Here is a 52,300-nt window from a genome sequence, read left to right on the forward strand (position 1 = left end):
AAATGAGAGATGTTTTTGTATAAACATAGCGCGATTGTGCTTGTGATTTTACTTTCATAATTTTATCATTGTTTTCATAAAGACTTTTGTTATACGACTTGTTTGTGTTTAATGTTTTGTCCCCATCGTTTTGGTGGTAATGCTGGGTATTTTCTGGGTATACATTCATTGCCTATCAGTTAATAATAAAACATAACTGAATGCTCAACAGTCCTGGGTGGCCGATACGCAGAAATACTCAACACGGCCCAATAGTGTGGTTCGAACCCGAATACCCGAATCATGTTCATCATTGTATCATTGTTTTTCGGAAGGGGGGGGGGGGGGGCAGAAAATTCGTAGCGTAGCGAGGGGGGGGGACACATGTCCCCGGGCCCCGACCTTAGGGGGCGCCAAAATGGGTTGGAAATATAAATTGAAAGGGTGAAGGGGGGGGGTGCAAATAAAAATCTTGAGGGGGGGGGGCGCAAATCGAAAAGTTTGTCGCTATGCCTCGGGGGGGGGGGGGGTGTGGAGGCGGTCTACATTTTCCGGGGGGTGGGCGGACACTAGTAAAAGTATATGTATATGTGTATGCAGGGGCGTAGCGAGGGGGGGGGGCGGGGGGTGCGGACCGCACCGGGTGACACCATTTAGGGGGGTGACACCAAGGCAAAAAATAGCAAAATATGTAGAGAAAAACTCGAGGGGGGGGGGTGTGCAAATCGAAAACTTGAGGGGGAGGGGGGCAAATCGAAAGTTTGAGGGGGGGGGGGTGCAAATCGAAAACTTGAGGGGGGGGGGGTGTGCAAATCGAAAGTTTGAGGGGGGGGGGGAGTGGCAAATCGAAAACTTGAAAGTTTGTCCCTGGGAAGGGTCTCTATGCCTCTAGGGGGGTGACACCATTAAGTGCCGCACCGGGTGACACCCGACATCACTACGCCACTGTGTGTATGTATGTATATGTAGGAGGGGGGGGGGTTGCGGTAGACTATTTCCGTGGGGGGGGGGGGGGGGGCGAAGAGAGCCTTGAAGAAACTGATGTTCACCTACTCAACATTGAGTATTTTCAAAGCACCCCTTCACATTAATAAGTACTGTTTCTGATCCAAAGGCTAATAGTGTAGATAAAGTAGAGTATATTTTGTTTCTGTGGTCATCATGTGTAGTCGGCTCTACATGTCCATAATCCAGCGAGTATAAGCTGAGTGCACTTATATAGGCCTACAGACTTAAGTCCCATGCCCTAATGCTATAGCCAATGCTTCCATACTACTGTCAATTAGCTCTATGTAGCCTAATCGTGCCCTCTTCTGTTTGACCAAAGTCGCATGACAGGCTAGCCCACCTTAAATATGCTACACAACTTTCATAATTCTCATGCGTCAGTAATGACCTAACCTGTAATAAAAATAAATTGCTTATCTAAAACATGTCACAGAAAGATATAAATATTTTTTTAGGAAATTTATTATGAAAAAAAAAACATGTTCGATTTTTAATGTTGGGTTTTTTTAAAAAAAAATTACATACAATCCATCTCCACGAATCTCTCAGTCAGTAAAAGTTTATTTTTATTTGTGGATAAAAATAGGCGTTTTATTCCAACATATCGTTAACATTTCAGAAACAAGTATGTCTTTGAGTACTGCGCTTTTTATCCAATCACTGAAGCCCCAGACACGGTTGTTGTGACGTTAGGGTCCACCGCACATTTCCCGTACACGGAGGGAAATGCGCCCAGGATGTTAGCCCTGCAGTAAAGTCCGTCTGCGCATGGCATTCGGACTCCGTCTCCCTAGTCGTGCAGTTGTCGTCCAGCTTGCCGATCTTCTTGCAGTAGACGTAGGACGCCAGGAACTCGTCACGGACACAACAGTAGCCGGTGGGGCAGACGTCGAACCGGTGACGGATGGTGGGACACAGTCCATCTCTATTTGGTCCGGCTGGGGGGTAAAGAGTTAATCAATGCAGTGATGATATAATAACCAGGAATGAGCTTCTTCGAAAATGCTAATATAAACAAATACAGGCCATCCAGGTTTTTTCTTAATGATAATTTTAATGAACAAAAAGGACAAACAGACCCCCATAGTAATTTCTATGAACAAACTGCGACTATAGTTTTTTAATAGTGATTTCAAGCATAATTAAACACATGCGCCTAACCTATTTACTTAGATAACTATTTTTCAAATAAACTATTAGCAGAGGCTTAAGCGAGGGGGGGGGGGGACATATGTCCCCGGGCGCCGACCTTAGGGGGGGGCCGCCAAATTGAAAGTTTGAGGTGGGGGGTGCAAATGAAAAGTTCGAGGGGGGGGGGGGTGCAAATCGAAAGTTTGAGGGGGGGGGGGGGTGCAAATAAAAAGTTCGAATGAGGGGGGTGCAAATCGAAAATTTGAGGGGGGGGGGAGAAATGAAAAGTTCGACGGGGGGGGGTGCAAATCGAAAGTTTGTCCCCGGGCGCCGGGAAGGGTCGCTACGCCTCTGACTATTAGCGATTTAAATTCTAATTTCTACTTCTTACAAAGAGCTTAGAATTGAACATTATGAATAGCTTAGAGGAAAATTAATATTAGCAAAGGTTATTGTAGCTACAACTCTCGCAATCTTTTACTTACATTCAGGTTTCTAATATAAATGTTATAATTAAAATTAGGATAAAGTTGGCAAACAAGAGATGGACGAAACCGTGCAAGGGGGTCATCCATAAATGACGTCACACGTTTTTGGACGATTTTTACCTTCTCCCTCCCCTCCGTCACACATCGTCATACAAAGAGAGAACCCCCCTAATATGACGTCACATCGCAGCTTACACCCCCCCCCCCTCTAAAAATTGCAGTTGAATTTTAATTAAAACATCGACATTTTTCCAAAATCTTGTCTGAACCCTGTCAACATAGAGTATTTTGATCAATTCCTGTTACAAGTTATTAAAACAGTTTTCTAAAACGCGAAATAATGGCTAAAACTCGTTTCCTAACATTGCATTTTTATAATGCAAAAGTGTGACGTCACACCATCTGAACACCCCTCCTCCCAATCCTCTATATCACACCCCGTCACAAAATTACGGACCCCCTCCCACTACGAGTGTGACGCCATTTATGGACGACCCCCAAGTCCAAACTTCGTTATATTGAAAACATTAGCCCATTATTTTTTTTTAATTTAAAAACTTATACATGGGGATTGTTTAATTCAGAATTAAATATAGGCCTGTGCTTAGCTCAATTTAAAAAAAAAAAACTTAATTAAGATAGTCAAATGCAATTTTCTGAAGTACTCACCCCATCAACTGACCAGGTGAGCTGTAACATGCCGCATACGAGGAGAAAAACCAAAGGGCCGTTAGCAGACGACATCTTCAACCAGCAGCTCAGTTTTCACAAGTCAAATGTATTTATAAACCTGGTCAAGACTTCTTATCTCAATGTCGACTCGACCTCTCGTCTGACTCGAGAGCCAGACATTTATTATTTTTAACAGCTCTCTTGTTTTGATGGTATACTGATGTTAAAACACTGGTTTTTCTTGCATGAAATCGTCTTTTTAATTTTAATTATTTATTGCTAGGTCTAATTGTTTTAGATATATGCCTACAAACTTTTTTTAAAAACTTTAACACCGCGAATTCGAAATATTTAAAGGGTTATATAAACCCTATAAAACACTGTTGATTTTATATTAAATGGCAGTGAGAAAAAATACATGGTAATGTTTAAAATTAAAGCTTATAGTTCTAAAACGTTTTTTTTAACTTGCCAAAATAGAAGGAGCGAGCAAAAAAAAATACAATGTTTTGTCTGTAATATCTTATCAGTGGTGCATTTGTGGATTTCTTAGTTCATTACCACATCTGTTCATATTCACATTACATGGTTAAAGATAAGTGTTCGGGGAATATGTGACCCCATTGAAAGTAGTTCCAGTTTTAATGGGATCGTCCGATTGTCTAATGCCACTGTTTAGCAGAACTAATCAAGAAAGTAGTGCCATCATCATAATTGTGCGACTGCTGTATGAAAAGGTAAAATGGTCACGAAAGTAGTTCTTGGTGCTCATTTTGTGTGATTCCGCTCTTAATTAAAACTAGTAGTTAAAAATAGTACCGTAATTTGACAAGAAATTATTGCGTAGTGTTTGTAGAGCGAACAGTTTGGTAAGAAACTAATGACACCAGAAAGAAAAGAAAGTTGCTGAATGTTGGTGGCTATGTTAACCAGCGAAAAAAAAGAAACTCTTTAAAATAAATAAATCTAGTTATTAACATACAGATATTTTAAAGTAAAAAAAAATGTTTCCAGATCATAATATTTTAGGAATGGTGTTTCGTTTAAAGCAGAAAAATTGGCAATTTTAATCATAAAAGTTTCTATGCCAAACATCATTCACGTGTTGAATGAAATACAGCATGAAAGCTTAGGGGTCGGCGTTTGCAGTACAGCAACGCAAAGTCCCAAGTTCGATCTCTCGAGACAGCAACCAATCTAGCAGGAAACTCCAAAAAAAAAAAAAAACAAAAAAAAAAAAACAACTTCGTATTAGTATTACAATTTTCATCATCGTTTTGCGAGTACTGATACAAATTTTAAAACAGTATTAACCTTTTTGACATTGGCAATGATTTATTTATACATAATATAAACTGTCTAATTAAAATTTTTAAAACATGAAAATATAAAAAATTAACTAATTGGTAATTTGAAGCTCTGTGAAGAGTTGCTAGGGGGCTAAAGATTTGTGGAAGTTGATACTGAAATACAAATAGACGTGCAATTTTGGAGGTGGGGGTTATAGGTTATGGCAGGGGTCGGCAACTTTTAGAGCCGGAAGAGCCAAAAGTTACAATTTACATAAGTTCCCAGTTTTTTAAGAGCCACTAACATTTTTATTTCAATATAATTTTGGTATTTGATTAGGAATAGATATATACTTTTGAATTTTGATTTGAAATAAATACCTTTAAATATGAAATAATATTTATAGGGCCTACTTAAAAAGCATACTAATATTTCACACAAAAAATATTAAAGTATTTTACCTAGCTCTGCTATGATAAAATTAGTAATCAAATAATATAATTATACGACTAACCCAATCCACTTTAGAAGCCAATAACTTTTTCTTTCTTTCTTTACGGAGATCACCGGCTCAGGAGGTGTCTCCCATAGCCCGGCAGCCCTAGACACGGTCAACTCCGACTACTGGCTTGGGTATTGGTCGCTTCTGTCTTCGGTTCTCACCGGGCTTATCTTACTACCCACTGAACGCAGGAAACTCGTACCCCACCGGCTCAACCGTAGGAAGCTAATAACTTAAAAAAAAAACACGTCACTCTGGTCAAATTAATGCGTACTGACCGATAGAGGAATGCATTCCTCATTTAACGATATTCGAAAAAGTCGAAGTGGCAAGAATGGAACCTTCGCCCCGGGGCTGGCTACAGCGCGGTTATGGTGCTGGGTCTGGTGCCCAAGCGACTGTCAGCTGTCCGTATCCTTTCTGCCTCCTCTACTCTTATTGTTCTCTGATGAGTGTTTTTATCATTTTTAAAGTTGCTTTTCTTTATAATAGTTTTAATGACTTGAAAATAATATAAAATAATTATCAATATTTGTGCGTGAAACTAAAGAGCCGCATGCCGCTCGCGAGCAGCAGGTTACCGACCCCTGGATAATGAGATTTTACTTACGACAGTAGCACGAATCTATATCAAATTTGACAAAAAAATAATTTATTTGAAAAAGCCCAATGGGAACTCTCATTACTGTTACTAATGAATAATTTTCCTCCTAATCTACAAATTAAGTGTTTACTACAGTTAATGATTATAACTTTAGGCTAGACGATAATTCTAAGCATATAAGAAATGTAACAATAGCCTGGTTTTTTAAAACTTATATGACCATTTAAATTTTAAGTATAATAAAAATAAATAATTACCACACTTTTAAAATATATACTGTTGAAATTCCATATATTCTTACGTCTTTTGAGAAGATAAATGTAGGTTGTTTCCCTTTAACTTTTAGCAAACCACCGCCCCTATCTTTGCTGAACAAATTATAGCTTGAAAATAATAACCAGTATGAAAATATGTTTATTTATTCTCTCTTACAATTCAGTGTAAAATCAGTCCAAAAAATACATATACTTCTTAAAAAGCATACTTTTCATTTAATGCAAAAAAAAAAAAAAAAACAAATAAAATAAATTAGAAAATATAAGAAACTTGCTTGTAAAAACGTTGGTTGTCATGAAATCAGAGTTTAACGGCCGATTGCTCTTTTTTTTTTAACTAAAGCAAGTTGCTTTAATTTTGTTTTGGATTTGATTTTATAACGTTTTTTAAATATTTTCTTTTGACTTTTTATTCTTTTAGAATAGGCCTACACTTTTAAAATAGAAATTCAACCTTCAAATTTTTAGAGACAACTAGAACCATATTTATCCCTTCTATTCCGTTCGTTTTTAATTGAAAAAAAACAACAACTCGGTTTGCAGCTATTCTTTACATACTCATTATGCAACATTCATGAACATACGCTGATCTTGTAAAGAACGTCTACCGGATAGACGTCTTCGTTTATCTTCATTATTTAAAAAAATCTGTTTTAATGAATAAAAATAATTAAAAAACGTTTTAAAAACAAGATTTTGTATAATTATGCTCTAAAATGAAAAAAAAAATGTTTTCGTTAAATATATAATAATGCACCACTGTTTAAATAACTAGAAAGAAAAGCGTAGATCGTTTCGTGAATTTTAGTAGATAACACGGTGACCCACGCTTTCCTTATATTATAAAAGTGGTGCATTAATATATATTCAAAGCAAATAATTTTTTAAACTATTAATGCATACTTATTTAAATTTTGTTATTTATTTAATGAAGGTTTCAATACTTAATACAGTAGAGCTGCATGACTAAAATCATTGCGTATAAATTGAGAACGAAAAATGGGCGCTTTTATTAGGCGCGCAATTAAGTCAAATCTGATGCCAGATTTCATTGACATCGGGTCTTGACCTACGTGCTAAGTTTGAAACGAATCGGTCCGTTAGAAGTGGTCGAAATTTCGCTAGATATCCAAGAAGGGCAAAGTCAAAAGCACGACAAAAGCACCAGGAAGCAAGTTAAATAAAAGCTTGTAAAAAGATAACAAAGTGCGACAGTCCTGAAAATGCTCATAGTGTGAGTAGCAGCCCCCACCCCCATTGCCCCCTTCCTGGCTTTACCTCTGGTGAGAATGTGCAACATCTTAACCTGGACTATCTTCAGTATTATCCTCTCTCACTTCCTTTCTGCTCTGGCATTGTCACAGGAAGTGTGAAGTATACTTGTTATTTATGTTTAAAATATGATTCTTTTTATGAACTCAAACGATTCAAGGCGTGTAATTGATTTATTAAAAAAAACAAAAACAACTACAACATAATGTACAGGCCTAACAAATTCAATAGTACAAAATTTTGATGTACAAGTCCAACGAAACAGTATCGTATTTTCATATTATATTGTGAAAAGTTTTATTTTAAGAAGTTTTTAGGTTCATTTTAAGTATGCCGTTTAAAAACACCTGTTTCTGAAACTATGTTTTTTGTTGGGTGGGTACTAGGGCACTGAACGCTTAAAACCTATAAAATTCGAAACACACCTACACAAACCAAAATATATATATAAAAAATTAACGAAATATAACAAACCAGAAAAAACATAAAAAGATAACAAAACGTAATATAATAATAAAATAACAAAATATTACAAAACATAACAAAACATTACAAAAAAAGCCAAAAAAAAACCCCCACCCCCCTTCCAAAACAAGAACACACAAGCACAGCAAAAACACAGCACAACAAACCAAGAGAACACAAACGCATCAGCTTTAGATCTCTTCTTCCTCGTCAGGTTTCCCATTGTCTATCTTGATAAAAGGTTTGCTGTCGTCAGGCTCGCCATTGCTGACAGCCGAGAGTTTCTTGAAGTTGGCCTTCAACTCGATAGTCACCCTCTGCTCACCCTCGTCGTTGACGTCACGCGTGTACACTGACACGTAGCGACCCCTGACCTTGACGCTGAGGCATGCGCAGTGACGTCTACGCTTCCATATCAGAATGGCGCAGACGAAAATGAGAGGGGTGCAGACGCAAACTAAAATCAAAGCTTCGACCGCCTCCGTGGGGTACACACGGGATAGCTCTTCCGGTTTTAAGTTTTTAATGTCCTGACCTCTGAGGTTGATTGGTTCTTGGCAGCTGTGTGATAAAAATAGAATCCATATTGTAAGTTGATTTAGCGTTATGAAAATAATAGAATACAGTAATCTTAAAGTTGTAAAGTTCATTTTTAAGTCTATAGTTTTATTTAGTCGTAGTATTCAAAAAAGCATAGCTCAAATGGAGAAATGAAACTAGAACACAGAATCAACAATTTTTGTTTTCATCAAATGATGGCATTAGAGTATCTACACTTCTGGATTTTGGATTTACCCATCAACCCTGAACGTAGCCCTTTCCCCTAACTACAATCTGGTACCTTCCAGAGATTAGATTCAGCTTGATCTGATTGTCCGACGATTGTTTAAGTAAGTAAAGTTTCCCTTTCAAACCTGACGGTCTATGGGGCAAGTGAAGTAGATTTCACTTGTTTCTGTGACCTCGGCATATGAAGAGATAGTGTGGTCAGCACTATGCCCCGCCGCCTTTAGTTTCCCTAACTTGAGTTAGGTACCCATCAGAGTTGGGTGGACTCAGGGACGGTCTACTGACTTGAACCCGGATTCGAACTCGAGACTTACGATTGTTTAAGTAGCGATCTAATATATAACCCACTCACATTGTATCTCCTTGTATTGCAGTGGCTTTGATCATCCACTCCAGTGCGTCATCGCAGTAAAAGGGATTTCCCGATAGCCGCAAACTTTTCAACTGTTTCCAAGGGAGAATATCACGTGACAGCGTGTTAATGGCGTTGTTCTCCATGGCAACCTCTCGCAACGAGGACGGGTGGTTCCCAAAAACAAAAGGATGGATTTTCTTGAGACGCTGTTGTAGAACATAGAGGTTTGTTAGGGTCAATAAATAATTAATGTGGTCTATTTTGCTATGATAAAAATGGAATTCGTGTTTCAATATATATATATATATATATATATATATATATATATATATATATATATATATATATAATGTCATAATTTACGTTAAGAGATATAAGTCGCTTCTGTTACAGCATTAGGTTATAAATCGGACACAAGAAATTACTGCAACAAAGCACTACGACAAACAGGCAAGGTTTGTGAATAGGGGAAAAAATATAAAGTTAAATGACCGATTATTTTTTAGTTGAAGGTAGAGGAAAGCAGAGTTTCTTCCAGGCATCTCTTCGGGTGGGGGGGGGGGGGGGCGCTCCACGCCGAAGAAAGTCTACCGCCCCCCGAACGAAATGGAATTTATGTAGAAAACATATACTTTTATCAGAGGCGTAGCGAGGGGGGGCATATGCCCCCGAGCGCCGACCTTAGGGGGCGCCAAAATGGGTTGGAAAAGTAAATTGAAAGTTTGAGGGGGGAGTGCAAAAATCGAAATCTTGAGAGGGGTGCAAATCGAAAGTTCGAGGGGGGGGGGGGGTGCAAATCGAAAGCTTGAGGGAGGGGGTGCATATCGAAAGTTTGTCCCCGGGCGCCGGGAAGGGTCGCTACGCCTCTGACTTTTACCAGTGTCCGCCTCCCCGGAAAATGTTGACCGCCGCCCCCCCCCCCCCGAAAATATCAAGTGCCCCCCCCCCCCCGGAGAAAAAAGTCTGGAAGAAACACTGGAGGAAAGGGGGGGGGTGAATACAGAAGGCCAATACAGAAGGCTTTTTGGGTCATTGGATATATGTCGAGAAAATAATACGGAATCCTTCAAGTTTCTATATGTGTCAGGGTTAAGATTAAGAAAAAAAGTGTCTGTTATGGGAAATCACCGTAGACCTGGATCTAGGTTTAGATCAGAGTTTCTTTCAATCATCACTACTGCCCCCCCCCCCCCCAACGAAATATAATTTATTAACAAAACAGATACTTTTACCAGTGTCCGCCCCCCCCTAGAAAAAGTCTAAAAGAAACAACATTGGTTCAGAAGTATGTGATCCCACCAAGATTAGGGTTAGCTCTAGGTTAAGTAATTGGATCTGGACTAAGTTTAGGGTGTAAGTGTAACTAAGTTTAGAGTGTAAGTGTAACTAAGTTTAGAGTGTAAGTGTAACTAAGTTTAGAGTGTAAGTGTAACTAAGTTTAGAGTGTAAGTGTAGCGATTCTATAGTCCCCCCCAACTCCCCCCCCCCCCACCTCCCTCATTTCATACTAGTAATAAGTTCCAAATGTGAAAGATAACTAACTGGAAACAATTTCGCTTTATACCTTACAGTCGGTATTCGCCTACAGATCATGATCTTGACCCACTGAGTCGTGACCTTGACACTTACCACGTTCCCGCTGATGGACAGCGTCACCAGGTGAGGGAATGACGCTAGGGCATGGTCACCAAGCTCTGTCAAAGGCAGGGAGTCGAGGATCAACGTCTTGACGCTGCTGACGCGGGAACCCTGACTCACTGCAAGAAAAGACGCAAAAATTAAAGTCTTGGACTAGGAGTTTTTAACTTTCCCACGCCGGCGTTTATGGCCAGTTAATCTTGCTCTGATTTAAGTTTAAAAACCAGTTCATTAAAAAATTCACATCCTCACACACACACACACACACACAGTTCCACTGACACACACACAGATATACACATATACTCAACACAATCACACACACAGTTACACATACATACACATATACTCACATAATAACACAAACACACACAGACACACACATATACTCACAGTCACACATAGCATAGTCACACAAACACACAATTACACAAACACACACATACACTCAAAGTCACACACACCGTTACAGACACACACACATATGCTCACATTAACAAACACACAGTTACAGAGACACATATACAGTCGCGCACGCACACACACACACAGTTACACAGAGACACACACATCGAACCATAGTTACCATCGGTGATCGGGTTGTTACTTAAATCTAAAGTTTCCAACAGCAGCAAATTGTCTATGGCAGTGTAAGGGATTGACGTCAGTTCGTTATTGCTGATGTCAATTTGAACAAGTTTTGAGGTGCTGTGGATATATTTTGAAGAAGAATAAAAAAACTGAGTAAATTTAATGTGATAAATTGTCATATTTTATAATGATATGATTGAATGTCAAGTGTTATGATTGCTATGCAAGTTATCATCATTCACTGTCGCGTCATTTAATCGTTAAAGGAAAATATAAATAAGTTTTAGCTTAAATATTCAACACTATATTAATACATCCCCTCAACGTAACTATATTTCTATATTGGTAATAGCATTTAGAACATACATATAATCTTTTATTGTATTTTTTCATTTTAAATTATAAATTATAAAGATTTCTATGGCGACTAATGTTAATTTGGTTCTTTTCAATTTTGTATTGCATTTCTGCTTTTCAGGATGATATATGGGAACATCATCCGACTATACTTTCCGACTATACTTTTGAGTTAGATACCCATCAGAGCTGGGTCGACTCAGGGACTTTAAACTGACTTGAACTCAAATACAAACTTGAGACTTTCGGGTCTAACTTTGGGTGCAGTACTGACCACGTTATCCCTTCATATGCCGAGGTAACAGAAACAGGTGAACTCTACTTCACCTTTTTAATGTATATGAGAAAAATACGTTTTAAAATTAGGCATAAAAAATGTGAAAAATCGAAATGGTACTTAAAATACAAGTTAGTAAAAAAAAAGTTATTTAAAAAAACATGTCAAATCATTATTTACTTGACAAGGGCGTTGCCATCAAAACTTGTTATTTTGTTCTGAGACAGCAGAAGTGCGTTCAGATTGACCAGGTCAACAAACACGTGACCGGTTATCTGGGCCAACTGGTTGTGTCTAAGATTCAGGGTAATCAGGTTATGTAATCCCTGTGGAAATTATCATAAACAGTTCATAAATTCCACAATTTTTGTTATAATTCATAATTTCATGCATTATACAGTTGTATTTTGATTAATATATATGTTCTCTATAGCTTTTACCGTTGTTTTTTTTTTCAGATTTATAATAGTCTTTTTCCCCTAGACTTTTCATGGTAAATTTTTTTTTCTCCACGCCTTTGGTTGTTATATTTAATATAAAAAAATCTCGCAAAGTTTTCATATTAGTTAGTGGGGTAGCAACATACTCTTTAGATTAAAAAACCCGCGACCTAAAATCTGCCACGCCCCAGCCCAGTGTTTAAAGCAACAGTGTCGTCGCTATCCCCCTGTCTTTAATAGCTATTTGTGGGTGGCGTGTACTATTGTATCTCCAAAAGTCCTGAGTTCGGACCCCTGGGCAGATAAGGCTCTTTAGCTGGGGACTGGGGACATTAACTTATCCAGGAGAGACAACTCAAAAAATCAAACAACTGCTGCCTTGGGGATTGTTCTAGGGTGGACATCGGACGAGTAAGCCAATTCAGAAAGAAAAAAAAGTATGTTGAAGTCCAAGTGTACTGGCCCTATGGCACCTAGAACATGTTGACACGTAAAACTGAACTGTGTTGGAGGAAATCATTTACGATAAGTTAAGAAGGAAGATGATAAATATAAGTAGCTTTAAAAAAAGCTACTTTGATGAAGTTTAAAGTTAGCGCTGTTAAATGATTCTTTTAACAGCATTGCCCTGCCCGGTTGAACCCGGTTAGCAGTCCAGCTCTCAACCGCTAGACCACTCCGTCCCCCTGGTAACATGTCAACCTACCTTGAATGTGGCGGGGTGGAGCTGGGTCAGCTTGTTCTTGCTGAGGTCTAGAACCTTGAGGCTTCTCAAATCATCCACTGAGTTGGCTGCGATGTTCATTATAGAACACTCGGAGAGGTCGATCTCCTCAATGTACTTCATAAAAGGGAACGAAAAGGTATCTTCTACGAGCTTTTTTATTGGATTCCCGCGGAGAATCAGCCTCTTAAGCTGAAAATATCCTGCATCTGTAAATATATATATATATATATATATATATATATATATATATATATATATATATATATATATATATATATATATATATATATATATATATATATATATATATATATATATATATATATATATATATATATATATATATATATATATATATATATATATATGACTATATGTGTATCTGTGTACGCCCAATATATGTACTTTGATAATGATGCTAGTATGAGTTATGTCTATAGATTATGTCTACTGATTTTTGGGTGTATGTATTTTTAAATGTATGTTTATTTTTTCAATGTATTCTTCTTTTTCGGCGTTGAAAAAAAATTCAATAATCGGAAACGTCTGAATAATTATTCAACTAATTAATACGATTTAATTACAGGTTAAATTTGTCTTTCACAAAAAAAAGAAGCAAAATAAAATTAAATCACAATAATAAAAAGGAAAGTAAATAAAAAAACAACTCAGAAACTAATATTGAATCATAATAAAATGATAAAAGTTTATAAACTTAAAAATTTAGATCGGCGGATTTTTTTGACCTGGGTGCAACACATAGGCCACATTTTACTTCAAAACAAAGGAGTAGGCCTACACTCTCAACTCTTTAATTTCATTAAGGTGAAACATAAATAAAAAAATTATTAAAGTTTCAAAACTCATTAAACGTTAACCTTTATATTACTCATTCATATTTTAATAGAAACAATGCAATATTAAAAAATTTAACTATGATTTCTATTAACCAGCTATATTCCCTATTATTCTTTACATAAACTTTTACCCTTGAAGAAGAGTTCCTTTGTGATAGCTTCTTCTGTGAGTCTGTTGTATGAAAGATCCAAAGACCTTAAGCAACGAAGCTTCGAAAAGGGGCTGCCTTCAATGAAGCTTATTTCGTTTCTGTTGACGGAGATCAGAATTAAATAAACCGGGAGTGATCTCCCCTAAACTTTCTCGAATAATCTTATAAAGCACTACGTGGGATGGCAACTCGGAATATAGACATGATTTTTAATTACTTAAACTTTTAAAAATAGAATAGAATCTCGTAGAAAAAAGAATTGCGCACCAAGCGAACGCCAAAACAAAATATGCATGATACTGCGGAATATTATTAGTACTTTATAAATTTACATGCGTTTTTTGAAAAATTGGAAATAGTGTAAATTACTACTTCCGGTCAACGGAAATTACTCAAAATTTGACAGAAGGTAGAACATAGATCTTTTACTTACATGTGAAATTTCATTTATCTATCTGAAATAGTACTCAAGTTATAGGCTTTTGAAAAATTCAAAGTAGAAAAAGTACCACTTTCAGTTATCGGAAATCGCTCAAAAGTTGATACGGATCTACGATTTTGATAAAATACTTAAGTATCAATTTTCATCAACCTAGCTATAACGGTACTCAAGTTATCGTGTTTGTACACACACACACAGACACACACAGAGACACACAGACATACGGACAAGATTGCAAAATTATGTTTTTCCGTATCAGTGAGATGTAAAACGTCGAGATTTGTAAAAATCTCAATTTATTTGGCACGATTACAAGACTTCCTGTATACTTCGTATATATGAGAAAGTAAAAATGTATACGATCTTTGTCTTAATTATGATCGTCCGTCCGTCCGTCTATCATTCCAACCGTCGTCCATCCGTGCTCCCATCCGTCCGTCCATCCCCCCGTCAGCTAATTCACACATCTACTTCCTCATCCATCATTCTACCTATCCATAATTCCACCCACCTAACAATCCGCCTAATTACCGATTCGCCCTTCTAGCCATCCACCCATCCACTCTCCCAACTACCCATATACCCATCTACCTTTACACTTATCCATCCATCCGCTTACCCACCTACCCACCTGCCCATCCCCACACACACTACTAACAATACACAGACACAAAATAACAGCACCTCAACTAAAAACCACAAAACAGTATCTAACGCACCTGCTAAACGAAATGTCCAATCGACAATAATCGGACTGGTCAATGTCGGTCAAACATTTTTCGTGGTCGCACTTCTCCGACTCCTCAATGGGCGGTATGGTCGATATGTAATTGTCACTGTAATCAATTACCTCCGCCTGTTCAGGGATTTCTCCTACCTGGAAGATATCTGAAATGTTTGGAAAAAGTCAGGAAATAAAAAGTGACCGACATGGTCTGTACAACTTTAACCCATCTGAAACCATAACACCCTCCTTGACCCTACCCAGTGGTTCTTAACCTATTGGAGGTACCGATCCCCACTAGCTCCATATGCGCTGTCACCGAACTCTTCTTAATAAGAAACATAAAATATAATTTTGTTTTAAAATTCGAAACACTGGCAGGTCTATATGTTTTACTGGTGCTCAAAATGAGTAATACTGTGTTCAAAGAACAAAACCATTTAAATATGATTTTCAAACAAAAACAGAAACAACTTTGAATGAAGAGAGTGATGTGTCCTTGTATTGTCTCCATTCAGCTTGTGGAGCACAAGGATACACCCACACTTCTCCATCGAACATGGTTTTTGGCGATTCCTCCAAGTTGGGCCCACGATATTCCGGTTGCTTCTGCTTCAAGACAACTGATCTTTTCCAAGTTTAGTTTTGCCGATGTTAGACTATAACTGCTTAATTTGGCTTTGCAAATCACGCAGTTAGGACGCGGACTCCCAACAAGTTCTGTCACAGCACATCTATACATGATCAACGCGCGCCTGTACAGGTGGCATTGACATGATTTTGTAATACATGTGTGTCGTGACGTGAAAGGTACTACGTTATAAAAATATCATGATACCGATACGTTTTATATTGCCCTGGCGCTCTTTATTACTTTGTCGTAATATCACGCTGTCGTATTTCAACTGTCCTCGACCGCTTTTTCTATCAATGTCGAAATCCGATCGCAAATCAAATGAGTAGGATGTGTCTTGACCTTCGCTGAACCGCTGAAACTGTCTTACCGAATCCCTGGGGTTCGATTGAACCCAGGTAAAGAACCACTGGTCTAACCGTAAATGACGTCACAATCTTGAGTTGGGGGGACCAAAAAACAAAAAAACACCTGAGGATATGGTTTGACCACTTTGGAATATTGAACCTGATATAAAAGCAGCATTACTTTTTAAAACTAGCAGCATATTTAAATGGGCTTTTCTTTGCAATTAAAAAAATAATATTTAAAGTCACTTACTTCACCTTGTTTAACAATCAAATATTTTAAATTAACTTGCAAACAATACCCTTACGTTACTGTACAATCTCATTTTAGACGTATTAAAAGTCAAACACTTTACATTAAATTTTAAAAGCAAATGCCATACATTTCTTTAAAATAAAATACTGAAAAAATATTTAAAAATAATACTTCACACTTCTTTAAAAGCAAGTAGGCATACTTCACTTGACCTTGAAGTCAAATAAATCTACGTTTGCCAGAGCAATTAAAACACTTCTTTAAAATCAAGTACTTGACTTTGAAATCAAATCTACGTTACTTTTGCCAGTGCAATTAATAACACTTCTTTAAAGGCAAGTACTAATCTTGACTTTGAAATTGAAAAATCTACTTTACTTTTGCCAGAACAATTAAAAACACTTCTTTAAAGGCAAGTACTAAACTTGAATTTGAAATTAAAAAATCTACTTTACTTTTTCCTGAGCAATTAAAAACACTTCTTTAAAGGCAAGTACTAAACATGAATTTGAAATTAAAAAATCTACTTTACTTTTTCCTAAGCAATTAAAAACACTTCTTTAAAGGCAAGTACTAAACATGACTTTGAAATTAAAAAAAATCTACTTTACTTTTGCCAGAACAATTAAAAACACTTCTTTAAAGGCAAGTACTAAACTTGACTTTGAAATTTAAATATAGGCGTAATTCTCTTTTTTAAATTTTTATTTAACTGTTGGATTCTTTAAAGTTGTTAATCTATATATATAATAAACCGGGAGTGATCTCCCCTAAACTTTCTCGAATATTCTAATATAACACTACGGGGGATGGCAACTCGGGATATAGACTTCTAGACATGATTTTTAATCCATTTTAAATACTCAAATTTTTTAAAATAGAATATAATCTCGTAGAAAAAAGAAATGCACACCAAGTGAACGCTAAATAAAGATGTGCACAATAGTGCGCAATATTATTAGTACTTTATAAATTTACATGCGTTTTTTGAGAAATCGGAAGTAGCGTAAATAAGTACTTCCGATAAACGGAAATTACTCAAAATTTAACAGAAGGTAGAAAATTAGATCTTTTACTTACAAGTGAAATTTCCTTTATCTATCTGAAATAGTACTCAAGTTATAGGCTTTTGAAATATTCAAAGTAGAAAAAGTACCAATTCCGGTTGTCGGAAATCGCTGAAAAGTTGATACGGATCTACGATTTTGATATAATACTTATATATGAAATTTCATCAACCTAGCTGTAACGGTACTCAAGTTATCGTGTTTACACACAGACACACAGACACACAGACACACAGACATACGGACAAGATTGCAAAATTATGTTTTTTCCGTATCCGTGAGGTGTAAAACGTCGAGATTTGTAAAAATCTCGATTTTTTTTGCACGATTACAATACTTTCTCTATACTACGTATATACGAGAAAGTAAAAAAATCTACTTTACTTTTGCCAGAACAATTAAAAATGTGAAGCTCTTTCTCCGTGGCGCTGACGTCACATTCGCCTGTATGTTGGGCCGGTACAAGGACCAAGATGGCAGCAAGGGACACAACTTGACACAGGAGGCTCAACATCTTGCTGTGTCTGTAAGGCGAAACAAATGAAAACAATATTCTTTGCTCTATGGCTCAGATACACGGGTAATAACCAAATAAAAAACAGTGCTTTATAAATATAAATTCTAAAGGATTCAGAGGTATGAAGCAATCTCAAATAAAATTGTATAGAATAAATTATACAGACAAACACGAGATTGAAAAAAATATGTTGAAAATAAAGCGCTGAAGGAGAAGGCACACCCTAAGCACCCCCCCCCCCCCATCAGTGCCGGCGCCAGGTTATTTAGAGCCCTAGGCAAAACTTATTAAAACGCCCCCTTTCACACAAATTAATTGCTAAAACATGTGTATCAGAAAACAATTAATTAAAAGCGACATATCAATTTATTATCAATTGCATACACGTTATAAGTAGACATCAAAATCAAATTTTACTTGCCTCCTTCGTCGCAAAAGTTTATGTATTTGTTTTCCAACCTGTCAATGCTAAAAAAAACCTATAAAACTATTTTGTTTAGAACTTCTGCTCTATATAATATTTTTACAATAACAAATAATAACTTAATGTTGTATTTATAAGTAAGCGGTCAACCTAAGGTGCAGGAATTTGAAATGAATGAAAAATAAAGCAACGAATTATCTCCCATTTGGAAATACAAATACCAAAATCTTATTCAAGGGAAATAACTTTCACAACAATAGCTAAATTAACTTAGTGTAACTAAGACATGCTTGAAAAACACAATAAAACGCTCTAAATTTCATTAGGTAATAATTATAACAAATCTTTTATATTAACTATGCAGCCGTGACTAAAGAATATATTTTACTCATTGACTACTTAACTGTGGGTTTTGTTTGTAAGTCTAAACACGGTAGCTTAATTATAACATATTTCGAGTCAATTTTGATGACATACCTTATAATTTACTTGCTACAACTAAAAAATACATAAAATTTTGGATCCCTTAAATAGAGGGACGGCTTTAAAAAAAAATCTAATACGGGTTACTTTTAAGATACTGCTACAATTATTGATTAAATATAAAAAGTTTACAGTTAGTTATAAATTCCAGCCTAGATCTATATAATATTATATATTAATACTTTAAGAGTGGTTATATAGATTCCTATTAAAATAAACCGGGAGTGATCTCCCTTAAACTTTCTCGAATATTCTTATATAACACCACGTGGGATGGCAACTCGGAATATAGACATGATTTTTAATTACTTAAACTTTAAAAAATAGAATAGAATCTCGTAGAAAAAAAATTGCGCACCAAGCGAAAGCCAAAACAAAATATGCATAATAGTGCGGGATATTATTAGTACTTTATAAATTTACATGGGTTTTTTGAGAAATCGGAAATCGCGTAAATTAGTAGGCCTACTTCCGGTTAACGGAAATTATTCAAAATTTGACAGAAGGTAGAGGATTAGATCTTTTACTTACATGTGAAATTTCATTTATCTATCTGAAAAAGTACTCAAAAAGTAGAATAAGTTCCACTACCGTTTACCGGAAATTGCTAAAAAGCTGATAAATAATTACAAATTTGATATAATACTTCTACATAAAATTTCATCAACCTAACTGTAACGGTACTAAAATTTACTTGTTCACAGACACACAGACACACATCCACACAGATACACACACACAGACTTGTAAAAATATGTTTTTCCGACTCAGGGAGGTGTAAAACGTCGAGATATGTAAGCGCGTAATATAACAGAGGTAAACATGTAGGAACCACAAATGTATGATGTATGTATGTAATTGTAATATTTATTGATATAGACTATTATAGACGAAGAGATGCCCGAAAGAAACCCTGAGTCTGAGAGCTGCCCTGTTGATACGCTGGTTGTTGCTTTAAGGTTGGAGCTGTCTAGCTGTGGTGACTTGTAGTTTTTTTGTTGATGTTGTGTATGTTGCGTCCACGGCAGTTGGAGGCAGAGGCGTAGCGACCCTTCCCGGGGCCCGGGGACAAACTTTCGATTCGCACCCCCCCCCCGTCAAACTTTAGATTTGCACACCCCCTCAAACTTTCGATTTGCACCCCCTCAAGCTTTCGATTTCCACCCCTCCCCTCAAACTTTTGATTTGCACCCCCTCAAACTTTCGATTTGCAACCCCCTTCAAACTTTCGATTACTTTTTCCAATCCATTTTGGCGCCCAATAAGGTCGGCGCCCGGGGACATGGGTCGTCCCCCCCTGCCCCCCCCCCCCACCTAGCTACGCCTCTGGTTGGAGGTGATGTTGATAGTGTTGCTCGTTAATTTTACATTGTAATTTACAGTGTCAGTTTGCCTCGCCATGTTCGCTTTAGTGTTACAGTTTTCATTTATCGACTTGTGAGGACTGTACTCGAGTTTCGATCTAAACAAAATCATACTTCAACATAGAACCTGTTTCTCTAATAAAATAACTGCTTGATTTATGAAAAAAAAAATCAGTCATTTGTTTAATCACAGGTTCAGTATCAAATATTTAACCACATATATCAAGCCTAACCGTGACAGTGACCAGCTTACCTCATCCAACCTATTGAACTTTGATATGAAACGTATCCTAATTACACTGGAATGTTCTCAAGTAAATAACTCAACAAAACTTAGATTTATTATATCCAAAACAGGTTGTAGTAATCCACACCAAACTAAGTATCCTACAAAGAAATGTATCCACCATGACACTTGAACAAGACGTTAGAATACAACGAAATGTGATGTGCAGGTATAGATAGGCCGATAGAACAGTAAAATACTTGAATGATAAACCAGGCTCTCGATCGGCCCTCGTTATCAATCAAACCTGAGCCTTATATCAGGGTGGACTCGATACGACATTTCGCTGGTGCTATCTATAGAAACGACTTCATATCTCGTGACCTGATTTTAAGTTTTCAATTAAAACTTTTACGGGTTAATTAAATGAGTTTAACACATGTGTAGACGTATAAGGGGACTTAATCCATTACATCTGCTTTTGTCTTAAAGACCATACAAAAAATTATCAGGGGACTTAATCAGTCACATCTGCTTTTGTCTTGAAGACCCTATCAGGGGACTTAATCCATCCTATCTGTACATTTGTATTAAAGACCCTATCAGGGGACTTAATCCATCCTATCTGTACATTTGTATTAAAGACCATATCAGGGGACTTAATCCATCATATCTGATTTTGTCTTAAGACGTTATAAGGGGACTTCATCCATCATATCTGCTTTTGCCTTAAAGACCTTATAAGGGGACTTAATCCATCATATCGGCTTTTGTCTTAAAGACATTATAAGGGGACTTAATTCATCATATCGGCTTTTGTCTTAAAGACCTTAAAAGGGGACTTAATACATTATATTTGTGTTTTTGCCTTAAAGACCATATAAGGGGACTTAATCCATTATATTTGTGTTTTTGCCTTAAAAACCTTATAAAGGGACATAATCCATCATTTCTGTGCTTTTGTCTTAAAGACCATATAAGGAAATTTAATCCATCATATATTTGTCTCGTAGATTCGTAGGCGGCTGGGGTCTCATTTCTTTTTTTCTTTTTTCTTTAACTCCGCCATCTTTAGTATCTCATCAAGTGTAAAATCCATCTTTTTTTATGTTGGATTTCTATTGTTAGCTGCCTCTTTTTTTTTTAAAATTCACCGATCCCCAATGTTCTAATATATTTTCATATATAGACACATATATAAACACATGCATGCATGCACCTACACACACGTATAGTTCATACACAGATATACACACGCATTAACACAAACGCGCACACACACGAATGCACACACACACACACACACACACAGTGCAGGAACATTCAGACAAACGCTCCCATGCATGTCTACAAAGATTGCTAGCCTACAAGCCACCCACTCTAAAGAATTTCAGGCTAGAAAATTATGCACAAAACAAAGTGAAAATATAATTTTAATTTCGCATAACTTATTTAATATATATAAATATATTGCTATGTAACTCAGCTTAAACCTTCAAACAGGAAATAGAACAACTGGTTGCTATGCAAACAAAAAAAAACAATCACTTGGATACGGGTAGGGAAGTGTAGGATTTGTGACATTGACATAGATCAAATAATTGTTTTGTTGACGATTGTATGTAAACAGGTAATACATTTGGAAGCCCTGAATAAAACATTTAAAAACAGATTTGATTGAAAAGTGGAGATTTATGTCTGAATGATTGTTAAATAGATACTTATTAACCTACTTAAGTGCAGATAATCTGCTGAATTTTTTTTTATTTAAAAAAAGGGAAACTACTGCTTCAGCTTTATGCATGTATGTGTTTTCTTTTTAATAATAAATGTTTGTTAAAAAATATTAGAAGAACAATTTGATTTTTAAAATATTGTAGACATTCATAAATAACTAACAATTGAAAAATAAAAATAATTATAAAAAAGCAATACAATATACGTCACGTTTAAAAACAACCCAATCGAATGTATTACATTAACTTAAAATATTTCGAAACTTTGAGGATGAAAAAATGACATACATCAATATACATGACAATTTGGGAATAACTGTAGTGGTTTTATCTTGTAAACACATTTCATGCCTGACGTAGCCAAACTAACGATACTTAGACATTTTAACATTCAGCTGCAAGCGAAAAAAAAAAACAACAATCGTATACACTTAACGATACACTATTTAATTTAGAGGCCGTGTCGGTTAAGCTGATGTTTGCTAAACCGAAAAGTCCCGAGTTTGAATCCCCAGGTAGCTGAGACTCGATAGCTAGGGACAGCAACTCTTCTAGGAGAGACAACTCCAAAATCAAACAACTGCTGCCTTGTAGTTTGTTCTTGGTTGGACAAAGGCTATGGAAGCAAATCCAAAAAGAAAAGCAGGCTGAAATCGGAGTCAACGGCCTATACGGCGCATAAGTTGACACGCAATACTTAACTGTGTTGGAAGAAATTCATTCAAATATACAATTACGAAATAAAAGATGAACAAAATTCAATTTCTTTCTTTGAATAAAATAACCAGAAGGTTCTTCCACCGGGGTGGTACTAAAACATCAAACTCGCTCTCCTAATTGAGTCAAATCAAAAGAAATACATCCCATATTTTCACACCGTGTTGAGTGTATGCGAATATTTCATATCTATTTCGAAATGGACTGGACACCCTCCCTCCTCTTTCTCCTCTCTCTTGAAACCGTTGTAAATACACATTGCAAGTAGTGTGTCAGTCATTCCCTGTCTCTGGCCTATACACATCCTTACAGGCAATTGGACCTCGTCAGTGTTTTAGGGCGATCAGTATTGAAGATGTTCATACATGAGATATTAGCTTCGGACACCCACGAAAAAACGACATTACAACTATCGGATTTTTATTAGCGCTGTCTCCTAAGCAACAACAACAAAAATTAACTTTCAGATGGGGGAGGTGGTTTTGCAATCTCCACCCCCCGGACGGAAGGACGAGGCCATAAGCTTGCATATTTTTATCGTAATTGGGGAAACCAAGATGTTGACCCTATTTTCACCCTCCCCCTCCCCACACCGTTTTATTTAGACCAGTCACCTCTCCATTCTCTCATTCTGAAAATCACATCACGAAATTGCCACAAAAACTCATTTTCACTTTAAAATACTATACCATTTTTTTTTCAAAATAAAAAGAATGTTTACTTGCATTCAAAACATTGTATTTATGAATTTAAAAAAAAATTGTTAGCAAAAACATGAGTTGACATACCAATATCTCAACTTCAGAAATAAATGTGATGTATTCTCGTGGATATATTAAAAAATTGCATGCCATTTTTACTCTCGTTGCAATTACCATGTAAATAATAAATTATTGCTTATTTATAAATATAGAATATGGTGCTCAGTATAAATAAATAATTAATTGGAAAGGCTCGAGAGTTGAAAATAAACTTTTTTTGTTGTTGTAAAATTAGCATACAATTACATAACCTGTAAAAGAACGTTAAATACAACATATTCTACATGCACACGTTTTCTTATACGAATATTGTAAAACTATGAGTATTTGTTCCGTTAAATAACACCCATTTGTTCAAGGATCCTTATCTGTCATAAATGACGCCATCAAATTTTGTCAGTTGTCACTCATTGTATATGTCACCATGGCAAACTTTTAGTGTTATTCGAAAAATGAAGTGACGCTATTTAAGCCGACATCCTCCCTACCCTTTGTCCATTCCCTAGTGTCACACATCGTCACTTTAATGGAGGACCCAGCCTAGATCTTAACAGATTTTATGTTGCAATGGTGTTACATGATATAGTCCTACAGTCCCCTGACATAGTCCTACAGTCCCCTGCCATAGTCCTACAGTCCCCTGACATACCCTTACAGTCACATAACATAGTCCTACAGTCCCCTGACATAGTCCTACAGTCCCCTGACATACCTTACAGTCACATAACATAGTCCTACAGTCCCCTGCCATAGTCCTACAGTCCCCTGACATAGTCCTACAGTCCCCTGACATACCTTACAGTCACATAACATAGTCTTACAGTCCCATGACATAGTCCTACAGTCCAGTAACATAGTCCTACAGTCCCCTGACATAGTCCTACAGTCCCCTGACATAGTCTTACAGTCCCATGACATAGTCCTACAGTCCAGTAACATAGTCCTACAGTCCCCTGACATAGTCCTACAGTCCCCTGACATAGTCTTACAGTCCCATGACATAGTCCTACAGTCCAGTAACATAGTCCTACAGTCCCCTGACATAGTCCTACAGTCCCCTGACATAGTCTTACAGTCCCATGACATAGTCCTACAGTCCAGTAACATAGTCCTACAATCTCCTGCCATAATCCTTACAATCCCTAGCACCATTGAAATAAAAAACCACCGTAAAACACGAATACAAGACGCTATGTTGGAAGTTCTGCTGGGTTTAGAGACGCATTCCTCCTACAAGCTGGACACGGTCGTCTCTTGCCACTCCGACCTAGGGTGGACCTTGCTAGATGGACGGCACATCTGAAATAAGAAGTTTGGTTTGTCTTACATTTTAAGAACATTGCTAGCGATAGAAACTGTAAAAAACCTAATTAATTAAAACTGTTGATAATTAGTGGATCTTGTTTAGTATATGAACAAAACGAATTTTTTTTTGTCAACATTAAAAAAACACCCTGAAGATTGGAAGAGACTCTTGAGCATCTTCGTTAATAGACGACTATCAATGTAGGGGTCCATTTAAGAGTATGTGTATGTGTGGCCCACAACTTTATCAACCTACGCCAGTCACCACTTTTATCTATAACTTTAATCGAAAACATGTTCAACACATAAAATGATTTTTCTGTAGCTTTATACTCGAATATAAGATGGAATCTACCCGAACTTTTCGTATAACTTTTGCTATAATGTTATTAGTAATTCTATCTATGGTTACCTGTATTTACCTACATTTACCTATATTTACCTATATTTATCTACATTTAGCTATATTCACCAATATATACGTAAATTTAATTTAATTTATCTATATGTATCTATATTTTCTTATATTTATTTGTATTCACCAACATATACCTATATTTACCTACAATTATCTAAATTTACCTATATTTACAAACACGTATATTTACCTATATCAACCTATATTTACATATATTTACCTATATCTACGTATATTTACCTATATTTATCTCAACCTACATTTACCTCTATCTACCTGTATTAACCAATATCAACAATAACTTAAGCCACAACACCACACCCCCACCTGGCGTGAACAAAGTGCCCACAACTGAGGGGCTCTAGTCGCTCCGGGGTCTGGCCGATGATGTCCCCACACACCCCACAGAAGAGATCCATCTCTAGCACCAGTTGCCTGATGACGCTGGCGTGACGTCGTACTTTGATGTCGTCACCGGTTACCTCGCTGAGTAGCTGGAGCCGGGCGTGGCAGCGGAGCATTTCCAGCTGACGAGAGTTGACAAAAATTGTTTATACCGTCATTAAAGTTTATAAGTTTTATTCTTTTTTTTTCAGCGGAGCATTTCCAGCTGACGAGAGTTGACAAAAATTGTTTATACCGTCATTAAAGTTTATAAGTTTTATTCTGTTTTTTTCAGTGGAGCATTTCCAGCTGACGAGAGTTGACAAAAATTGTTTATACCGTCATTAAAGTTTATAAGTTTTATTCTGTTTTTTTCAGTGGAGCATTTCCAGCTGACGAGAGTTGACAAAAATTGTTTATACCGTCATTAAAGTTTATAAGTTTTATTCTGATTTTTTCAGTGGAGCATTTCCAGCTGACGAGAGTTGACAAAATTTTTTTATACCGCCATTAAAGATAAAAATATTAATTAACTACTAAGGTAGTTTTCTTAACCATTAAAGTGACCAAAAAAAGACGATATGTCCTGTATTGAGATAAAGGCAATATAAATCAAGGTCTATTGCAGGGAGATTGAAAATATTAGAAAAAAAAATGACATTGAAATATTTTGACTCCCCGGAACAAAGTATTGAAAATATAATTTTTTTTTTAATCTTTTCAACTTTCAAAGTTCTAAACGTATTTTGTTCAATTATAGCTATAGAATTTTAAGATATTTAAATTCCTGAGTATGTTTTAGCTAAAAAATAGGAAATTATTTACTTTTATTCTTTTCTAATCAAGCTAATTATTAGAAGTGTTTTGGAACCATTTAATATTTCAATACACTCTGGGTTTTTGTATTGCTTCAATATGTTAGTTGGTTGTAATCATTATTTAAATAGAACAGAATGATCTTAGAGTTTTCCTAGCTCTATCGTTATGTATGTAATACAAGCAGACGCCTTCATAAAATTAGAAAGTGACGTCAGTGCCCAAGTTTACCACATACCTTAGTTCCAACCTTTGTAGCTAGCTCTAAAGCTTTTTCATTCAGCTCAATAGCCTGTCAAGTAGAGGTCAGGATCAGTTAGTTATACAATTTAAAAACAAATGGGACAAAATCTTTTTTAAAAATGACACGCGAATACTCAATAATATATGGGATGGTGTGGTGGAAAGGTAAAGCGTTTAGCTGCTAGCCCGAAGGTCTCAAGTTCGGATTTAGGCTTGGTGTGATTCCAACACTTCCCCGAGTCCACCCAGCTCTGATGGGTACCTGGCGTACTTTGGGGAAAGTAAAGGCGGCGAGGCATTGGGCATTATTTGCCGAGGTCAAGAAACATGAACTCGACTTGATCTGCCCAATGGATTGCTATGTCTAAAGAGGAACTACACTATCACACTATCAATACTTTAATAAACACTCAGTTTGATATAAGAATACACCGTGAGTAACATAGTTTAACCAAGTACATAGAGAATTCAAATGACGATGTGAAAGAAAAAAATGAACCCTACATAGAAAACTGAGCGACATGACATTTTCACAAATCTCCCTGGCTTAATACATGTCGTAAAACGGCTACAGGACATTACCCCCCTGGATATTTCCCCCCCGGACATTCCCCCCCCGTATTTACCCCACGGAGCAATTACCCCCCTGTCAATTACCCCCCCCCCCCGGGGAATTACCCCCCCCCCCCCCCCCCCCCCCTCAAGTTAAAATCCTAACTCTAACTAGAAATTTATACCTATATACTACTTTAATCCAAACCTTAAGAAAAAGACCAAAACCTAAGCATCCACCTTAGGCAAAACTTCACACAAAACCAAAACTAAAGCTAGACACAACCCTAAACCTAAAACTAACTCTAACCCTAACCCTAACCCTAGCTCTTACCCTAAACCTAGCCCTAACCCTATCCCTAACCCTAACCCTAACCCTAGCCCTAGCCCTAACCCTAACCCTAACCCTAGCCCTAGCCCTAGCCCTAGCCTTAACCCTAACCCTAACCCTAACCCTAACCCTAACCCTAACCCTAACCCTAACCCTAACCCTAGCCCTAGCCCTAGCCCTAACCCTAACCCTGTCCGGGGATGGGGGGGGGGGTAATGTCCTACTGGGCGGGGGGTAATTGACTGGGGGGGTAATTGACAGGGGGGTAATTACTCTGGGGGGTAATGTCGGGGGGGGGGGGGAAATATCCGGGGGGTAATTTACAGGGGGGAAATGCCCTGTTCCCCGTAAAACATATGTAACACTTAACGAACAATTATCAAGTATTTATTTTATCAACAAGTTTTGCAGTGTACTTGTTCTGTCTCATTGTTCTCGTGTAAGCGTTTTTTTTACAAGATTTTTTGTGTTCATGCGTTGTTTATATTGGTGCCACGCCCACCCGTGGTGAGCAATACAAGGGAAATAACTCATTTGACAAGCTAGCACCAGATTCATAGTTACCTTCCCTCCGCTAGAATTTGTGCTGAGTAAGCTATTATCAGTGGCAGTTTTTTTTTTACATCGTAGGATTAACAATAGATATAAACTCCAGTCAGTAGCAGAAGCGTAGCGAGGGGGGGGGGGGGGGGGGCGGGAGGTGCGGACCGCATCGGGTGACACCATTTGGGGGGGGGGGGACACCAAGTTCCACTTAATTAAGTGATTAATTCGAGTTTTAAATAGTGTTTTAAGAGGTGCAAATCGACTGTTTGAGGAGGAGGGGGGGTGCAAATCGAAAGTTTGAGGGGGGTGCAAATTGAAAATTGAAAACTTTGTCCCCGGGAAGGGTCGCTACGCCTCTGGGGGAGGGGGGGGGGGTGACACCATTAAGTGCCGCACCGGGTGACACCCGACCTCGCTACGCCACTGGTCAGTAGTAGATATACATGAGTGATTTGTGATAGTTATTAGTTATACTTCGGTAAATGTATATGTATACATCGTTATAATCCATCATTCTCTGTGGTCATAATAAGTCGCTATTTCAGTGATCGTTATAAAGTCTGAAATCACTTGTCACTATAAATCATGTCATCCGATTTCAGTCCTCACAAACCGATGATGAAAACTGTGATACTAAAGCGAACACGCAAGGCAAACTGACGCTGTAAATTACATGTCTAAGTTTAAAAAAACAACAACAACACATGGAGTATAATTAGAGAGCTGTAATGCTAGTAGCTTTAAATGACCAGTGGTCAGCAGCCTACTGAGGCGTAATTGGCTACTTAGACATCTCCCTTAAAGCGGGTCCCACTTACAGCTACACAAGCACCTATAAAAATAGGAATAATAAAAATGCATGCACGCAATTTTTCATGTATTTTCTACACAGTTAGGCAATGGCACCTGGAGTTAAATTTATCTTAAATTGCGGCTTCTGAAATAATTTTAGCGTGTTAAAAATATAACAGCATGTGTCTTGGGCAACTGTTTCCGACCCACACAGTCGACTTAAAACAACTTCACACGGATTAGATGTATTCGTTGCTTACGTTGTGAAATGGATTTATGTAATGTGGGTTGAGTTTTGTTGGGGGGGGGGGGGGGGGAGGGGGTGAAATGGAAGCAGAGTATCTTTCAGGAATCTCTTCGAGGAAATAGAATTTACAAACAAAATATATGCTTCAACCAGTGTTCCCCCCCTCCTCCCGTAATTTTAAATTCGCTTCCCTCCACGAAAGTTTCAAGTTTCTCCCACGGAGAAAAATGTCTGAAAGAAACACTAATTGAAAAGTACTTTATGTGTTCACGTCTATGTTGTGGCCACAGATCCAGATCTGTATGTTGACATCTCAGACTAAATAAGCTCACAACAACTCCTACGATCAGATCGGCTAAATCTATTGCCCTAAAGACCAGTTGCCCATTGCCCATCGCGACCGAGCCTCCTACTGAATCTTCGTGCTGATCATTCAATGTAATATCTCTGATCCAATCGTTCCTTCATTGATAACACATTGAAATACTTCCACGGCTGGTATCGTTACCAGAACATCAGCCCACAGCCCATGTTTACACCTACAGCAAAAACAGAGTAGGCTGTACAGCGTATTATGCCTCAATAATAACGCCGTATATCGGAGTATAAGAACTAAGAATGAGGGGGGGGGGGAGAAGGAATAGCTTGCTGATGTCCTAATGCACGATGAAATGTGTACCAATCTTACATCAATGTTGGGCCGCAGCCCTAAAGTTAACACATGTTACATACTCAACTTCTGACGTTTGCAATAATTTAGGATCTAGACTCTGACGTAAGCAATAATTTAGGATCTTGACACAACCCAGGTAAACTATTGTTAGACTAAAAAAAAAATAGTTAAACAAAATACAAAAATATAAAGATAGCACTGGGATCCTTATTTTCCCCATGCAAAACCCCACTTTGGCCCTGAGAGTTCGCCGAGTGACGACAGCGTAGGCGAGGCTATTTTTAGACGCGGCATATCGAGGTGCGAATTGTGAAATCCAGGGGGAGATAATGTTCCGAGGAAATGTTTGATGTTCTTCGGGTGAGTGCACACAGGCGAGATATTACTTTAATGGGGGGGGGGGGGGGGGGTGAGCATGTTTGAAATGTAGTCTGTAGATCCTAATGAAGGTAAATACAGCTGTAGGGGAACCACAAGCTTTTGAAAATACATCGGTAACAATACATTTCTCAATATACCTCATTGAAGGACACCCCCATATATATATATATATATATATATATATATATATATATATATATATATATATATATATATATATATATATATATATATATATATATATATATATATGCTATTTGTATAAATACAATTATAATTATTTCAAAATTATATTTAGGTATAATATTATATTTATATATATATATATATATATATATATATATATATATATAGGCCTATATATATATATATATATATATATATATATATATATATATATATATATATATATATGCCTATATATAGTTCAAATCGTATTACGTCTAAACATTTCCCCCCAGTGTTCATCTATTCGCTGGTGCGTCAAATCTTTTTTGAAATGTCTGTTCCACTTAGGTTTCTTTCATTAGCAGCTGATTGCAAATTAAAAGAGAGCTGGGAACGTGTTTCCATAATTAGCCAGTGAGGCACGAGAATCGACTCCAGACGGTGATTTAAGACTAAATTACTGCTATATGGCGGGATGAGCTAAGAGTTACAATAATATAGACAGATATAAAGCGAATTTATACTTTTGAACAGTTTCTTTTATTCATCTCTCTGAGGAGGCATTGTCCCCCGGAGTCCGTCCACTGACCCTCCGCCCACACCCCGGACGAAATAGAAAAAATATATTTTATGTAGAAAATATCTACTTTACCTAGTGTCAGACCCACCCGGAAATTTCAAAGTGGACCCCCGGAAGTTTTAAATGCTTCCCGCACCCAGAAAAATGCATAAATGAAACTCTGTTTTCAACAAGTGTCTTTAAAAATAATATATCTACGAAATTCTAAATATTAGTTTAAAAAATTTTCAGATTTTTTTTCTTTTACAGTTGTAGTGTAGTTTGAATAAAGGGCATAACATATTTTAAATAAGGAGTATTTTAAATCCAAACATTCTGTATATTATATAAATTGATATCGAAGGCTTAAAACGACTGCGGTTATAGAAGCTTTTAAAATCAATGAGATCACTACCAAGGTGAGATCACTACCAAGGTGAGATCACTACCAAGGTGAGATCACTACCAAGGTGAGATCACTACCAAGGTGAGATCACTACCAAGGTGAGATCACTACCAAGGTGACATCATTACTAAGGTGAGATCACTACTAAGGTGAGATCACTACTAAGGTGAGATCATTACTAAGGTGAGATCACTACCAAGGTGAGATCACTACCAAGGTGAGATCACTACCAAGGTGAGATCATTACCAAGGTGAGATCACTACTAAGGTGAGATCACTACCAAGGTGAGATCACTACCAAGGTGAGATCACTACCAAGGTGAGATCACTACCAAGGTGAGATCACTACCAAGGTGAGATCACTACCAAGGTGAGATCAGATCACTTCCAAGGTGAGATCACTACCAAGGGCAATTGGAGAACCTGAGTCAGGCATTGTTTCTGTCAGATTTCTTTATCCGAGGGGGCACTGGATATTTTCGCCGGTGGGGGGGGGGGGGCTATCGGATTGTTCCGGGGGGGGGGGAAGGCACACTGGTAAAAGTACATATTTAAAAAAATTAAATCCATTAATACCATTTCGTTGAAGAAAGATGAAGGGGGGGGGGGGGGGGAAGGCGGTAGACTTGCTTCGGCCAGCCCCCCCCCCCCCCCCCCAAAGGAAAGCCTGGAAGAAACTATGGGCTCAGGTTGTGTTGTGTCTAAAAAGCTTTTGCTATGTACAACATTAACATCAGAATAAAGCAGTTAACTTCTACAGCTCTGCTTTTGGTCGAAATCTTTGGATTAAATAAAAGATTAATATTAAAAGTGGAGTTGAGGAAAGATTGATGTTGTTTATATGAGACAATATGTTGACAGAAAGCCTTTACATATTTTTAAGGATTGTCCTTTTAATGTGATTTTCACTATAATTTTAAGATTTAATTGTAAAAGGAATACGTCTTTGACAGCGATTCAAGGGGGCAGTATCACTCAGACTAAGGAAGAGAAACAAAAATATTCACCAAAAAAAAAACTACTAGACACATATGTCAAAGTTTTACAATGGCATTAGCGTTTTTCAGTTAAAATACAGCATTAATTTGAGGGGTATATGTATTGCAACCATTTTTCTAAAATTTAATTTGTTAATATTTTATTACATTTCTACAATTTTGGTAAACAATTTTCTGAAACCATAAGTAAAGTACTTAAAATTTGGTATAAACTTTCCTTACGGTTTATATAATGATTAGTTCAACTATTCAATGGAAATTTGTCAGTGTTCTTAAGAATGTATTAAATAAAAACAAATATACTTGTTAATGGTACAATAAAATAAAAATTACTCAATTTAAAAGGATATATTTGATAGTGGTAGAATCACAAATGTACTGAATTAACACTGATTGGTATTCTAGTGATAAGCTTCACCACGTGATCAACCAGAACGAAAAAAACAAACTCACGGCATTTTACCTTTGTGTTGCAGGTGAGTACAAAACCTCACCTAGCTTTTGTTCACACAGGTCTCTCTTACCTGTCTGTCTATACAGGTACACCCCTCCCCACCCACCGCCCCATCTTTCACTAACACATCACTTCTGTTTCCAGGTGTAGGGCTTTTAAATTCCCCCCCCCCATTCCTCCCCCTCTCCATGACGTGTAGCCGATGACGTCTGTTTCTCTAGTGTGGTAACGCCCCCCCCCCTTGTGAATCAAATCTTTCACCCCAGTCCCATCAAAATATACTTCCGTGCTGTTTTAATGCTATTTATTGCTCAAGGGAGGTTAATCTGAAAAATGTTTTTTTACGGTTCGCGCAATTTTAGGCTTACATTCTTTTTGTCAATGAGATAAGTTAATTCTCTTTAAAGAGGTATGCTAATTCCCTTTAAAGACGTAAGTTAATTCCCTTTAAAGAGGTAAGTTAATTCCCTTTATAAAAACAATAGCTTAAATTCTTATTGTTTCTGGTTCGCCTTTTTTACTTTCTCGTATATACGAAGTATAGAGAAAGTCTTGTAATCACTAGCGTCTCACTACCTCACCGTATCTCACTACCTCAGCGTATCTCACTCATTCAGAATACCTCACTACCTCACCGTATCTCACTACCTCAGCGTATCTCACTCATTCAGAATACCTCACTACCTCAGCGTATCTCACTCCTTCAGCATACCTCACTACCTCAGCATATCTCACTACTTCAGTGTACCTCACAACCTCAGCGTATCTCACTACCTGAGCGTATCTCACCTTCTCATAGTCCCGTAGACACGCTGCTGCCTTAGCCATACCCCCCAACACCTCCACCTGCCCCAGCCTGTCTCCGATCTCGGACATAATGCTGGAGGCTGACTCGTACCTCGGGCTGGCCCTCTGTGGAGCAAAAGTTTGGGGGCTAATTAGCTAATTAGTGTAGTAGGAGCAAAAGTTTGGGGGCTAATTAGCTGACTCGTACCTCGGGCTGGCCCTCTGTGGAGCAAAAGTTTGGGGGCTAATTAGCTAATTAGTGTAGTAGGAGCAAAAGTTTGGGGGCTAATTAGCTGACTCGTACCTCGGGCTGGCCCTCTGTGGAGCAAAAGTTTGGGGACTCATTAGCTAATTAGTGTAGTAGGAGCAAAAGTTTGGGGGCTAATTAGCTGACTCGTACCTCGGGCTGGCCCTCTGTGGAGCAAAAGTTTGGGGGCTAATTAGCTGACTCGTACCTCGGGCTGGCCCTCTGTGGAGCAAAAGTTTGGAGGCTAATTAGCTAATTAGTGTAGTAGGAGCAAAAGTTTGGGGGCTAATTAGCTGACTCGTACCTCGGGCTGGCCCTCTGTGGAGCAAAAGTTTGGGGACTAATTAGCTAATTAGTGTAGTAGGAGCAAAAGTTTGGGGGCTAATTAGCTGACTCGTACCTTGGGCTGGCCCTCTGTGGAGCAAAAGTTTGGGGACTCATTAGCTAATTAGTGTAGTAGGAGCAAAAGTTTGGGGACTAATTAGCTAATTAGTGTAGTAGGAGCAAAAGTTTGGGGACTAATTAGCTAATTAGTGTAGTAGGAGCAAAAGTTTGGGGACTAATTAGCTAATTAGTGTAGTAGGAGCAAAAGTTTGGGGGCTAATTAGCTAATTAGTGTAGTAGGAGCAAAAGTTTGGTGACTAATTAGCTAATTAGTGTCGCCTCTGTGGACAGGAGCAAAAGTTTTGGGGACTAATTAGCTAATTAGTGTAGTAGGAGCAAAAGTTTGGGGACTAATTAGCTAATTAGTGTAATAGGAGCAAAAGTTTGGGGCTAATTAGCTAATTAGTGTCGCCTCTGTGGACAGGAGCAAAAGTTTTGGGGACTAATTAGCTAATTAGTGTAGTAGGAGCAAAAGTTTGGGGACTAATTAGCTAATTAGTGTCGCCTCTGTGGACAGGAGCAAAAGTTTTGGGGACTAATTAGCTAATTAGTGTAGTAGGAGCAAAAGTTTGGGGACTAATTAGCTAATTAGTGTAATAGGAGCAAAAGTTTGGGGACTAATTAGCTAATTAGTGTCGCCTCTGTGGACAGGAGCAAAAGTTTTGGGGACTAATTAGCTAATTAGTGTAGTAGGAGCAAAAGTTTGTGGACTAATTAGCTAATTAGTGTCGCCTCTGTGGACAGGAGCAAAAGTTTGGGGACTCATTAGCTAATTAGTGTGGTAGGAGCAAAAGTTTGAGGACTAATTAGCTAATTAGTGTAGTAGGAGCAAAAGTTTGGGGACTAATTAGCTAATTAGTGTCGCCTCTGTAGACAGGAGCAAAAGTTTGGGGACTCATTAGCTAATTAGTGTGGTAGGAGCAAAAGTTTGGGGACTAATTAGCTAATTAGTGTCGCCTCTGTGGACAGGAGCAAAAGTTTTGGGGACTAATTAGCTAATTAGTGTAGTAGGAGCAAAAGTTTGGGGACTAATTAGCTAATTAGTGTCGCCTCTGTGGACAGGAGCAAAAGTTTGGGGACTCATTAGCTAATTAGTGTGGTAGGAGCAAAAGTTTGAGGACTAATTAGCTAATTAGTGTAGTAGGAGCAAAAGTTTGGGGACTAATTAGCTAATTAGTGTCGCCTCTGTGGACAGGAGCAAAAGTTTGGGGACTCATTAGCTAATTAGTGTGGTAGGAGCAAAAGTTTGAGGACTAATTAGCTAATTAGTGTAGTAGGAGCAAAAGTTTGGGGACTAATTAGCTAATTAGTGTGGTAGGAGCAAAAGTTTGAGGACTAATTAGCTAATTAGTGTCGTCTCTGTGGACAGGAGCAAAAGTTTGGGGACTAATTAGCTAATTAGTATAGTAGGAGCAAGAGTTTGGGGACTCATTAGCTAATTAGTACTGTTAATGTTTATAAGAGAAAGAGTTATTAGTGGAGTAAGCTAAGACACAGGTGATCTATATTAGCAAAAGAGACCCCCCCCCCTTACATGTATATAAGACCCTACACGACTTACAACCAAAACACCCTACACGACACACCACCTTACCTCTATATAAGACCCTACACGACACACCACCATAAGACCCTACACGACACACCTCCTTACCTCTATATAAGACCCTACACGACACACCTCCTTACCTCTATATCATTCCGCTTCCGGTGAATGTCGGCGAAGAGATACAGACACCGCGCCTGAACGGGTCTGTCATTGAGACGCATGGCTAACTGCATCGCATCCTGTAACAGACATAAAACTATTACATCCACATCTCTGACAGACAACAAAAAACAACAACAACAAAAAAAAAACAATTACAAAATTACAATTACATCGTCGTATACGCTGGGGAAGGGTAGGGTAGAAATGGAATGAATATCAGTGAGATAACTCATAACTGACGTCAGTTCCGGCCAAATCGAGGACTGTATCCTGCCAGGTAAATTGATTGTGTAGCAGCGCCCCCTGGCTTTGGGAGAAACTGAACGAAATGATAGATGAGCATGCGCATTTACGCGAAGTGATGTCTTGGTTGCGGAGGAAATCAGATTGTGTTCTCTTTTATAGTTTTTTGTACAGAGCTTACTTATTTAGTCATTAAACTTGATAATCAAAATTATGTTTTTTTAATATGGTTATAATTTGCTAAAAATATAATGTTACGAATTTATACATAAAAATGTTTTCTAATTAGTTCAATTTTAATTCGTTACGTTAAAATTTTACAGTTTAGAAAATAACTCTTGCTGCTGCAAACTTTCGCACCGTTTTTTTTAACAATCGTTGGGAGAAAGGGGGGAGGGGGGATCACTCTCACTTAACTGCACGCGCAAAACATTAAAGTGAGGCTATTTTTAGACGAGGGGAGATTTAATCTAGAGAAACCAACATGGAGTCTGGCACCACAGAAGTCGTACGGGTATGAATGGAGCTGAGTCAAACATGTGTAAACATACAGCTCATTATGTGGGGCTGGAATCATTTCTCTCCGTGTGCTTTTTAGATTTTGTCTGTATACATATATAGGACATATACACATATCTATATATCTGTATATCTTTATATCTATATATCTATATATTTATATATCTATATATCTATATCTATATGTCTATGTCAATATATCTATGTGTCTATATGTCTATGTCTTTATGTCTCTATATGTATATATCTATATCAGAGTTTCTTCCAGGCATCTCTTCGTCCCCTCGAAGAAAGTCTACCGCCCCCCTCCCCGAACGAAATGGAATTTATATAGAAAACATATACTTTAAACAGTGTCCGTTCCCCCCCCCCCCCCCGAAAATTTCAAGTGCCCCCTCCCCCCCCCCCCCCCCCCAGGAGAAAAAAGTCTGCAAGAAACACTGATCTATATATCTATATATCTTTCTATATATCTATACATCTATACATATATATATATCTATATATCTTTATATCTTTATATCTATATAAATGTTGTATATGCATAGTGCTAACTACAAAGTCCCTGTATATTATTAAGAAAATAGGCTCAAAAAGACTGCCCAAAAGACTTTTGTTTCTGAACCATGTTTTACAAATTTTACCCAAATTCCTAGTGTAGCTTATCGTTTTCATGTCACGATCTAGACAGTTATTTACTAATTATAAAGATGGTTCACCCATTCAATCTACTACCGCCGGGGATCATGGCCCTGATATCCCCACAGAAATACTCTGGCAGCGGTCAAGCTAAATCACCCACCTCACAGCTGTCCATAGCCTCCGAATACCGGCCCATCTTCTTGACGGCCGTTGCTATGGAGACGGAGACCTGCCGGCGGTACTTGAGGTTGGGGTCATCGTCCATGAGGTCACCTATGAGGTCCATGGAGTTGTTGCAGTAAGCGATGCAGCTCTCGTAGTCCCCCAGGCAGCTGGCAAAGATAAAGTTCTTTAGTAGAGTCGAGACAGACCAAGGCGGCGCGGATTAGCACTTTGGGCGGTGTGAATTAGTACTTGGGGTGGCGCGGATTAGTACTTGGGGTGGCGCGGATTAGTACTGGGGGTGGCGCGGATTAGTACTGGGGGTGGATGCCTGGAAGAAACTCTGTCAGCTGGGAACAGCTACACATCTAGGAGAGACAACTACACAATCATACAGCTGCTGCCATGTAGTTTGGGGCTACGGAAGCAAATCCAGAATGCACTTTTATTAATATGTCAATAACTACGCGAGGAGAACCGTAGACGCTTCTCGACTTACGCTACGATCGATAATTTATAGTTACGATCGATAATTTATAGCTACGATCGATAATTTATAGTTACGATCGATAATTTATAGTTACGATCGATAATTTATATTCTACACAAATGCAGGAATTCCGGTTCACAACTATTGCTAACAGTTTTAATAATTATTTGCAATTGATTTTATGTATGGCCAATGCTTTTATGTATATTTATCCAAGCATTGGTGCAGAATTATTTTATAAAACAATTTAAAGCAAATTAGTAACCTTCAATAAATGCACTAAAAGAATACAAAATGATTTTCTAATTAACTATCTATAAAGAAAAACGTCGCCTTAAAATTATTGAGGGTATTTAATAAAATAATACAGCGATTCAGGTTCAAATGACGGTGATCTACTAGATCGCGGTCTACTTCCCCTTCAATAATTAATCAGCAAGGGAAATAACAGGATTCCGATTTTTAAAAAAATCGTAAACACAGAGAGAAATTCAACAGCAAACAAAATTTATAAATTGAGATATTGCTTATTACTTTACTTTACATGAATATTAAACGTTTATACGAATCTTTGTCTTATTACTATACTGCAAAGAATTTAGAATTATTATTGAACTCTAAATTACGTAAACAAAACTATAAGCTTTATTAAAACTTAATATCTAAAATAATTAAATCGAAAAATTTACGATGTTTCTATCGACATACATATGCAGTAGTAAAACTTATTCTTGAATTTATCAAACATATTGTAAATTAAATAAAAAAAAAATATCCATTTTAAATTAAATACAGATTTGTCAAGCACAGATTTAACGATGATATAACCGAGTTTTGATGTAGAGGGGGTAGGGGTTCAGAATTTTGATGACGAGGGGGTAGGGGTTCAAAACTTTGAATAACGAAAGGTAGTGTTAGCAAGTTAGAAACTGAGCTGTAGTAGTTATTTCGAGTTATTAAAAGACAATTTTTAAAAATACTATTAAAAATTGAAGAGAATGCTTATATTTAATGTTGACAGAGCTCAGTATAATAAAAAACAGTAAAAGCTCAGTAAAAAAAACAACAAAGAGGTTAATTTTGAAGGGATTTGGAAGCTGATGTGTGATTGCATTTTGGGGAGGGGCTCTAGATTTGAGTGACGATGTGTGTGACGTTGAGCAGGGGGGGGGGGGGTAAAATCTATTTTAAAAATTGTGATTTCGTTTATCGATGACCCTTTACTAAAATTGTATTAGCGAGGTTTTTTTTTTATAATTAGTGATGCATAATGATATATTTCAAGAAAAATGATGTTTTCTTGTACGTTTTTTATTATATATATATATATATATATATATATATATATATATATATATATATATATATATATATATATATATATATATATATATATTGCAAATTGTTTAATTATCTAATACATTAATAACCCGAAATAAATTTTCAAGAAAGCGATAAATAAAAGTCATAATCTAGTTTTTATGATTACATTACATATTTAATTAACACGACAAAATAAAAAAAATATATATTTGAACAGCTCTTTGAGAGTACACCACATACGATGCCCCTTCCATCAAAGATAAACACTACCTGTCCCAGCTTAATTAATTGTTATGTTGTTTCTTATTGTTCCATCTTGTGACGCCTTTCTTAAGTGCACGTTCTGTGTTTTCATTTGTTTCGTGTGTTAATTCTATTTATACTTTTAATTTCTCCTCTTCCATCTTCTTTTCATTTAGAAAGGTACTTAAAAAACAACAACCCAATAACCTTTCAACATTTTCCAAACGCGGGTCTTTACTGTAGCCGTTGTTTCCAGATTGTTTTATTCGATGTTTTTTTTTTCAAAATCAGTTTGGAAGGTCAAACAAAGTGATACGCTTGCAAGAGGAAAACAGAGGCAGTTGACGAAATCCGACGAAAACCGAAACGAATGTTTCATAGAGAAAAAAAATAGAAACCACACCTATTCTCTCTATGTCTCTCTCTCTCTCTCTTTCACTCACTCACACACACACACACAAAACAAACACACCGACAAAACACACACACATACGCACACAACACACACGCACACACAACACATACACACACAAAACACACACACAAAACACACATACACACTCACACACACACATACACAAAAAACACACAAAACACACACACACACGTACACGCGCAAACACGCACACTTACGCACACACATACACACACACATATATATAGTTAAGTTTTCTTTTCTTTTTGTTATGTTTTTCAACATAAAGTTCCTGACATATTACGTACACATGTGTTCCAGAAATGTATGCCTACCCTTCACGTAATATTTCTTCATTTGTAAAAGAAAAAAAAAATCTCCCTGAAAAAAATTATATAAAATACTCTTTGCCAAAATAAACACGTTTTGAAGTAATTTTTACCAAATGGTATTTAAAGAAATAAGATGACTTTTTTAGAAGACATTTTTAAAAATTGAAGCTAGCTTGTCTAACTAGGGGCCTATCTTTTCCCCCCTTTCACTTTTCCTTTAGCAAATAGTTTAAATACCGATAAAATTGTAGTGGCACTGGTTTGAAAGACCATGTAACGAACACATTTTGTTTGAACAATTTTTCAAAACAAATGTTCAGTTAGAGAATATGGGCGATAGAAGGGCAGACAATGTATATATTTTGATAGGAGAGTTATTTTGTAAATTGGCTATTAAAGAGTTCGGTGGTAGATGGGGGCAGGGGCGTAGCGAGGGGGGGCGGGGGGTGCGGACCGCACCGGGTGACACCATTTAGGGGGGTGACACCAAGGCAAAAAATAGCAAAATATATAGAGAAAAACTTGAGGGGGGGGGTGCAAATTGAAAGTTTGAGGGGGGGGGGGGTTGCAAATCGAAAACTTGAGGGGGGGGGGGTGCAAATCGAAAGTTTGAGGGGGGGGGGGGTGCAAATCGAAAACTTGAAAGTTTGTCCCCGGGAAGGGTCGCAACGCCTCTGGGGGGGGGGGGGGGTGACACCATTAAGTGCCGCACCGGGTGACACCCGACCTCGCTACGCCACTGGATGGGGGCACTGGTAGAAGTAGTACTCTCTCGAATATTCTTATATAAAACAACAGGGGATGGGAACTCGGGCTATAGACATAATTTTTAATCCATTTTAAATACTTAAAGTTTTAAAAATAGAATAAAATCTCGTAGACAAAAGAATTTCACACCAAGTGAACGCCAAATAAAAAAGTGCACAATAGTGCGCAATATTATTAGTACTTTAAAAATTTACATTAGTTTTTTGAGAAATCGGAAGTAGCGTAAATTACTACTTCCGGTCAACGGAAATTACTCAAAATTTAACAGAAGGTAGAGAATTAAATCTTTTACTTACATGTGAAATTTCATTTATCTATCTGAAATAGTACTCAAGTTATAGGCTTTTGAAAAAATTTTAAGTAGAAAAAGTACCACTTCCGGTTATCGGAAATCGCTCAAAAGTTGATACGGATCTACGATTTTGATAAAATACTTATATATGAAATTTCATCAACCTAGCTGTAACGGTACTCAAATTATCGTGTTTACACACGGACAGACAGACACACAGACATACGGACAGAATTGCAAAGCCCAGTTTTTCAGACTGGATTACGCATAAAACCTCTTAATTTTGATAAATCTGGATTGATAATTTTTGCCCGATTAAAATAAGTCCTCAATACTTCGGATGTGATGAAGGACTGAGGTGTAATACGGTGAAAATTGTTAAAATTTCTAGTGATTTTTGTGCACGATTACAATACTTTCTCTATACTTCGTATATACGAGAAAGTAAAAACAGACGCATTGATTTGTTCAGTGTTTGATTTAGTATTGATTTAATGAAACGTATTTGATAAAACAAAAAAACACATTTAAATAACCAGCACCAAAAAAAAATAACTTTCTCACTGTAGAGTATGATCCGATTAATGTCTGCTTCTCAAATCTGGTTCTGTGTCGGTTTAGATAACGAAACATCGTTTTTTTTTCTCCAGTTGACCAATGGCTTCTGGCTACTTTCTCGCACTTTAGCCAGGCAGACTGGATCAGGGTTGAGGAAACACGTATTTCTCTCAACAAGGGACTGCGGTCTTGACCCCGAACCTGTTACTTTTAGATTTACAAGCTCGTGTTCTACCGCTAGACCACGCCGTCCCTAATCACTGATTGTTATCTTAATGGTTTTATACGGACCAGTTATGGTGAGACGAGACTATTTGCATTAAAACAGCAGTAAAATCTTTTTAATACCCTGCTGTAAATTACAGCAACTGTTTATATATCCACTACATACCAAAAGTAATAAAGAAATCCAGGAAAGGATCTCTAATTGTCCCATTGAGAATATACCGAGCATAGTCAAACCAAGAAAAGTTATTTGGTATGGGCATGTCACACGACCAAACAGCCAATCACTATCCACAACAATATTGCAAAGCACTGTGTCAGCAGGGAGAAGAAAGGGAAGAGAAAGACGACATTGGATGGATGACGTCAAGGATTGGACAGGGTTGACCGTCTCAAAACTAATCAAAGAGGTAGAGGATAGAGATGAAAGGCGGAAATTATAAGGTCAACTGCGGTGCCACAACGACCCCAATAAGGCAAGGGTTAAGCGATGATGATGATGATGGTGATGATGATGATGATGATGAGGATGATGATGAAGAGGATGATGATGATGATGATAATGATGATGATGATGATGATGATGATGATGATGAGGAGGAGGAGGATGAGGATGAAGAGGATGATGAGGATGATGATGATGATGATGAGGATGATGATGATTATGATGTTGATAATGAAATACCAAAAAATAGTAAAATTCCCAGCCACCAAACAAACTTACCGGGATCTAAACTAGATACTTTCGGCTATCACTGAACCACCCGTCCCACCCACATAAACGTCTCTAATCTAGAACTCACCAAAACAAGGCTCCCATCTTGGCAGACGTCAGAATCTCCAACAGCTTATCCCCGCTCAGCTTAGCCTCGTCCATAGCCAAGACGTAACTATTCCACGCTTTCAGAAACTCGCTGGTACCACAGTAGGCGTTGCCTATACACAAATTTATATATCCTAAAAACGGAGACTTGGTCGGATGGGTCAACTGGGAACGTTTACTGTAAGAAATGGCTTTACTGAACTCGCACGATTTCTCATTGCACAACGCCAGATGAAAAAACGCTTCGGATTTCAGCACCGGGTCGTTGATAGAATTCGCCAGCTCGCATTGTTCGCCAGCGTACGTCAACGCTTCTCGAAATTTCCCCACGTCGCAAAGAGCCAGGCATATCCGGCCGCTGAGGGTGAACTTCTCCTCCGGTTTTTTCATCCTCTTCAAGACTTTCCTCCACTCCTCCACGGCCTCGTCGAAGCGCTGATCCATGTAGAACTTCTCTCCCCGGGCCAGTTCTTTCTTCGCCATGTTCTGACCCATGGCGAGACGAAATGCCTGGACGGGTTAAACCATCACTCCAAAACCAGCGTACCACGTGATCACTGCTGGGGTGACATTGCGAAAGTGAAAAAAAAGAAAATCTGTGAAGAAAATAGAAACAATATTTAGCTAAGTGAATCAGTTATGTAAGGTTGCAAATATTATTTGGGATTACGTACTGTTGCTGATATGAAGTTGTACATGCGATTACATGTGTTCATTTTCGTCCTTGACCATTTCTTATAAGGAATCATGTGTCCAATACTATTTTAAATGGTAACTAAATTCCCAGATTTCAACATTCTACCAAGGCTTTAACAGACTATCCAGAGTTGCACAACTACCCAGAATTTATACAACTACCCAGAATTTCTATAGCTACCCAGAATTTCTACAGATACCCAGAATTTCCATAGATACCCAGAATTTCCACAGATACCCAGAATTTCTACAGCTACCCAGAATTTCCACAGATACCCAGAATTTCCACAGATACCCAGAATTTCTACAGCTACCCAGAATTTCCACAGATACCCAGAATTTCCACAGATACCCAGAATTTCTACAGCTACCCAGACTTCCAAAGCTACCCAGACTTCAGACATCTTTATAGACTTCAGCCCTTTATACAGACTTCAGTTAACTGCACTAACTTTTAAAGTTACTAAGCAATTTTTTTTCTATTCGCAATTTCGCTAAAATGTTTACATTATTTACCAAAAAAACAACACTAATAATTCATGTATAATATATTCACCTTCTACACCGAATAAAAACACCTAAACAAGTATTGTCATCCTAGCTCCGTCGAGCCAAGAATCGCAACGTGTGCGCAGCAGGTTACACCGCATCAAAACGTGTCCGTGCTGATAGACCGGGGCGGTAATTGTTTGTGATTTGTGCAGGCTGACTTCGTTTCTGTACGGTGTTTTGAGCGGCACGTGACAGGACGTGACGTCCATCACCTGTCGGGATGCGTCTTTGTGGTGGCGCTGATGTAAACATTTGTCTGCACGTGACGTTTCGCCGTCTGCACACAGGTGTTGGCCAATTATTGATTTGCATGCTCGGCTGCTACACGCGTTGCATGTTTTGTTTTGGTCTGTGGTCGTTAATTTAAGGTCTCGTGTGTAAGGGAGGGGGGCATTCCCTAAAGGACGTCGCATGCTGGAGAGAAAGGGGGAGGGGAGGGCTGTGTTTTTCTGATGTGTCTCTTGTAAATTTTAGGAAGCCGGACACTGGTTAAAATATACTTTTTAATGTATGTTTTTCTATTTCGTCCGGGGTGACGTGGGATTGGGGTGGGGACGGTAAAATGTGCTTTGGGGCCATAGCCCCCCCCCCCCCCAAGAGATCCCCAAAAGATACATTTTTGTGAAAATATGTAACATAAAGAAAGGGGGGTGGGGTGGAGTTACAACACAAAGTTACATTTAAAAAAACATTTTTTTTTGCAGATTTTTTTTGAAGTATGAATTTTGTTTATTGTTTATTGTAAATAAAAATCATTAACTTGACCAAGCTTAATTCATATTTTAAAAATAAACTACAGTATCAAAACTTTAAAGCCGCATTTTAGAAGTTGGAGTAGGCTGGAGTGTGATGTCATTTTATGGGGGAGGGGGGCTGGGCAGTGTTTCTTCCAGACTTTTTTCTCCGGGGTGGGGGGGCACTTGAAATTTTCGGGGGGGGGGCGGTAGACTTTCTTCGGGGGAGCGGACACTGTTAGAAGTATATATTTTCTATATAAATTATATAAATTTCATTCCGTTCGGGGTGCGGTAAAAAATTTTCGGGGGGGCTTAGCCCCCCCGAAGAGATGCCTGGAAAAAACTCTGGGGCAGGGAAGAGGCGTAGCGACCTATTCCGGCGTCCGGGGCAAAGTATAAATGTTGAGCACCCCTATTCAAACGTTGGCAAAAAAAGCGCCCCCTCCCCCCACACACATCATACATAAACCAATTCAGGAAATCAGTCTTTAAAGCCATAGTGATCTATTTTCTTAAATTTGACTGTACAGAATGAGCTTTTTATTTTTTTCCACCCCGTTTGGCCCCTTCTTGGGTCAGCTTCCGGGGCTACCGCCCCACCTGCCCTCCCCTAGCTACGCCTCTGAGGGGGAGGGGTGGTATTTTTGTGATATTTGACGATTTGAGGTGGTGTGGGATCATATAAAACAGCTTGAAGTCACTTAATGACGCCCCCCCCCCCCCCATCATATGTAAATTAAATAATAAAAACAAAAATCATGTAATTAATTAGTTAATTAATTAATTTAAATTAGTGTTGGTTAATTAAGTTTAAAATTGATATGGTGTTGTGCTAGTAACGTGTTTGAACCACTGGCATTCGAGCGAGCAATAGGTTACCAAATTCACAATCAATATTAGTGTAATTAAAATAATATTACCCCCCCCCTCCCTCCCCGGTTAAAATTACTCCCGGTCATTTAGAGATAGATATAGCGATATGAAGAGGTTAAGGACAAGTTAGGTATACGAGTATGGTCACAGCGCGTTTACACTTGCGACATGTATACCATACACACGTCTAGAAAAAAACTCACATTAAGTTAGAATACTTGTTCCGCGGGGTAAAATGTTTTCATATAGATTATAGATCTAACCTAAACTAGCTGTGAGTTTTTTTTTAACGCAAGACTAAGGAACGTCGTCTACAGATAACATCACCGGTTACAAAGAGAGCGGATATCTTCCAGAAACTTATCTAAAGCTAATATTTTATTGAGCTAATGTATAGGGCCTTAACATATAATCATCTGATTTGATGTTTTTACTGTTCATTCTGATGAAGAGATCAAGTCGAAACATCAATTTACTTGATCATGTTTCAGTATTTGATATTTTAAAATTATAATTAAATGCTCATCACAAGTTGTGTTCCTACTACACAACTACTCACCAGCTACCCTTCAGTGACCCCCACAACCACTACCTACAACACCTTTAGTCCACAACCACTACCTACAACACCTTTACCCCACAACCACTACATACAACACCTTTAGTCCACAACCACTACCTACAACACCTTTAGTCCCCAACCACCACCTACAACACCTTTAGACCACAACCAACACCTACAACACCTTTACCCCACAACCACCACCTACAACACCTTTAGTCCACAACCACCACCTACCACACCTTTACCCCACAACCACTACCTACAACACCTTTAGTCCACAACCACCATCTACAACACCTTTAGTCCACAACCACCACCTACAACACCTTTACCCCACAACCACCACCTACAACACCTTTACCCCACAACCACCACCAACAACACCTTTACCCCACAACCACCACCTACAACAACGTTAGTCCACAACCACCACCTACAACACCTTTAGTCCACAACCACCACCTACAACACCTTTACCCCACAACCACCACCTACAACAACGTTAGTCCACAACCACCACCTACAACACCTTTAGTCCACAACCACCACCTACAACAACGTTAGTCCACAACCACCACCTACAACACCTTTAGTCCACAACGACCACCTACAATACCTTTAGTCCACAACCACCACCTACAACAACGTTAGTCCACAACCACCACCTACAACACCTTTAGTCCACAACCACCATCTACAACACCTTTAGTCCACAACCACCACCTACAACACCTTTACCCCACAACCACCACCTACAACACCTTTACCCCACAACCACCACCTACAACACCTTTACCCCACAACCACCACCTACAATACCTTTAGTCCACAACCACCACCTACAACACCTTTAGTCCACAACCACCACCTACAACACCTTTAGTCCACAACCACCACCTACAACACCTTTACCCCACAACCACCACCTACAACACCTTTACCCCACAACCACCACCTACAACACCTTTAGTCCACAACCACCACCTACAACACCTTTACCCCACAACCACCACCTACAACACCTTTAGTCCACAACCACCACCTACAACACCTTTACCCCACAACCACCACCTACAACACCTTTACCCCACAACCACCACCTACAACACCTTTAGTCCACAACCACCACCTACAACACCTTTAGTCCACAACCACCACCTACAACACCCACAATCACTCCCATAACTATTTTCAACTGCCGCACACTTACCCGACAACTACCCCCCCCCCCCCCCCCCCACACACACTCCTCCAATGAGCTCAAAGATTTGATACACGACAAGCCTCCCCATGTTCACACCTACACGAGACAACAACAAACAACCCAAGACATGCTGTTAGAGGTACGTCATCAGATAAGATCTCCATCTTGTTGCAACGTCTTTCATTATCACCGGCATGGTGCGTTTATCTACTAAACAATGTTACTTTATGTTTTCTTTCTTTAAAAAACAACTAAAGGAAAGTGCAAAACAGACCACACATCTAGCTAACGTAAACGTCAATCATTAATTCATTTAAAAAGCGAAATTGAAATTTACGTCCCACCTACATTTTGGGTTATAGACTTAAAGAGGTTGTAATTTTGTTTTGTTTTTCTTTATAAACACTAACTCATCCTTTTAAAACAAAAGCTGAAACTTCTCAAAGACGTTTAAATTAGAAATCATTTATTTTCTACTCAAAATAGTAGTAACTACCTGATAGAAGACAAGGGAGACAAATTTCTAGAGATCTAGTTGATCTGACTGGAAGCTATCATTTACAGTAGAACCATTACAAAGCAGTTCGCTATTAGTTGAATTATTTTGAATTAAATATGTTTATAGTAACGTATTTTTTTCAGCTAATCTGTACATTAAAATTTGTTTTTTAAAAAAGCATATACAAAAAGAAAAAAATGTTTAAAAGTGTATGAAATTAAAAGGTTAATAATTTAACGAAATCATTCAATATTGCTGCATATTCGCCGACCACGAACTAAAAGATTTATTAGAAAACATAGGAAGCCCACCACGCACGCCGAAAAAAAAATCCCTTGAATCAGCATTTAATTAAACATTTGCATTTTCAGTTTCAGGTTGGTTTTTAATTTATATATTTTCTTTATATTTAGACGTTTTGTAAATCTGTATCAGTCCTCACAAGCCGATGATGAAGCTGTAATACTAAAGCGAACACACAACTGACGCTATAAATTACGTGTCTGAGGCGAAAATTTTTTTTAGAAATTATAGGAATAATGTTATTTAAAAATGTAATTGTTTTTTCCATTTTTTTTTATAGTTTATATTAATAAAATTGAACGAAGTTTAATAAAATGGACACATTATATATATATATATATATATACATATATATATATATATATATATATATATATATATATATATATATATATATATATATATATATATATATATATATATATATATATATATATATATATATAAATATATATATATATATATATATATATATCTATATATATAAATATATAAAATGTATTATATGTATATAGGCCTATATATATGTGCCTATATATATATAGGCCTATATATATATATATATAGAGAGAGAGAGAGAGAGAGAGATGGATAATACATTTATAAAGCTGCATCATTACATATGTTCTACTGGAGCACAATGAACAGCTAATGATAAAAACATCACATGTGTACATGTGCTACACCTCGACACACCTTACCTTTGAATGTCTCAAGTCATCATAGAGCATATACACACCAACACATCATAACAAACACGGCGTGTGCACGGCTGGCCATCCCGTCCGAATCCTCCCCTGCACCTAGCGAGTTGTACGTCCTATGAGAGAGACTCGCGCGCTCCTACATCTACTCACCCACAAAACTACTCGCCTGGCTCCGGGCCTGGGAATGCCCGGTGAAAGAGAGGTTGAATGTGAAGGTGGGGGAGGTGTGTGTGTGAGGGGGGTGGGGGTGGAGATAGGTGTATGCCACTACTTGTGTCTGGTATTTGTCGAGGGAGGCGGGAGGGGGGGTATGGAGAAATAAGATGGGGTAATGAAGGGCAGAGAAAGGAGCGGGATTGAAGGTCAGATGGTGATAGAGAAGATGATTTAATCTCAAGAGCCACATTTTAAAACGTTTTTTAAAATTGTACCGCTAAATCAAAACGAAATTAGCAAATTAATGTAGAATAAAACTTTGTTTTCGTTTACTTGCAAAAAAAAAAAAAAAAAAAAAAAAACCGGAATAAAACCAACTAGATCTACCGGTATAAAAATAAATCTATTGTTTTTTTTATATTGATACTGGTCAGAATAAACAAAGAAATTATTTTCATTCTAACGAAAACGTAAAGTCAACAATTTGTCGGTCGAGATTGGTGAAGATTTTGTTTTGGGGGCTGCACATTTACAGATTTAGAAATGGATTTCCATAAATGTTCAATAAAGTGTACAAATTGGTGTACAACTAATAAGTGTACAACAAATTGGTGTATAGCAAATAGGTGTATAACAAATAGGTGTATAAAAAATGGGTGTATAACAAATGGGTGTATGACAAATGGGTGTATAACAAATAGGTTGATAGCAAATTGGTGTGCAACTATTTCGTGTACAAAAAATTGGTGTATATAATAAATGTTAAGGCAATTGATTATGACAAAAACGAGAACAACTTCTCTAGCTAGTTATCAACTCTCGTAAATCGGAGAACGTAATACTGACAGCGTGTTATATTTTAATAAAAACTCTTCATAGAAATTACCAAACTCTTATTCATCTGCTAAACTGACAATTTGGTTTTAATTGGTCACAAAAAGTTGCTTTAAAAAAAACAACAGATACTCAAATAGCTTCTCTTTCTTTCTCTGTTTAGTTGTCTATATTTAGTTGTCTATATTTAGTTGTCTATATTTAGTTGTCTATATTTAGTTGTCTATATTTAGTTGTCTATATTTAGTTGTCTATATTTAGTTGTCTATATTTAGTTGTCTATATTTAGTTGTCTATATTGTATGAGAGTAAAAAAAAACAACTAAGCCGTATAAAACATCCAATTGTCTCGTATACAGACCTGATGACCCCTGACCTTTACCACTAAACACAATTTGACATAGCGATAGGTGTTAATGTGAGACTGACATTAAATACTGCAAGGCTGAGGCGACGGTAAACTTTATCACTGTATTTCCAATGTAGGCTGATGGTAAACTTTATCACTGTATTCCCAATGTAAGCCGACTGTAAACTTTATCACTGTATTCCCAATGTAGGCTGATGGTAAACTTTATCACTGTATTCCCAATGTTGGCTGATGGTAAACTCAGTAGCGTAGCGAGGGGGTGGGGGTGGGGGGGGGGGGGGGGTGGTGGCGGCGGGGGGGGGGACATATGTCCCCGGGCGCCGACCTTAGGGGGGGGGGCGCGAAATTGAAAGTTTGAGGGGGGGGGGGTGCAAATGAAAAGTTCGAGGGGGGGGGGGGTGCAAATCGAAAGTTTGAGGGGGGGTGCAAATGAAAAGTTCGAGGGGGGGGGGGGTGCAAATCGAAAATTTGCTCCCAAGGGGGCGCCAAATTGAAAGTATGTCCCCGGGCGCCGGGAAGGGTCGCTACGCCCTCTGGGTAAACTATATCACCACAAGTTTGTGGGCTGTAATGTAGAACAATCTAGGGGACTTAACTCAGTTTTACCCAGAGTTATCCTATTATATTTGAACAAGTACCGGTTTATCAGGTAAAGAGTTGAGGTAAAAAATTTTGGTATAAGTCATAAGTTGATGATTAGCTTTAAATATTTCGCCAACCTTTGCAATGTTTTTTCTTTGCCCTGACCTTTACCTCTACCTACAACTATATAAATATATCTACACACACAATCACGCACACGCGATCTCTCTCACTCACACATAAAAACACACACTCAAAAATCGTATCCCAACTCTGACTCCGACTTAGCAAATTATCGCCAAAACAATTAAAATCATGTGAATGAATTAGATTTCATGCAAATAATGCATGTTAAACGACAGCCCCCCCCCCCCCCCCCCATAACCAACACGTATCTCGATACTCCGAATCTCATAGTATCAATCAACCAGCCCACGGCCCATACATGTTTTAACATTTCGATTTTCTTGTATCGATTTGAGCTAATAGGTGTTACATTTATTGTTTTCAAGAAATCAATGTTATTCCCAATAGCACTTTTTTAAAAAAAAAAAAACTTTTTATTTTCCTTTAATCCCTGTAAAGGAATTTAGCAGCCCGCTATGCCTAATAGAAACGTATTTATACAAAATGTATTGTTCGTGGTAATCCCCCCTGTTTAGAAATCTCCGGCGTGTCTACGTCATCAGGTTAAAATACTAGCTCTAAAAGTAATCCTACGCTCTGGTGACTTGATCGTTTGAAAATAGATCCCTTCATTTGAGACTTGGTGTAGTTTATTGACATTGTGATCGAGGGGGGTCGATAGAACATGACGCTTCTCTTACCTAGTAGAATGAGGTGTAGGGGGGGGGGGTGATTTTCTTAGTGTCAAAATGCTCTATGTGTGTGTGGTGGGGAAGGGGGGGGGGTAGTTAGAGAATGTGAGGAACATTGGATGATGTCATTTATTGGAGCCACCCCCCCCCCCCCCCCTCACTAATGTTTATTTTTTTTCTCGAATACCTGTATTGTCAATTTAATTTAACGCGTAATTTATAAGCTTAAAATTTCAAATTTGAAAGCAGTTGATATGAATTTCGGTGCCCCTAAGATCATATATATATATATATATATATATATAAAATATGTATGCTTGTATCTGTATGATTTCATTTGAAGCTTTGTCTCCTGACGTATGCACGATGTTGACATGCAGTTTTGAATCATCACCCCCACA

The 52,300-nt window shown here is 37.8% G+C and overlaps 2 protein-coding genes and 1 long non-coding RNA gene across 3 annotated transcripts; all 3 read right to left on the bottom strand.

Moving 5' to 3' along the window:
* Nucleotides 1–1,499: 1,499 nt before the first annotated feature.
* Nucleotides 1,500–3,590, bottom strand: LOC131932107 (uncharacterized). The gene is made up of 2 exons (XR_009384462.1): nucleotides 3,276–3,590; nucleotides 1,500–1,925 (listed from the first exon to the last, which is right to left on the bottom strand). It is a non-coding gene; the product is annotated as an uncharacterized LOC131932107 (long non-coding RNA).
* A 4,222-nt stretch (nucleotides 3,591–7,812) lies between these two features.
* On the bottom strand, nucleotides 7,813–20,647 carry LOC131932105 (leucine-rich repeat neuronal protein 1-like). Its single transcript, XM_059288996.1, has 10 exons — nucleotides 20,381–20,647; nucleotides 17,724–17,863; nucleotides 15,031–15,199; nucleotides 13,849–13,967; nucleotides 12,840–13,066; nucleotides 11,874–12,019; nucleotides 11,055–11,176; nucleotides 10,460–10,587; nucleotides 8,828–9,036; nucleotides 7,813–8,247 (listed from the first exon to the last, which is right to left on the bottom strand). Exons 1-10 carry the CDS (start codon nucleotides 20,383–20,385, stop codon nucleotides 7,878–7,880), a joined length of 1,635 nt encoding a protein of 544 aa, XP_059144979.1. The 5' UTR covers nucleotides 20,386–20,647; the 3' UTR covers nucleotides 7,813–7,877.
* A 4,110-nt stretch (nucleotides 20,648–24,757) lies between these two features.
* Nucleotides 24,758–43,511, bottom strand: LOC131932106 (43 kDa receptor-associated protein of the synapse-like). The gene is made up of 7 exons (XM_059288997.1): nucleotides 42,984–43,511; nucleotides 37,533–37,704; nucleotides 35,947–36,045; nucleotides 33,630–33,752; nucleotides 26,729–26,782; nucleotides 25,618–25,817; nucleotides 24,758–24,866 (listed from the first exon to the last, which is right to left on the bottom strand). The coding sequence occupies exons 1-7, from the start codon at nucleotides 43,496–43,498 to the stop codon at nucleotides 24,758–24,760; spliced, it is 1,272 nt and encodes a 423-aa protein (XP_059144980.1). The 5' UTR covers nucleotides 43,499–43,511.
* Between the last annotated feature and the right edge of the window lie 8,789 nt (nucleotides 43,512–52,300).

This window comes from Physella acuta, unplaced genomic scaffold (genome assembly GCF_028476545.2).
Source record: "Physella acuta isolate Inbredline_101_S28 unplaced genomic scaffold, ASM2847654v3 ptg002089l, whole genome shotgun sequence".
Taxonomy (NCBI): domain Eukaryota; kingdom Metazoa; phylum Mollusca; class Gastropoda; family Physidae; genus Physella; species Physella acuta.

Coding starts and splice junctions, on each gene's coding strand:
- LOC131932106 (XM_059288997.1), bottom strand. CDS start 43,498: ATGGGTCAGAACATGGCGAAGAAAGAACTGGCCCGGGGAGAGAAGTTC. Junction 25,818..26,728: donor CTACAAAGGTTGGAACTAAG/GTATGTGGTAAA, acceptor AACTCTCGTCAG/CTGGAAATGCTCCGCTGCCA. Junction 24,867..25,617: donor GGGCACTTTGTTCACGCCAG/GTGGGGGTGTGG, acceptor TTCTTATTTCAG/ATGTGCCGTCCATCTAGCAA.
- LOC131932105 (XM_059288996.1), bottom strand. Junction 13,067..13,848: donor AAAGGAACTCTTCTTCAAGG/GTAAAAGTTTAT, acceptor ATATATTTACAG/ATGCAGGATATTTTCAGCTT. Junction 12,020..12,839: donor TCCACCCCGCCACATTCAAG/GTAGGTTGACAT, acceptor TAATTTCCACAG/GGATTACATAACCTGATTAC.